Raw genomic sequence first — 58,006 nt, forward strand, 5'->3', positions numbered from 1 at the left:
GTGGATACAGGCCCATTGGGTTGGGCACAGTCTCTGTCCCACATGGGGCTCCCAGTCTTAATTCCCATTTTACAGATGAGGTGACTGAGAACAGAGAAGTGACTTGCCCAAAAATCACAGAGCAGACAAGTGGCAGGGGCGGGATTAGAACCCGGGCCCCTGCTCCATCCGCTAGACCACGCTGCTTCTCTTGTGGGCAGGGAATGTATCTCTAGTAGGGACTGGAGAGGGGAGAGACGGGAGGCAGGGAGGTCAGTGAGGAGATCAGTACACTCCTGGAAGATTGCAATTTAACGGAGCTGATAGACACCTTCCCTGCCCATAAGGAGCTTGTAGTCTAGACGGAGAAACAGACATTAATATAAATAAATACGTTTTGGGTAGGGACATAAGTTCAGGGGGCAGGAGGAAGGGGGGAATATTCATTCGTTCATTCAATAGCATTTATCGAGCGCTTACTATGTGCAGAGCACTGCACTAAGCGCTTGGAATGGACAATTCGGCAACAGATAGAGACAATCCCTGCCCACTGACGGGCTCGCAGTCTAATCGGGGGAGACGGACGGACGAAAACGAGACGACTTAATAGCAATAAATAGAAAATCAAGGGGATGGACACCTCACTGACAAAATAAATAGGTAATAAAAATATATACAAATGAGCACAGTGCTGAGGGGAGGGGAAGGGAGGGGAGCAGAGGGAAAGGGGGGGCAAAGGGAGGAATAAAGGGTGCAGATCCAAGGGAGTGGGAGAAGAAGAAATGAGGGTCTAGTCGGGGCAGGTTTCGTGAGGAGGGGGTCTTCAAAAAGGCTCCGAAAGGGGGGAGCGTCATCGCCTGTCGGATTTGAGGAGGGAGGGCGTTTTAAGCCGGAGGGAGGACGTGGCCGAGGGGTAGGAGGCAAGAGAGACGAGACTGAGGGACGGTGAGTAAACTGGCTTTAGAGTCAAGTGTGTGGGCCGGGTTGTAGTAAGAATAATAATAATTATGGTATTTGTTAAGCGCTTACTACGTGCAGAGCACTGTCCCGAGCGCTGGGGCAGATACGGGGTCATCGGATTGTCCCACGTGGGGCTCCCATTTTTGAATCCCCATTTTTCCAGATGAGGTCACTGAGGCACAGAGAAGTGAAGTGACTCGCCCGAGGTCACACAGCAGACAAGCGGCGCGGCCGGGAATTAGAACCCACGACCTCTGACTCCCAAGCCCGGGCTCTTTCCACTGAGCCCCGCGGCTTCTCTAGTAGGAGAGGAGCGAGGCGAGGTGGGAGGGGGAAGATGATGGACGGCTTGAAAGCTGACGGTTGAAAGTTTCTGGTTGATGCGGAGGTGGGTGGGCAACCACAGGGGGTTCCTGAGGAGCGGCGGGGGGGGAATCACGGACCGAATGTTTTCCTAGAAAAATGATCAGGGCAACAGACGGAAACGTGGACTGGAGTGGGGCGAGACAGAAGGCAGGGAGGTCAGCAAGGAGGCCGATGCAGTAACGAGACTCCGACACAGGTGAGGGAACTGAGGCAGAGAGAAGATAACAATTATAATAATAAGACGACAATCATGATACTAATAAGCGCTTACTGTGTGGACTCCGGGGGCACTTACTCAGCTGTGGGGTAGGCGGATACACACAAATCGAGCGGGTTGGACGCAGTCCTTGTCTCAAGGTGGGGCTCGTGGTTTCAATCCCCATTTCACAGATGAGGTAACCGAGGCCCGGAGAAGTGAAGTGACTCGTCCAAGGCCACGCAGCAGACGGCAGAGTGGGCGTTATAACTACCACGACCTTCTGCCAGCCGGGTCCGGGCCGTCCGCCAAACTAAGTCTCTTCCCCTCTTCAAAGCCCTACTGAGAGCTCACCCCCTCCAGGAGGCCTTCCCAGACTGAGCCCTCCCTTTCCCTCTGCCCCTACTCCCTCCCTACGGCACTTGTGTATATTTGTATACATGATTACTCTATTTTATTAATGATGCGTCTATATCTGGGATTCTATTTATCTCTTTTGGTGGTATTGATGCCCAACTACTTGTTTTACTGTCCTGTCTCCCCCTTTTAGACCGTGATGGGGAGGGATGGTCTCTATCTGTTGCCGAATTGTACCGTCCAAGCGCTTGGCACAGCGCTCCGCACACAGTAAGCGCTCGATAAATACGATTGAATGGATAATCCCGGCTCCGCCACCTGTCAGCTCTGTGACTCTGGGCAAGCCACTTCACTTCTCTGGGCCTCATCTGTCAAATGGGGATGAAGACCGTGAGCTCCACGTGGGCCAACCCCATTATCTTGTATCTCCCCCAGCGCTTAGAACAGGGTTTGGCGCAGAGTAAGCGCTTAGAACGGGGCTTGGCGCAGAGTAAGCGCTTAGCAAATACCAACAACACTATTATTACTGTGTGTGGCTCAGCGGAAAGAGCCCGGGCTTGGGAGTCAGAGGTCATGGATTCAAATCCCGGCTCAGCCGCTTGTCAGCTGTGTGACCGTGGGCAAGTCACTTCACTTCTCTGGGCCTCAGTTCCCTCCTCTGTCGAATGGGGATGAAGACTGTGAGCCTCACGTGGGACAACGTGATGACCCTGTATCTCCCCCAGCACTTAGAACGGTGCTCGGCACCGAGTAAGCGCTTAACAAATACCAACATTATTATAATTATTTTATTATTATTCTCTGGGCCTCAGTTCCCTCATCTGTAAACTGGGGATGAAGACTGTGAGCCCCACGTGGGACAAACTGTTGACCCTGTATCTACCCCAGTGCTTAGAACAGTGCTCGGCACAGAGTAACCGCTTAATACCAACATTATTATTATTATTATTATGCAGCAATAAAGGGCCTTCCCTGTCCTCAACGAGCTGAACGTCTAGGGGACTGCAGCCCAGCGTTTAGCGCAGTGCTCGGCACACAGTACGGGTTTCCCAGGTGATGGTATTATCATTATTATCATTAACATTATTATTATTGGGAAGCAGCGTGGCTCAGTGGAAAGAGCCCGGGCTTGGGAGTCAGAGGTCATGGGTTCTACTCCCAGCTCTGCCACTTGTCAGCTGTGTGACTGTGGGCGAGTCACTTCACTTCTCTGGGCCTCAGTTCCCTCATGTGTAAAATGGGGATTAACTGTGAGCCCCACGTGGGACCACCTGATTCCCCTGTCTACCCCAGCGCTTAGAACAGTGCTCTGCACATAGTAAGCACTTAACATATACCAACATTCTTATTATTGTCAGCTGTGTGACCGTGGGCAAGTCACTTCACTTCTCTGGGCCTCAGTTCCCTCATCTGTAAAATGGGGATGAACTGTGAGCCTCCCGTGGGACCACCTGAGGACCCTGTATCTCCCCCGGCGCTTAGACCAGTGCTCTGCACATAGTAAGCGCTTAACAAACACTATCATTACTATTAAAATGGGGATGAACTGTGAGGCTCCCGTGGGACCACCTGAGGACCCTGGATCTCCCCCGGCGCTTAGACCAGTGCCCTGCACATAGTAAGCGCTTAACAAACACTATCATTACTATTAAAATGGGGATGAACTGTGAGGCTCCCGTGGGACCACCTGAGGACCCTGGATCTCCCCCGGCGCTTAGACCAGTGCTCTGCACAGAGTAAGCGCTTAACAAATACTATCATTATTATATTATTAAAATGGGGATGAACTGTGAGCCTCCCTTGGGACCACCTGATGACCCTGGATCTCCCCCGGCGCTTAGACCAGTGCTCTGCCCATAGTAAGCGCTTAACAAATACTATCATTATTATATTATTAAAATGGAGATGAACTGTGAGCCTCCCTTGGGACCACCTGATGACCCTGTATCTCCCCCGGCGCTTAGACCAGTGCTCTGCCCATAGTAAGCGCTTAACAAACACTATCATTACTATTAAAATGGGGATGAACTGGGAGCCTCCCTTGGGACCCCCTGATGACCCTGGATCTCCCCCGGCGCTTAGACCAGTGCTCTGCCCATAGTAAGCGCTTAACAAATATCAACATTATTATTATTATTATTATTAAAATGGGGATGAGCTGGGAGCCTCCCTTGGGACCCCCTGCTGAGCCTGGATCTCCCCCGGCGCTTAGACCAGTGCTCTGCACCTAGTAAGCGCTTAACGAATACCAACATCAGGATGATTGTGTTTGGATGAAGGGCAGGTAGGCTGGCTAGGCCCTGGACCATAGAGCAGGCCTGCCGGAGCGGCCGCCAGAGCAACTTCCGGTCCCGCCTCTCTGGGCGCCTGGGGAGTCTATGGCCGCCCCGCCCCTCCCGCTTCCTCCTCCTTCTCCTCCTCTTCCTCCTCCTCCTCCTCCTCCTCCTCCATCCCCGCCGCCCAAGTGGGGCTCCTGGAGTCGGGGAACCATGGACGCAGCAGCGGCCGGAGTCGCCCCGCGGGGCCCGGCCGGCCCCACGCCCGCTGAGGAGACGCGGGACCGCGCCGAGCTCTCTGAGGAGACGCGGGAGCGCGCCGGCCCCGCTGAGGAGGCGCGGGAGCGCGCCAAGCTCTGTGAAGAAGAGGGCGCCAGCTTGGCTGAGGGGACGCGGGAGCGCGCCGAGCTCTGTGAGGAGGCGCGGGAGCGCGCCGGCCTCGCTGAGAAGACGCGGGAGCGCGCCAGTCTCGCTGAGCGGGAGCGCGCCGGCCTGGCTGAGGAGAGGCGGGAGCGCGCCGGCGTCGCTGAGGAGGAGCGGGAGCGCGCCGGCCTGGCTGAGGAGAGGCGGGAGGTTGGCGGACTCTCCTCGGCGGCCCGGGAGGAGGAGGAGGAGGAGGAGGAGGAGAGACGTGAGGGGTCGGGGTCCCGGGGCCCGGAGACGTTCCGTCAGCGTTTCCGCCGGTTCCGGTACCGGGAGGCGTCGGGCCCGCGGGAGGCGTTCCGCCGGCTCCGCGAGCTGTCGCGCCAGTGGCTGCGGCCCGACGTGCGCACCAAGGAGCAGATGGTGGAGATGGTGGTGCAGGACCAGCTGCTCGCCATCCTGCCCCCCGACGGCCCGGACCCGCGCCCCGGGGGCCGAGCCCGCCGCCCCGACGTCAGGATCACCGGCTGACCCGACCCCCGACGGCGGCCGGCCCTTCCTCCTCCACCGTCGGCCCCGGGTCCCGGACGCCCTCGCGGCCTCCGTCTTCCCCGAGGGCAAACGAGCCCCGAGTCGGCCGCCCCGACGGGGCACCGCCCGGCCCCCTTCCTAGCCGCGGCGTCGGTCACTCCGGCCCCGACGCCGCTCACCTTCGGGTCCCCCCCCCCCCCCGGCCGGCGGGCCGGCTCCCGGGACGCCCGCCGACCCCGGCCGCGCACGACGGACGGGACGGGGGCGAGGCCTCTGAGCAGCACTGGATAAGCTTTATTCCAAACGTTACGGCAAAATAAAACCTCCTCTCCGCTGTACGGGCGTTAGTCTCGCTCTAGATCTCGCTCCGCCGCTGCCGCGAAACCCGAACCGACGCGGGAGCGGGGGGCAACCGGGGCGCGGGGGGCTCGGCTGGGCCGAGCGGCGGGCCGTTTCGGGTTCGGGATGCCTCACCTTCACGTCACGCCTTTTCCCGATCTCTCCATCCCCCCCCCCGCCAGACTCTCCGGCCCGGGCGTCGTGGCTCTGCCCGCAGGATGCCACGGCCCGAGCCGGCGGCACGCGGCCCGAGCCGAGGGGCCCGGAGACGCCGCCCTCCGGAAAGTCACGGGCTCCACCCCGTCCCCCCTACGGCCGGCCCGGCCCGGCCCGCCGGGCCCCCCGGCCCATTCGGCGTCTCGCGACGGGCGGCGGAGGACGAGAGCGAGTCCGCGATGCACGTTCCGAAGCTCGCCGGGTCGCGGAGGCGTCGGGGGCCTCGCCGCTCATCCAGAGACCGTCATAAATAAGCACAACCATCCTTCGCCGGGGGGGGGAAGGGGGGAAGGGGCCCCGGGGCCCGGGAACCGACCCCCTGGGCCTCCCCCGCTCCGGACGGGGGCGTCGCCCAGAAGGGGAAAGGCGCTCGGGCGCTCACGTGCCCGCGCCTCTCCCGCCGAAACCGTTCCCGGCTCTCGGGACGGCCGCGGCCTGAGGCCCGTCCGTCGGTCCGCCTGCGCCCGAACGCGTCCTCGGGTGGGGTGGGGAGGAAGGGAGGCCGTTGGTCCCGCCGGCCCGGAGGCCAGGCCTGGGCCGCGCCCCTGGGGTCGGTGGGCGCCGGGGCCCGTGGCCTCACGTGGCGCAGCCCAAGGCCATCTGCTGCACCTTGCCCAGGTCCATGAGAAGCTGCTTGATGCAGTGTTTGAGCTGCGGGAGGCGGGCCAGGGGCTCCGGGGGCTCCAGCTCGCCCGTGTAATCCAACCAGCTTTCCAGCACTGGAGCAGAGACAGAGAGGAAGGAGAGACACGAGACACGGCCCGTTAGCGCCCGTCCCGTCCCCCCAGGCCGGGGACCCCCATCCTCCTCACCGGGCCCGAACCCATCCAGCCCGACCCGCGACCACCTCCTCCTCCCGCCCACCGCCCGACGTCGACGAGGAGCCCGAGGGTCTAGGAGAGCCGGGGGGGGGGGGGAGGCCCCCCACTTGACCACATCCGTTAAGCGCTTACTACGTGCCAGGCACCGTCCTAAGCGCTGGTGCGGACCCAGGCTGTTCAGACCGGACACGGTCCGGGTCCCACGTGGGGCTCACCCGTCTTAATCTCCATTTTACAGACGAGGGCAATGGGGCCCAGGGAAGTGACGTGGCGGAGCTGCGATTTGAACCCGGGCCCAGGCTCTACCCACCGGGCCCACGTTGCTGTTTCTGCTTCCGCTGGGCCGGACCCCTGGGCGCCGCCGAGGTGGCGGCCGAGCCCCGGGGGCAGCCCGGCCCACCTCCCCCCTCCCGGCCCCCCCCCGACGCTTACGTCCAGATCTGTCATTTATTTATTTCTATTAACGTCTCCGCCTGTAGACAGAGTTCACTGTAAGCAAAGAATACGTCTCCTTATATTGTACTCTTCCAAACGCTTAATCCAGAGAAGCGGCGGGGCCCGGTGGATAGAGGACGGGCCCGGGAGTCAGAAGGACCTAGGTTCTCCTCCTGACTCTCCCACTGCTTAGGGAGCAGCGGGGCTCAGTGGAAAGAGCCCGGGCTTGGGAGTCAGAGGTCTTGGGTTCAAATCCCCGCTCCGCCACCTGCCAGCTGTGTGACTGTGGGCGAGTCACTTCCCTTATCTGGGCCTCAGTGACCTCATCTGTCAAATGGGGGTGAAGACTGTGAGCCCCACGTGGGACAACCTGATCACCTTGTGACCTCCCCCGTGCTTAGAACAGAGCTTGGCACAGAGTAAGCGCTTAACAGATGCCATCATTATTATCTGCGGGGTGACCCTGGGCAGGTCCTTTCGCGTCTCTGCGCCTCCGTTACCTCAGCTCTGAAACGGGATTGACGGTGAGCCCCACGTGGGACAGGGACTGTGTCTAACCCTATTTGCTTGACAAATACCATTACTAGGATGCCGGCATTCCACGTTTTTTCCCCGACAGTGACTCTCCCTCGCTTCAGAACCTTATCGAGGGCCCGTCTCCTCCAAGAGGCCTTCCCTGACGAAGCCCCCCTTCGCCCTTGTCCCACGCCCTTCTGCGGCGCCCCGACTCGCTCCCCCTTCCCGGCTCCACGACGCTTCTTTGCGTATCTGCCATTCAGTTACGTTAACCTCTGCCCCTCTACACCGTCAGCACGTTGCGGGCAGGGCATGTGTCCGTTTATCGTTGCGCTGGACGCTCCCGGGCGCTTAGTACGCTGCTCTGCACACAGTAAGCGTGAGGGATTGGCCGACGGGGGCTCCCCGCCGGCCCCTTCCGTGGAGACTTGTCCAGATCCCGCTCACTGGGGACAAATTAGGACAGCTCGCGGAGGCGGCGCCCGGGAGGGCGAGGGAGGTGGGCTCGAGCCAGCCGGTGGGAAGGGGCTTTTACCGTCCAGCTCCTTCTCGATGAAATCCATCCGGTGGGAGACTTGGTCCTGCAGAGACTCCACGTGGGTGAGCAGGTTGAACTGCCACTGGAGCTGGGAGCCGCCGCCGCCGCCCTCGCCGGCCGCCATCTCTAGCAGCCTCACGGCCGGCGCCTCCTGCTCCGCCACCGGCGTCGGCTCCGCCGGGCACTCTCGCGCCTGAGGACGGACAGAGGGCCGGCTGGGGGACGGCGGCGGGGCAGCGGACGGGACCGGGTAGGGCAGGCGGAGGGCGGGATTGAACCCCCCCGGGGAAACCGCCCTCCGCCTCGGGGCTACTCTTAAAGAGAGGCAGCGGGGCTGGGGGGGGGGGGAGAGAGCCCGGGCCCGGGAGGCAGAAGGACCCGGGTTCAACTCCCAGCTCCGCCGCGTGAACTGGGGCGAGTCGCTTGACCTCTCTGGGCCTCAGTCGCTCGACTGGAAAAGGGGGATGAAGACCGTGGGCCCGTGAGGGACGGGGGCTACAGCCTATCTGATTACCTTCAGGGCAGCCCAGCGCTCAGAACAGCGTCTGGCGCGTAGTAGGTGCCCAACAAATCCCGTAATGGCGACTCCGGTCGCCGCGTAGGACCGGCAGAAGGTGTCGGCTTAACCCACCAAGGGCCCGCCCCCCCCGTCCTAACTGGGGGCGCTCAACTCCTCCCAGTCTGTCCGGGCGCCTCGCCTCGAGCTAACCGGGTGCCGGACCCCACGGGCGGGCAAGGGGGCGGCCGGGCGGGCGGCCCGGGGCGGGAGGTCAGACGCACCTTGGGCCCCGGCCGGCTCCTGTCCCTGGGCGGCTCCCAGCCGAGCCCGAGCCCGTGGCCCAGGGCGTGGTGGCCGTTCTCCGCGAGCGGGGTGGCGTCGGCGTCCAGGGCCAGCCCCCGCGTCTCCACCACCAGCTTCTGCTCCACGGCCGGGTAGTAGGCGCGCGGCTTCTGGTAACAGTGCTCGCTGCTGATGTAGGACTCCACCGCCGGAGGCCGGGGCGCCGCCCTCTCCGCCGGCACGGCCGGGCCTCCGTTGACGGCGCGCCAGGAGGGGACCCCTTCCCCCTGCGGGCCGGGCTTGGCCGGGGGGGCCTCGGCCCCCGCCCGCAGCTTCCAGGGCTGACCCCACAGCCGGAGATCGGGGTGCTCTCGGCTTCTGGGGGACGAGGGAGAGCGGCTGCTGGCAGGGGCGGGGCGGACCGACCGGGGAGCCCGGCGTCCCCACCCCGTCCCCCCTCATCCCGCCGGCCCTCGCCGTGGCCCCGAGGCCGGAGAAGGAGGGAGTCCCAGGGGGTTGGGCGCCGGCCGACGGGCCACCGGCCGACCCCCCCCCCCGGGGGGAGTCCGCTTGGCGTTAGAGGGGGGTGGCCCCGTTGGGAGCTACGGGCCCGGGGTGACCGCCGGCAGTCGCCCCCCACACCCAGGCTAGAAGGACCGTCTGGAAACTGGGGATTTCCGCCCTGACGGGGGGTGGCCCGTGGTCTCGGACTCACCGCCGCCGTCCCTCCCGGACCCCAGGGGACCTCCCAGGGGCAGCGGCGGAGAGGTCCCGCCCAGAGGTCCGCGGGCCGGGCCCGCTCCTGGCCGACTCTCGGCGGAGGGAGCTGGCCCCGTCGCCCAGCTGCGCTCTCCCGCTCCGGTTCGGAGCCGTGGGCCAGATCGCCGCGAGGGGGACGCCGGGCCCGGCGCCGTCCCGGGGCCGGCCCCCCCCCCAGGAGACGGGCCCGCCCCCGCCCGCCGCTTACTGGAGGACGCTCATCTTGAGCTGTAGCCCATGCAGGACTTCCAGGACCCGCTGCACGTCGCCCAGGAGCTGGTGGGTGGCCACGATCTTGCGGGCGTTGCGGTGGGAATAGTTGTCTTCCACGAAGGGCAGGCCCGGCATGCGGCCGCAGCTCAGCCAGTCCTTGTCGTACCAGTACTTGAAGCTGGGCCTCTGACCTGAAACCGTGGGGCCGGGCGGGTCGGGAAGGTGCCCGGCCCGCCAGCGGCCCCATCTTTTCCCTCCGCCCGCCTGCCGCCGGGACCGTGGGCCCCTCGACCGAGCCCGGGAAGCAACAGAGTCAAGGATGGGTGGAAGCTCGCGGCTGGCGAACCCTCCCTGATCTTCACCCGCCGAGAAACCTTGATCTGTGGAGCTCCTGGGATCCAAACCCTAGCCCTCCCTGGAAGGGAAACCGCCCCAAGGCGGGATCGAAAACACCCCCGTCGTCCGGCCGGGAAGGGGCTGCGCTGAAAACCGGCCAGTCACGGGGGAGGGGGACGGTGTCCCGAATGTCTCCCCCAAAAGAGAGCCGGGTGGGAATGGGGCCACAGTTCACCTCAAAGCGACGGGGAGAGCAGGTCTGAGCAGACCCCCTAAACCTCCGGTCCACTGAGGTGCCCGGGTGGCCAGCCTCAGATCCGGGGGTGCGGACGGCGGGAGGCGGGGGGCGAGGGGAGGACCCCACGCGCAGGCCCCGGCAAGGACCTGAGGCTCGGAGGACCGGGGAGCGTCAGGCCACCCGACCTTCAAAGCCCACCTAAATCCGAGAGGTCGTCCCCGACTGAGCCCTCCTCCGGCCGATCGCCCCCTCTCCCGCGCTGCTTACGCCCCTCCGTCCGTACCCCCTCCACGCTTGTAATTCACCCCCCACCCTCGGCCCCACGGCGCTTCCCTCCTCGCCCCCACCCACCGCCCTCTATCCCATCTGTAACCTCTTTCACTGCCCATCTCCCGGAAGGGACCGGAAGCTCCTCGACGGGGATGGAGTGGGACGGTCCCAGGCGCCCGGGGCGGGCTGGGTGGAGGCCGGGGCCGGTGGCTACCTGGAGGGTCCTGGCACACGTAGCAGGTGTAACTGTCGGGGACGCTGTCCTCCAGCAGGCCCATGCAGACTCCGTGCTGCCAGCACAGACACTCTTCACACTGCGGGGGAGGGCACGGGCTGGACTCGGCTCGCGGGGCCCCCCCGACCCGGTCACCCGGACCACCCACATCACCCGCCAGCGGCCGGGATTTGGGGGAGGCCCGGGTTGAGACCCCCGCTCCGCCCCCGACCTGCCGCGTGGCTCGGAACCGGGTCCGACTTCATTCGTTCGGTCGTATCTGTTGAGCGCTTACTACATGCCCAGCGCTGTACTGCGCGCTTGGGAAACGGTCACATTCCCCGCCCACAACGAGTTTACGGTCTGGGGGGGAAAGGGAGAAGGCAGAGATTTCATTCTCTTGGATCCACCCCAACACATAGGCGACTAGAGAGGGCTAACTGGAGACCCCCACTAACCCAGGGGTGGGTCGGTGGGCGGAAGAGAGTCTAGCACGGCTGGGCGGACGGGAGCGATTCCTGGTTGGAAAACTGGGCCTGGCCCCCGGGGCTCCCCCCGCACGCCGGGGCGGGGACCCCCGGGGTCGCCGGGGCACCCGGCCGGCGGCACGGGGGTCGGCTGCAGGCGGTGCCCCTCTCCCCAGGGACGCCGGGGAGACCCAGGCAGACGGGCCTCCGGCCCGGAATCTGCTCCCGACAGCCGGGGAGCCTTCCTCGTCGGCACCGGCTCCGGGCTGGCCACTCGGGGGATAGGGCCGGGGGCCCCCCGAGAGCCCCTGGAGGGACATGTCCCCGTTGGGTCGGTGCGGACCCCTCGGCCGGGCCGGGCCACGGGAAACGGCGTTCGGCACGGCTCACGGCAGGAAAGGCGATGCTGTCCCGGCAGCCAGTCCCATCGGTTAGGGGGGCACTGGAGGGGCGGGGGACGGGAACCGGAAGAACCTCCGTGTCCCGGCCCGGCCCCCGACCCACCTCTCCCTCACCCAGGCCCGCGAACGCCCGCCTCGTCTACACGGGCTCAGTGGCGCCGTGGGGCCCCACGCACGGGACCCAGGGCCAGTCACCGGAACCGCGTGCGGGGATGCTTCGGCAATGACCTGTCATCAGCATCGCCACCATCATAATGATGACGGAAATTCCGCTCTTGCCAACCTCTCAGCTAAGAGCTGAAATCACCTTAAATGTCACCATTATTATTATCGTTACGCCTAGTTATACCCCACCCCCACAGCATTTATGTCCATATATCCTTATTTTGCTACTTCCCCTTTCTGATTTGATTTTAGAGTCTGTCGCCCTCCCTAGACCGAAAGCTTCTCATGAGCAGGGGCTGCGTCTCCTAAGTCTTTCACTCCCGAGCGCTCACAACGGCGCTCGGCCCCAGCCGATCAATAAATACCACAGATTGACGCAAGGTATTGGGATTCGACGCGGAACGTAACCCCCGTGGGGGTTCGCGGTCTCGTGGGGAGGGAGGACGGGTGTTCGGTCCCCATTTGACAGATGAGGAAACCGAGGCCCGGAGGAGCAAAGTGACCTGTCCGGGGTCACCCCGCAAGCGTGAGGAGCCGGGATTAGAACCCGGGGCCGCTGACTCCTCTCTGCCCAAGGCCGATCTGCTTCCTGATGAAGCAAGACCCCAGGAAGCAGACGGAGGGGACGCAGGGGATGGGAGGCGAAAGGCTGGGGCCGGTCGGGCCCACGCCAGAGACGGGAAAATAAACAGGACACGGGGCGGGGGTGGGGTGGGGCGGAGACAGGGGCGGCAATGGGAATTTTTCTCTACACCGTCAACTCGTCGGGGGCAGGGAACGGGTCTGCTAGCTCTGTCGTCTCGGACCCTCCCAAGTGCTTAATACGGTGCTCGGCACAGCGTAAGCACTCAATAAATACCACCGATGGACCGACCGATCGACCGTACACTCACCGTGGGTAGGGAAATGCCCACCAACTGTTAATATCGTTATACTGTACTCTCCCGACACTTAATACAGTCACCTGCACACATTGAGCGCTCGATAAATACCACCGATGGATTGATTTTTCTAGACTGCAAAGTGTCCTTAAAGAGGCACGGGGGTCTGGGAGAAGGACTCTGCCGGGCTCTTTCCTGGGGGTCCACAGTCCCCCCCCTTACCCTTCCACCTGTCCCCCGCACCCCGATCCAGGCGCCTAACCTGGATCATGAAGTCGTTTTCTTCCTGGACCTCGCAGATGCAGCGGACCACCTCGAGGTCCCCGTCCTCCCCTTCGGGCTCGTCGTCCGGGTTGGTGGACACGTCCACGTCCTGGCTGGTCTCCTCGTCGCTCCACGGGAAGCTCTCGCAGGACGAGTCGCCGCCGCTCCCGTCGGCGTCTTCTGCGACGACAAGAGGGGTGACCGGGGGCGCCCGGCACCCCCAACCCGCCGTGGGAGGGGGCCGCCCGCTGAGCCCGCCTCTCCCTCCCCCTCCTCCGCCCCCCGGCCTCCCGCCGGGGCTCTAGGCAGGGCCCGGGGGGAGAGGCCCGTGGCGGGGTTCCGGGACTCCGGGGGGGCGGCCGGGAGGCACCGAGGACGGTCAGCGGTCCCGAGAAACGCCCGTGGCCTCGATCGCGGGCCCGTCGCGACGGCGGAGGCGACCCCGGATCTCCAGTGAGGACCGAGGGGCAGCCCCGCTGCGAGTCCCCGACCCGGCAGGCCGGGACGGGACGGGGGCGTCCTCGCCCGCCCCCCGCCAGTCGCCCTCACCGGTCACTTTGGCTCTGCTCGGGGGAGGTCTGGCCTCGGCGCGGTGGAGGGCGGGGCCCGGGTGGGAGGGCGCTCGGGGGGCAGAGCTGCACCTCGTGCCGCCCGAGGCTTTGGGGGGAGAGAGATCTGGGCTGACGTCGGTATCGTCGCTGCAGGGGTAGTCTGGAAGGCAGAGAGGTGACCGGGGGACCGTCCCTCGCCCCCCACCCTCCGAGCAGCCGAGACCGCCCCCCGGGGTCGGAACCCCTGCCCCGGCCGCCCGGCCCACGGTATCAGTCGGCTCCCCGAGCCCGAGGGCCGACGGGCTGCGGTGGGGGGGGAGGCCTCGGGGCGGACGCTGAGAGCTCCCCGGGATGCCCCGGGTCCAGCGGCCCCTTCCATCCCTGGGGAATGCCGTGGGGAGTCAGTGTGCGGTTCACGCCGTGAGCTCGTCCCTCTACACTGTAAGCGCGTGGTAGACAGGGAACCTATCTGTTTCTTGTTATATCGTGCTCTCCCAAGGTGCTTTTAGTACAGTGCTCTGCACACTAAGCGCTCACTATATGCAATGGAATGAACGAACGAGTGGTTTCACTTCCAGGGTGGGAGGAGACTCGCTGAGGAAGGGCCTCGTGCGGAGGGAAATCAACTCCGGCCACCGCACCCGATCCCTCCCGGCAACCGAAGGCCGCGACCCCGACTGCTCCCGGGGCCCAACGGGGACCGGAGGGGACCCCGATACTCCACCGGACTGAACGGGGCCGGAGGGGCCCGCCGGGCCAGACCTCCCGCTCCCCGCAAACCCTGCCCGGATAAGGGATCTTACCAGGTGTCCATTTCTTTTTCTTTTTCTTCTTCTTCTTCGATTTCAATCGCACAAAGTCTCTGAATTTCCTCTCTTTGCTCTTCTCCTTGTCCTTCCCGGCTAAAGAGAACGAGGAGACGGCGACTGGGCTTTATCTTCCACCCGCCGGGGCCCGGGGAGCCTGATTCTCACCCAGGCCCGCTCCCTTGGCGCCCGAACCGCTCGGGGTCCGGTCCCGGGGGTCTTGGCACCCGACACGCTGGGAAGGCCGCAGGGAAACCCCTCCCGGGTCCCCCAGCAAACCACAGCACCACTGATCCCAAGCGGGAGCCTTGACCCCAAGGAAAACGGGCCCGGGCCGGGCCATCCTCTAGACTGGAAACTCCTCGTGGGTAGGGAACGGGTCTATCATTCACCCATTCCTTCAATCCTATTTATTGAGCCCTTACTGAGTGCAAAGCACTGTACTAAGCGCTTGGGAGAGGACAATACAACAATAAACGGACACGTTCCCTGCCCGCAACGAGCTCCCAGTCTACGGGGTTGGGGGGAACAGATGTTAATAGAAATAAATGACAGATGTGTTCGTAAGTCCCGTCACGGAAGCAACGCGGCCTCGTGGATAGAGCCTGGGTCTCGGGAAAAGGAGGCCGCGGGTTCTAATCCCTGCTCTGTCACTTGTCTGCTCTGTGTGACCTAGGGCAGGTCACCTCCCTTCTCTGTGTCTCAGTTCCCTCGTCTGTGAAATGGGGACTAAGACTGTGAACACAAGGACTGTGTTCAACTGGATTAGCTTGGATCTACACGGTGTTTAGCACAGAGCCCGGCACACACTAAGTGCTTGACAATTCCCATATAAACCAAAATCGAAACTCTCTTAACAGCGTCCTCTCCCAAGCACTTAGCACAGCGCTCTGCATCACCCTCCTCGCTGACCTCCCCGCCTCCCGTCTCTCTTCAGGCCGGTGCTCCGCACACGCCGAGTACTCAGTAATTACGACCCATTACCACTTCCGGCTCCGTCTCCGTCTCGCCGGCCCCCGTCTCTCCCCACTCTGCTGCCCGGATCAATCGCCCGGAAAGATATCGGTCCACGTCTCCCCGCTGGAGACCCTCCACGGCCGCCCATCCACTTCAGCGTCAAACCGACTCCTTCCCGTCGGCTTTAAGGCCCTCGATCCCGTCGCCCCCTTTGGCGTCACCTCGCTGACCGCCTCGTAGAGCGCAGCCCGCACGCCTCGCTCCTCGTCTATCGCGCTACTGACCCCTTTCCCACGTCCTCCCCCGAGCCTGGAGCTCCCTCCCCGGCCCTGTAGGCCAGACTTCCGCTCTCCCCACTTATTAAAGGTCACATCTCCCCCGAGAGGCCTTTCCCAAATAAAACCATCTTTTCCACCCCCCTCTCTCCCTCCCGTGTCACCTTGACCCTTGGATCTGAACCCACTGAGCACCGGGTATTCACTCCACCTCGGCCCCACAGCATTTACGTCCGTATCCGTAACGTCCGTCTCCCTCTCTGGACCGTAAATTCTTTGGGTGCACGGAAAGTGTCCGCCAACTCTTTTGTACTGTGTTCCCCCAAGCTCTTAGGACGGTGCTCTGCACACAGGAGGTGCTCAGTCGCTACGACCGCTGAGAAGCAGCGTGGCTCCGTGGAAAGAGCACGGGCTTTGGAGTCAGGGCTCATGAGTTCGAATCCCAGCTCTGCCACTTGTCGGCTGTGTGACTGTGGGCGAGTCACTTCACTTCTCCGCGCCTCAGTTCCCTCATCTGTAAAATGGGGATTAAGACCGTGAGCCCCACGTGGGACGACCCGATTCCCCTATGTCTACCCCAGCGCTCAGAACGGTGCTCGGCACATAGTAAGCGCTTAACAGATACCAACATTATTATTATTATTATTATTATACGACCGATCACCGTTTCCGGCTCGGTCTCTGTCCTGCTGCCTCTGCGGTGGTCCGTCCGTCTGCTCTCCCAAGTGCTCAGCCCGATGCTCTGCACACGGTAAGCGCTCAATAAATCCCACCGATAGACTCCTCTGCGCACAGTAAGTGCTCACTAAATAGTCTTCATTACGGTCTGCGGCTCCGTCTCTCTCTTGCCGACTCCGCCGTGGACCGCCTATCCTCCCAAGTGCTTTAAGACGGTGCCCCGCACGCAGTAAGCGCTCGATATTCATTCACTGCCTCAGTCGTATCTATCGAGCGCTTTCTGCGCCCAGAGCTCTGTTCTACGGGTCAATAAATGCCACCGAGCGCTCCATCGCCAGGACGGATTACCGTTCTCGGCTCGGTCTCTGTCCTGCTGTCTCCGCTGCGGCCTGTCGGGCTGGCCGTCCCTGCCCTTCTCCTGGAGGGCCGCCCGGGGGCCGGACGGTGCCCCGTCGAAGCCGGGGGTGGACGCTTTTCTCTTCTCCGACTTCTCGTCCGTCGGGGAGGGGGCGCTTCTCGGGGACGGGTGAAGAGACGTGTCTGAAGGGGACGGAGACGGGCGGGGAGGGCTTCAGCGACTGCCCACCCCTCCTTTTCAGATGGACAGGACCTCCACGGACCCCCGCCGCCCGCCACATCTCCGCTAAGCAGTGCGGCCTAACGGATAGAGCGGGGCTTGAGAGTCGGAAGGACCTGGGTTATTATTATGACTAAAGCCCTCTGGCCCCAGGGGCACAAGCCACCTCAGAGCCGCTTTCTCACCTACCGAGAGAACCAAAGGGGCGACGAGAGCAGCGGCGTCCTTGGCGACACCGTGCCCTCGGCCCGCCAGGAGCCCCCGCCCGCCGGTGACGCTCGCCCCGCCGCGGCGACCACCCCGACCGGCGGGACACTCACACAGGGAGACGGAGGGCGTCCGCTTGCGGTTGGCGCCGTCGTGCCCGGCCCGTTCGGAGGCCGGGGCGCCCCGGGTCTGGACGGGGCCGGCCTCGGGGCCGTCCTCCGGCGCGGGCGGCCTCTCCACCCCGTGGAAATACTTCATGTGGTAGTGCAGCAGCTTGGCTTTGCGGAAGGTCTTCAGGCAGTCCGGGACCTGGCAGCGGAACTGGGGGTCCAGGCCGACGGGCGCGGGGCCCGAGGCCCCGCCGGGGTCGCCCGCTCGCTTCAAAGCGGCCGCCGGGACTGTGGGGAGGGAGAGAGACGTGTCTCCCGCAGCCGGGGGCGGGCCCACCCACCCTCGGGGCCGGGACGTGGCCCGAGGACCACGACGCCCCGAGCTGTGCCCTCGGGGCGAGGCCTACGTTTGCCCTCACGGCAGCTCTGCCCCTTCCGGGAGCCCCGGGTGACCGACCCGTCGGCCCCTATCCACCTCAGCGCTTCGTACAGTGCCTGGCACATACTGAGCGCTTAACAGATACCGCAATCGTCATCATCCTCATCCCCGGGGGGATCGGAGGAGGACGGACGCCGGAACCTGGCGCTTCCGGCCCCGTTCTTTAGAGAACACGGGGAAGCGGAACCCGGCTCGCCCCACCGTGACCCCCGGAGGCCCGATGAAGCCCTCTTTTGCCCGGCTCCCTCTCCCTTCTGCTTCGCCCCTGCACCTGTTTCATGGCATTTATTAGGTGCTTAAGGCGCGCCGGGCACTGTAAAGCACCGGGGCGGAGACAAGCAAATCGTGTTGGCCACGGTCCCTGTCTCACGGGGGGCTCCCCGTCTCAATTCTCCATTTCCAGATGAGGGAAAGGAGGCCCGGAGAAGAAGTGACTCGCCTGAGGTGACGCGGCGGCTACGTGGTGGAGCCGGAATCAGAACCCAGGGCCTCCGACACCCAGAGCCGAGCTCTTTCCACTAGGCCACGCGACTACGACCGGCCGAGAACCGACAGAACTGGAGTCGGCGAACGGCTGCGGGAGGGGGACGGATTTCGGGAGGGTCCGGAAGACGGGGAGAGCGGGACGTGAGCCACGGGTCGGAGGAGGGGGGGGCCGAGGACGAGGCCCGGGGAGGAGGCGAATTTAAGGGAAGCGAAGAGTTTGAACCAAAGGGTGAGAGCATTTAAATAGGAGGGAGAGGGTGAACGGAGTGCCTTAAAGCCCACGGTGAGGAATGTCTGCCTGACGAGGAGGGGGATGGGTAGCCAGTGCAGATCTCACAAGGAGCAGAGACACGTGGGTGGAACGACGTTTTAGAAAAACATCTAGGCAGCACAGTGGAGCGTGGACTGGACGGGGGGGAGGCCAGAGGCAGGGAGGTCAGCAAAGAGGCCAACGCAGATTCCTAGCCGGCAAAGGACACGCGCCTGGTCCGGGGGTGAGGGGACGGGGACCCTTCTGGGAAATGCTACGGAGGAAGAACCAACGGACTGAACGTGGGCGTTGAAAGAGAGCGAAGGGTCAAGGGAAACGATGAGGCTGTGGGCCGGCGAGGCGGGGAGGATCGTGCGAAGGGAAACTGAGGCGGGGGAAAGATTGGGGAGGGAAGCCGAGGCGTTCGGTGGGCCAGTGGGACATGCCCCAAGGAGACGCAGAAGACACACCGATGAGGAGGTTAAGAAGCAACGCGGCCTAATGGCTAGAACACAGGCCTGGGAAACCCAAAGACCTGGCTTCTAATCCCGTCTCTGCCACTTGTCTGTGCGTGACCTGGAGCGAGTCCCTTCACTTCTCCGGGCCTCAGTTCCCTCATCCGTAAAATGGGGATTCAGACCCGGGAGCCCGGCGCAGGGCAGGGGCTGGGTCCAACCTGATTAGCTGGTGTCTATTCCGGTCCTCGGTACAGTGCCTGGAACAGAGGAAATGCTTCACAAATGCATAATAATTATTGATAAAAATAAAAATTGATTAACACGGGCCACCCTCCCAGCTGGGAACCCCCATCCTGCTCCGGGCGGATCAATCGCGGGCCACGGCCCTGATCCAGGATACCCTTGCAGAGGACACGCCCCCTCACCGCCTCCCCCCGCCCCCCTCTGAGTGACGGCGCCCGGCAGGGAAACCGGGAGGCCGGTGGGGCGAGCTGGCCCAGCGGACGCTGCCCGGCAGCCCGCGGTGCCCGTCCTCCTGCCCTCCGGCTAACGGGCCCTTCGAGGGCTGTCCCAGGGTTCCCGCTAACTCCCTCAGGGTGCGCCCGCACCCAGCAGGGTGGCACGGTGGAAAGAGCCAAGGCCTGCGAGGCGGAGGAGCCGGGCCTAAAACTGGGCCTGCCACCAGCCTGCTGTGTGACCCTGGGCAAGTCATTTCCCTGGGCCTCGGTTCCCTCATCTGTAAAAGGGGGATTCGATCCCTGTTCTCCCCTCTATGGGGCAGGGACTACGGCTGACCCGATGGCCTTTATCTACCCTACCTATCTATCTGAGAAGCAGCGTGGCTCAGTGGAAAAAGCCCGGGCTTCGGAGTCAGAGGTCACGGGTTCGAATCCCGGCCCTGCCACTTGTCAGCTGCGTGACCGTGGGCAAGTCACTTCACTTCTCCGTGCCTCAGTTCCCTCATCTGTAAAATGGGGATTAACTGTGAGCCCCACGTGGGACAACCTGCTTACCCTGGATCTCCCCCAGCGCTTAGAACAGTGCTCCGCACATAGGAAGCGCTTAACAAATACCAACATTACTATTATGACCACCGAGTTGATACAATAATGCAGTGCTTGGCACACAGTTTAACCAGTAGCATTATTATCGATATTATTATTATTTCACACGCCCCTGACTCTCACTGGGAGGGAACAGTGTGACTTGGTGGATAGAGCACGGGCCCGGGAGTCAGAAGGACCTGGGTTCTGGTCCCGGCCCGGCTGCCTGTCTGCTGTGTGACCTTGAGCGGGTCACTCCGCTCCTCTGTGCCTCAGTTATCTGTAAAATGGGGCTGAGAGTGTGAGGCCCACGGGGGACAGGACCCGTGTCCGACCTGATTAACTTTCATCATCCCCAGCGCTTAGAACGGTGCTTGGCACACAGTAAGCACTTAACTGCTTACTATGCTGCTTGAGAAGCAGCGTGGTTTAGTGGAAGGAGCCCGGGCTTGGGAGTCAGAGGTCATGGGTTCTAATCCCGGCTCCGCCATTTATGAGCTTTGGGCAGGTCCCCTCACTTCTCTGTGCCTCAGTTCCCTCATCTATAAAATGGGGATGAAGACTGTGAGCCTCACGGGGGATAATCGGATGACCCTGATTCAACCCCAGCGCTTTGCACACAGTAAGCGTGGCTCAGTGGAAAGAGCACGGGCTTTGGAGTCAGGGCTCATGAGTTCGAATCCCAGCTCTGCCACTTGTCGGCTGTGTGACTCTGGGCGAGTCACTTAACTTCTCTGCGCCTCAGTTCCCTCATCTGTGAAATGGGGATTAAGACTGTGAGCCCCACGTGGGACGACCTGATTCCCCTATGTCTACCCCAGCGCTTAGAACGGTGCTCGGCACATAGTAAGCGCTTAACAAATACCAACATTATTATTATTATTATTATTAGTAAGCGCTTAACATAAATAATAGCAATAATACTAAGCCCAGCGCCGGGTAGAGAGCCCGGTACTAAAACCGGTCCTGCCTTGGCCTGCTGGTTCATCTCGGCCAAGCGACTACGACTTCTCTGTGGCTCGGTTTCCTCGAATGGAAAACGGGCGATCAAAAACCCGTTTGCCCATCTTTCTCGGCCCGGGCAACCCGGGGTTCTGTGGGATCCCGACGATCCCACCTCTACATCTGGCGCAGTGCTGGGCACACGGGAGTGCCAAGGAGATGCCGTCAGCACATCGACCGACGGGCAACTCAGGGGGCCGACGAGGCCAAGCCAACACCCCCAGAGGGCTTCCTGGGGGTGCTGGAGGACGGAGCTCGGTACTGGGCGTGAGGATGACCCCCGACAGCCGGGATCGCCAGGAGAGACCTGCTTCTTTTTCTAACGTTTTCTAATCGACGCTGGGCATTTCTTCCGACAAGATCGAGCCACTTCGGGCTGACCGAGAGCCTGCTTCGGATCCCAAATGCGAGAGCCCTCGGTCTAGTCTAATAATAATAAGAGCAATAATAACGATGCTATCTGTTACGTGTCACGTATCCCAACACTAAGCACTGGGGGAGATAGGAGGCAATCAGGTGGGACACAGTCCCCGCTCTCCCCAGGGTTCGGGGTGGGAGAACGGTCGTTAAATCCCCACTTAACAGATGAGGGAACGGGGGCCCAGAGAGGGAAGCGACTTGCCCGAGGTCACACGGCAGGCAAGAGGCCGAGCCAGGATCCGAACCGGGGTGCCCTGACTCCCAGGCCGCTTCCCAACTCCCCTGACGTAATCCAAGTCGAACTATCTGACAAGTCCCCAAGGCCTTTCTTGTCTACCCACGGAGAAAAGGTCACAGGATCTAGACCGGTAGCTCATCGTGGGCAGGAAATGTGTCTCTCTGTTGTTCTATTGTACCCTCCCAAGCGCTTAGTACAGCTCTTTGCACACGGTAAGCGCTCAATAAGCGGGACTGACTGAATGATCACCGGGGAGTGGGGCGATAAAGGGCCAGGAGAAGAAAATGGCAGCTCTCGGTCTTCCCTGCAAATCCCTGATTAACGCTTCGGGCTCGTGGGGAAGCGTCAACCGAAACCAGCGACTCGGGGAGAAGCTGTGCCCGGGAAGGCGCCGGCCCACCCAGGCGTCGCCAGGACACGGGACCACGGGCACCCACACCGTCGAGGGTGTTTAAGGAGTGCCACGTTTTAGCCCAACGCTCCAGAGCAGCCCCCGGTTCTCCCGGGGTGCCGTCCCGCGTCCCGCTGGTCGCATTTGGGAAAGCCCGGTTCCAGTCCGTCCTCTAGAGCGGCCGTGGGCGCCAGGTCGGGCGCCCGCCGACATCTCCCGAGCGCCCGGCTCTCGACCGCCGGCCACAGCCAGGGCGCCGTGAAGGCCTGGGGGGGGGAGGATCTCAACCTGAACCTGTCACGGCCGAAATCTGCCAATCAGCCGGCGGAGAGGGCGGGCCGGGGGCTCCGGCCCGGTCTTCCATCGAGCCGCAGCTCAGGCCGAGGGCCGATGGCGCCGTTCCATCCCCGGGGGCCTGGACCGTTTGTGTCCGGGAGGAGTGGGCAGATGGGGCGGCCGCAGGCGCTAACTGACCTACGAGAAAAAGAGGGAGGCTTGGGGGGACCCCTGCGAGCCACCCCCAGGGAGGCCGCGGGGGGGAAGGGGAGACCTGGTCACCTGCTCAATTCCCCCCTCGTGGGTGCGGGAGGAGACCCCAGACCGGGCTACCCCACGGAAGGCCCCCGGCTCAGCCTGGGAGGGGAGGACGCGCGAGGGCAGAGGAGACCCCCGCGCCCGTCCGGATCGAGCCGGGGGCGGAGAGGGGAGACGGGGTCGGGGGAGGGGATGAGAGGAGACGGGGGAAGGCTGACCCCACCCCCGCCCCCCCAGACGACCCGCCTCCCACCTCGGGGAAGGGCAGCCGATTGTGAAATCACCGCCACACGTTAGAGAATTTCATTTCCAGATGACTTTTTATTTGGGTTTCGGTCGGACACGGAGGTTCCCGGTCGGGCCCGCCGGGCCGTGGCCGCCACCGGTCCGCCCGCGGACCCTGTCGCCTACCTGGCGGGACGGCGTCGGGGGCCGGGGCCTCCTGGCTCCCGCTCGGACACAGCCTCGACGAGCGTCTCCTGGTCGCGTTCCTTTCCCTGCGGCCCGGGGCGCTTCGCGAATCCTCCCGAGCTGGGAACCGGGAACGGGAAGGGCCGTCGGCCGGGGATGAACGGAAACTCATCCGGCCGGGGCGCGTGGGGGGGGGGGGGGGGCGGTCGCCTTCTCGGCTCTTAACTCCTACGCTGCCCCAGGAGGGAGGAAAACCTAGCGTCTCTCCCCCGGTGCTCGGCACATAGTAAGCGCTTAACAGGTAGAGAAGCGGCAGGATGTCGTGGACAGAACACGGGCCAGGGAGTCGGAAGGACCCGGATTCTAATCCCGGCTCCACCACTCGTCTGCCGTGTGATCCTGGGCAAGTCACTTGGCATTTCTGGGACTCAATTACCTCTTCTGTAAAATGGGGAATGAGACCGAGCCCCACGAGGGACAGGAACTGTGACCAACCGGATAGCCCTGTAACCACCCGAGTGCTCACTACAGTGCCTGGCACATAGTAAGTGCTGAATATCATTATTATGAATAAGAAGAACCACCATTTCTGTTACCCTCAGCTACCTGAGGGCTGCCAACCCGATGCCATCCTCTCCTTCCCACCCCAAATTTCCCTTCGGAGACGACTGCACGGTCGGGAAGCACGCCCGCCCGCAGAAATACTCACGTGGCTTTTTGCCAAGCCGGGACCGTTTCAACGGGACTTCGGTTCCCTTTGAGATTTTCCGTCTTCTTAATTCCAACGCTATTGACTGCAAAGTTTGAGAATTTGGATCTACTGAGGCGATAAGACCGAAAAAAGGGAAACGAGAAGAAGAAGAAGAAAAAAAAAAAAGAACCTGATTTGGTGTTGAGCCCAGCCGCACCCAGCACGAGCAGAAGAGCGCGCTTCTCCGAGCCCGGCTAGGAAACCCGGCCGCGTCCCCGCGGCCGTCCCCGGGTCCACACGGAGCCGCCCCCGCCTCTGCCGCGGCCCCGACGGATCCGATTCCCGCGCCTCCGGCGCGAAGGGGTCCGCTTCCGGCCTTCGAGGGGATCTCCCTCCACACAGCCCACTGACACTCCCCCGTCACTCGGGCAGAAGACCCGAGCTCAAACAAGCCTCGTCTCTCCCACGGGAGTCCGGCGGGCGCCGGACCGCCCGCCCATCTCCCTGGGGGTCGGGGGACCATTTTGGCCACGTGAGCCAAAAGCTTGGGTCTCGGCTCGGCCCTCGAGGCCTCGTCCTCGGGGACGGCTTTTCTCGGCTCTTTAAACATCCCTCGGTGGGCAGGGGACGAAGCACGTGAGGCTCCGGCGCTTCCCTGGATCGCCGCTCCGGTCACGAGCACCCTGGAAACCCTAACGGCCACGGCCACGGCTCTGCGGAGACCCCGCCTCCTCCTCGGTCGACCCGTTTTCGGGCTTCACGTCCCAACCGCCCTCGTTCCCCGGTTGGTCCGACCCCTCTCCCTCGACTCTTCTCCCCAAATCTGAGGTCTCGGGCACGGCCCTAGCGATCGCCTACCGAGACGAAGAGCGGAAGGATTCTCTCTCCGAGGGCCGGCTCGCCCCGAGGATCGTATCGATGTCCGTCTCCCCCGCTTTAGACTGGGAGCCCTCGGTGGGGGGGACTGTCTACTGTTGTATTGTACTTCCAAGCGCTTAGTACAGGGCTCTGCACGCAGTAAGCGCTCAATAAATATGATGGAATGAATTCCACTGCCCATCTCGAACGGGACTCCCCCTCCCAGACAAGGGAGAGCCGCTGCGGAGAGGCGCTCGACAAATGGGACGGCTCCCTCGCCTCGTCTCTCTCCCGCTTCTCCGCGCCCTCTGCCTTGAGGCGGGACGTTGGGTCTAAACTGACCGTCACCTCCTTGAGGGCCTCTGACTTCGACCGCGCCCTCCCGAGCGCCGGGCCCAGCGCTCTGCACTCTGGAGGCGCTCGGGCCTGGAGTCAGAGAACCCGGGTCCTAATCCCGACTCCGCCACCCGCCTGCCGTGTGCGGCCTTGGTCGAGTCCCTTCGCTTCTCGGGGCCTCGGGTTTCCTCCGGTATAAAACGGGGATTTCTCACGTGTCCCCCGGGATGATCCCGTGTTTCGTTCAGGCACAGTGCACAACCCAGAGCAAGGGTTCAGCAAAGACCAGGACTTTTTTTTTTTTTTTTTTATCGATCCCTCTTATCCCTGTGCCTTTCCCGAGCACTCAATACGGGTGCTCTGCGCTAGGGTTTGGCAGACGCCAACGGGGTCAACGGGGACGACCGCCGCTTTACCGGCCTTCCGGCCGCACGCGTTCCAACCAACTCTTCCCACCCGGTCTCCGCGACCTTCCTAGGCCGTCGTCGGCATTTCCCCTGCAACTGCATTCCTTACCCCTTCCACTTGAGATTTAAGTCGCACCGGGGCCGGCTTTGACATCTCTACCCTCCCGGAGGGAGCAACGCCTGGAGCTACGACTCTTCGGACCCGAGGGCGGGAGAGGGGGCTTCGCTCGTGGCCCCCGGCTCTCCGGCGCCCTTGGGCGTCTAAATGCCTCCGAGCTCTCCCACTGGGTAGTCGCAGGGTGGGCGGCCGGGCCCTCGCCCCCTTCCCCTGCTCCCCAGGGTTCTCACGGGCCAAGACCCCAACGCCCGCTCTCTCCCTGGGCCACGCCTGCCCGTCGGCCCAGCTCTCTCCCCGGCCGGGGCTCCGCCGGCGGGACTCACCGCAGGGAGGGAGAGCCGGGGGTCGGCCTCGCCTCCGCTTGGCTTGCCGCGGGACCTCCGGCAGGCCCCGGGCCGGGTCCTCGTCCGCCTGCTTCTCCGCCGTGCCCGCTGCCCCCGCCGCCTCTAGCGGGAATTCCCCGTCGTTGGCCGAGATGTTCTCTTTGTCCTCTTTGCCATTCCGGGGCAGGCTCTTGTCGGGCGTCTTGCCCTTCTCGGGACCGACCAGCTTCCCCTCCTTGTCGGGAAGCTTGGGCCTCGGCTCGGCCCTCAAGGCCTTGTCCTCGGGGACGGCTTTTCTCGGCCCTTTAAACGTCTCTCGGTGGGCAGGGGACGAAAGCTTCGCATCTCGCTCTTTAGGCCTACCATTCCCCACGATGTTCTACAACGGGTCAAGAGGGCGGGGAGAAAAGGCCCCGTCACTCCGCGCCGGCGTTCCCCCGGGAGCCGGCCACAGGCACGGAGGAGATGGGCGTTCCGAGTTCCGGAGGAGCTACGGAGGGGTGACCCACGAGGGTTTGGCCCGTCTCACGGCAAGGCTCTGAGACCGCCTGGGCCGACACGGGTCAAGGGGGAGGGAGGGTTCTCCTGCCCCTTCCGCAGCCCCAGGGAGGCAGGAAGCCGGGCGGCGGGGGTCCGATACCAACGGGGAAAGAGATTTCCCAAAGAACGGGCCGGAATCTCCCCGGGTTCTCGATGCGGCTCACGCTCAGGCAGAGACGGTCCGGAGGGGCGGACTCTGCCACACTCCACCCACCCCCGGGGAGGCCAGTCTCCGCTCCCCAGCTGCCGATCTGCTCGTCCAGAGCAACCTGGCTGGGGGCAGGACTTGGGGAGCCAGGGCAGCAGATATCTACGTAAGTGCTACGGGGCCGGGAGCGAGTCAGGGCGACGCAGAGGGGAGTGGGAGAAAAGGCAAACCTTTCCCTGCTCGGGCAGCTAGAGTGAGTTCAGAATCACTCAATCCCCCACCCCGCACGGAGCCTAAAGCCGGGATTCTCACCTGGTCTTTGGAAAAAGCTTTGACGTGAATAGGTTTGACGGTCTGAATTACTCCATCGTAAAATTTCACAGTGTAGGTACCTAAAAATTCAAGAAAACAATGTGATCCCGAAACTAGGGGTAGAGACAGGCGACGTTTCAAGGTTCGCTCTCCTCCCGCCCCGAAAGCCACATCCGGGGAGCGAGAGGTTTTCGAGAAGAGGTTTTCTTCGACCTTCCCATCTCGGTGGCCCCCTCGGTCGACGGCGTTAGCCCGGACGCCCCAGCGGGCCGGGGACATTTCCCAAATGCCACGCCCGCGGGTCCACCGAGAAAATGAGAGGTAGGAAAGCAGGTCAACGGACGGGAATCCTCGGGGCCTCTTCCTCCGACTCTTTTACAAGAAAAGAGAAAGACTCCCCACCGGCACATCCCCGCCGAGTTGAGGCCCGCGGGCTGCCGAGAAAGCTGGAGAATGAAACCAAGACAACCCTCTCCGGTCGGTCCCGAAAGCCGCTTCCGGCCGGGAACTCGGGGAACCTTCCCGGCTCTGAGGCGGCACCGGCTTCGTGTCCCGGGGGGCGAGAAACCCGTCCCTCCCAGCCCCGCCACATCCGGTGCCCACGGGTCTGACTGCGGCTGGGCCGCCCGGAGGCCCCGCTCCGTCAGGAAGCCAAGACCGGCCAGGTGGCTGGGGCCGGGCCAAGTTCTAAGCTGGCGGGCACGGGGGTGGGGAGGCGGCAAAGAGGCCTAGCTGACGCACGGAACCGCCACGGGCACAAACCGGCTTCCCCGTTGCCCCCCGGCCTCGGTCCCCCGCCCGGCCCCACTTACGATCCCCAACCCTCGGCCGGTCATCCCGTCCAACTCCACCCTCTCCTTCCCCACCCGCCGCCCGAGGTCACGGAAGCCTTGAGCCAACCGCGCCTCCTGGACCGTGGGGAGGGAGATTCCCCGATGCCCCGCTGGCGCCCGATCCAAGACGCGCGGGGAGAACCCGCCCGGGGAGCCCCGAACTCGCCCCACCGCCCCACCCCCGGCCCGTGCTTTGGCAGGAAGCCGGCAGGGCCGAAGCGGCGGCAGGAAGAACACGGGGTGACAGCCTGGGGGGCATGCAAACCCCCCTGGTTTCGGCCCCTCGCCAGGATGCCCGGGAGGCCGGACGGGCGGGCGGTAGGACTACAGGGGAGACCCCTGCTGCAACGACAGGGGTAAGAGTCGAGAAGCAGCGCGGACCGGTGGACAGAGCCCGGGCGTCAGGAGGACCTGGGTTCTCATCCCGGCTCCGCCACTTGTCTGCTCTGTAGTCTTGGGTGAGTCACTTCCCTTCTCTGGGCCTCCTCTGCAAAATGGTGATTAAGGCCGCGAGCCCCACGTGTGACAAGAACTGCGACCGACCCGATTAGCTTGGCTCTACCCCGGTGCTTAATACAGTGCCTGGCACATAGAAAGCATTTAAACACCTTAAAAAAAAAAAAATTTAGCTTGAAAAATCTCGTAAAGGGGAACGCACACCCTCTACACTGTAAGATCCCTCTACGCTTTAAGCCCCCTCTAGACTGTAAGTTCGTTGTGGACAGGGAACGTGCCTGTTCTACCTCCCGCCCCCGCGCGCCCCCAACAAACACAGAGCGCGGGCAGCCTGAGGCGGCCGGGCCTTACCGTCCTTGTGGACAGCCGTGACTCTGGCCGGGTAAAAGCGGCAGTCCGACCAGCAAGCCAACACCTGCTCGTCGAGGTGAAATTCCTAGGGGAAGGAGAAACGCCTTAACCGACACGATGAGGAATTCCCGGCGCGTCATCTCGCGGTCCGTGGCGGGAGGCCGGGCAAGGGGCCGTGGCAGGGGGCACTGCCCGTCAACCCGCCGACGGCCACCCCGCCCCATCTGGGAGGACGTTCCCCCTGGGGTCCAGAAGCTCTCTGTGCGCACACACTCCGGCCCCTCCCCTCCGGTCCGGCCCCTCGACCTAAACCCCTGGTCCGATTCCAGGTTGCGGCCCGGTGGGGGGGTGGTCCGGAGGCAGGATCGCCTCCCGCGACAACTCCGGACCCCGGAACTGGAACCGGATCCTCCAAGGAATGAAATGGGGACACCAAGTGGCCCCGCTGGCCTCTCTTCCCACGACGCGGCCGAGCTCCAGCCCACCGGGACCACGTCTGGCAGAAGCAAGAAGGTTCCTGCGGGCCCGGAAGCTCCTTGAGGGCGGGGGTTGTGTCTTCCTTATTCTGTCCAACTCCCCCAAGCGCTTCGTACAGTGCTCAACACACAGCAGGTGCTCACTATATACTACCGATTAGCTAATAGATTGCTTGAATAGACCGGGCCTCTCTAGAAGGGGGGGCCCGGCAGCGCCCCGAGAAGATGAAGGGGAGCGGGAGATGCAATAACAAGGGCTAAAGCCACGGGGCCCGGATTGCGGACCGGTCCCCCGCCACCCACGGGCTCGGGGTCTGGTGGCCCGCCCGCCCATGGGCTGGCCAGAGCCTGGGTCGGCCCCTCCACGCTTTCCACACTATGTTTCACCTCAACCCTCTCTCCCCGTGGGAGGCCCGAGGCCCTCAGAGGAATCTGCTCAAAGGGCCGTGCCCGCTGTGTCCTCTGGGCAGGTACCGCTGCCCTCGATGCTCAAAGCCCCCGTCGCCCGCCCGGCAGGCGGCTGGCCAACTGGCCGGCTCAGCCGGGCGGCGAGGGAGGTGGCGTGGTCCGTTGACGCACCGTGGCCTAGCGGAAAGAGCCCGGGCCCAGGAGTCAGAGGACGTGGGCTCTAATCCCGGCTCTGCCACTTGCCCGTTGGGTGGCCTCGGGCAAGTCGCTTGGGCCTCGGTTTCCTCCTCTAAAATGGGGGTTGGATACCCGTTGTCCCTCCTCCTCAGACTGGGGGCTCGACCCCGGCGCTCAATTCGGGTGCTTGGCACACAGCGAGCGATCGTCCAACGACCCCCCCCAGTTATCACGAAGACGACGGCGACGATCGCAATTGTCATTACTCACAGAAGGTCCTTCTTCCTCGTGCAGCCCCTCCTTCCTCAGCTGAATTTTCTCTAGGGGTCTCAGGTAAGGACTGTCCCAGCAGAACCACTCATCGTACCGGTGGTTCCAGCGCTTGAAGTGGATCAGGACTCTGCCTTCTTCGTAGTCAATCTCTTCTATGTGAGCCGGGTACCTGAGCCGACAGAGACGGCGCCGTTCAGACGGGGCGAGGCCACGCCCCGGGGGGCCGGGTTCGGGGCGGTCGCTTCGCGGCCGCCTCCGGGGTCTCTCCTTCCCTCCCTCCCTCCCTGGGGCCCTCGGATCTCGCCGGGAATCGTGGGGGTGAAAATGGTCCCGCCCCCCGCCCGCCGGATGGAGAGTGAGGTTCCACCCCTCGGCCGGGACCCTGAGCCCACCCTCTTCCGACCCCCAACGTCCACTCCCACCCCGCAGCCCCGGATGGCTCGGCCGGGGACGTTTTCCCCCGATCGACCCACGGGGCAAAAGTGCCAACTTCTGGGGGGCACCTGTGGGCATGGCCCGGAGCCTCGGGGGTGGGGAGCGAGGACCTGGTGGGGGGAGGTGTTTCCACTCAGCCAGTCAACTCTATTTATCCACCGCTTACGGTATGCAGCGGACCAAGCATCTGGGAGAGGACAATAGAATATACCAGACGCGTTCCCTGCCCACAACGAGCTTACGGTCTAGAGGGGGAGACGGACATGAAGAGAAATAAATGACAGATATGGACATGAGCGCTGGGGGGCTGGGGGGTGGGGATGAATAAAGGGAGAGAGTCAGGGTGACGCAGAAGGGATCAGGAAGAAAGGAAAGGAGGACGCAGTCAAGGAAGGCCTCTTGGAGGAGATGCGCCTTCAATAAGGTTTCGAAGCGGGGGGGGCGGAGAGTCACCGTCTGTCGGAAATGAGGGGGGACGGCCAGAGTCAGGACACGGGTGAGAAGAACTTCTTCTCCCGGGGCCCAGCCCAGGACGTCTCCAGCCCGGTCCCCAGAGCTCCTAACCCCTTCGCCTCGCTCCCGAAGGACCAGGGTCGGGGACGCGACGGCGACGCGGTCACCCGGTGAGGGCTGACCACCCCAAAGGCCAGGGGTGCGGTCCGGAGCGTCACGGCCGAGCGGCCGGGCCTCGCGTTCTCGACCGAATTTCTCTCCAAGCGCCAGACTTCTCTCCCGGAGGCTTCCTCCAGGGCTCTCCTCTTCCTACCCGCGAGACCCATCGCTCTCTACCTGAAAATTTCCCTTGGGTCCTAGACTCGTCGGAGCCTTTGAGAACTGTGAAGCCCCGATGACCCGCACGGTGGAAAAGACGGCACACTTGATTACCCGGGGACTCCCCCCCGGCCCTCATTTCTCTTCACAACAAACCAGAATCCCTGAGGGTCGGGTTCCGGGACACCTCACCACCGTCCCCAAGTTTACCAAGCGAACTGTACCCCGTCTGGCTCTCCGGCCTCCGACTCGCACCCTCCCCCGAACCCACGCGCCCCTTCTGCCCTCTGCCAAAACAGCCCTTCCCCCTCAACCTCCCCTGGGCCTTGGCTCTCTCTCCCCATCTTCAAAATCCTCCTCAACGTCGCGCCTTCTCCAAGAGGCCTTCCCCAACCCAGCACCACCTCCCCGAGGCACGCCATCCCAGTCATCCTTCACAATGTCTGTTCTGCACTGGGCTAGCGCTTACTATGAGTCGGGCGCCGTACCGAGCGCTGGTGCAGACGCAAGATAATCAGGTCGGATACCATCTTCATCCCCATTTCGCAGATGAGGCAACTGAGGCACAGAGAACGATAACCGTGATATCTCTTTACAGGCTCCCTACGAGCCAGGCACCGGACTAAACGCTACGGTAGATACAAGTCAATGAGACTGGACACAAACCGTGTGCCACGTGGCGCTCACTCTCTTTATGCCCATTTTACAGATGAGGTAACTGAGGCAGAGAGAAATGAACTGACTTGCCCGAGGTCCGAGGGCAGACAAGGGGCGGAACCGGGATCAGAACCCAACTCCTCTGTCTCCCAGGCCCACTCTCTTTCCACGAGGCGACGGTGTTTCCCACTGGATTCACGTCTACACTGATTCTTCCTTAACTGCCATTAGGGTATTTATTCAGCGCCGCCCCGCGCTGAGCACCGAGGCACGTCACTCAGTCGGAGACCCCGTCCCACCCGGGCCTACCTACCAGTCTAAGTAGGGAGAGCGGGGACCCTCTCCCCATTTCACCCAACGGGGGAAACCGAGGCCCAGAGCAATTCAGTGACTTGCACGGGCGGCAAGACAGGTGAGGGGTTTCCAGCCCCAGGATTTTCCCCCAGGCTGCCTCCAACAGAATACGTATGGTAATTATAATAATAATGGCATTCGTTAAGCGCTTATTATGTGCCGGGCACTGGATTAAGCGCTGGGGTGGACACAAGCGAATCAGGTTGGACCCCGGTCCCTGTCCCACGTGGGGCTCACAGTCTCCATCCCCATTTTCCAGAGGAGGCCCACAAGTGAAACGACTTGGCCAAGGCCACAGCATACAAGTGGGGGAGCAGGGATCGGGATCCAGGGCCTTCCGACCCCCAGGCCCGGGCTCGATCCACTCGGCCACCGCTTCCCGTTTTCACGACCGAGCCCCTAGAACGGGGGGGGCCGACGCTCCCTCGCCGTCATGATTGTCTCCCCGCTTCTACTCCAGCAAGGCAGAGTGGGGCATCTGCCCATCTCCCCCCGCAGCACAGGGAAGCTCCTCAAAGCCGGGGACTTTTTGTTTGTTTTTTTAAATGGTGTTTAAGTGCTTACTCTGCGCCAGGCACCGAACTGAGCGATGGAGTAGATCATCAAATGGGGCACGGGCCGGGTCTCCCGTGAGGCTCTCGGTCCCGATGCCCATTTTCCAGATGAGGTAAAAGGGGGACTTCATTCCGTCATCTGCCAGAACGTACAAACACTGCCCCCCCGCCATCGCCGCCACTCTGGAACGGGCTCAAGTCCTTCAGTACCACCGAAAACGCCGACGGACGGACGGATGAAAGAAAGCCAGAGCCGACTGATCTCTGCCCACTCCCCCACCCCCGTGCTACCCAGCTGGATGCTTCGTCCTCCCTGGACCTCGACCTCTCCAGGGCCCCGTGGGACGCCGTCCCCGGCCGGAAACGGGCCCTCCGACCCAGGGGTCCAAGCCCAAGCCCGCTACCGCGGGAGCCCCTCTAGAAAAAGATCCGCCCAAGGAAACTGCTGGGGTCCAGGTGAACGTCCTCCCTCCCGAGGGTCCGGGGGAGGGGCGCCGAGGGGGTGATGCTCACGGCCCCGCCCCTACAGGTAGTCCCCTAGCCCACCCTGTAGGGGCAAGACAGGGTCCGTGGCTACCCAGTGGTGCCCACCCCGGCCCCTCGGCATCGGACGTACTCGGGCCTGCCTGAGCCCCGAGGAGCGAGGTTGAGGGGGCACGAGGGGGAGACGAGCGACCCCCACAACCGTTCTACGATTCTGACCGATCGGAGGAGACCCCCTCCCATCTCCCCGGCCCCCTCCCAAGCCCCCGAGCCACCCTCACCAACCGTGGCCGGCTCACGAGGGGGTTCACGCTCCGGTGCGGAAGCCACGGTCGATTCCTTTGCCGGCTGTCACCGCCTGCTTCCGCTCTCTGGCTCTTACGGCGTCGGACCTCGGCAACCCGTGTTCCCTGAGCCTCCCGCCGGACGCACGGGCACTTCCCGGGCAGAGCCCGGCAAATTACGGTGCTCGCTTGAAGGGCTCACGGGAGCTGGCGGGGGGGCGGGGGGGGGCTCACTCCGAGCCAGAACTGAGACGGGGCCGTGAGCCCCAGCGCTTCGGCGCATCTCCAGACGATCCCTCTCACGCAGGACCGAGTTCGCCTGCTCCCGAACTCAACCGCGTCCGGCCCGGATCCGAGTTTGTGCACTCCAAATGTCACTGAACCCGGACTGGATCCGAGCACGCTCATTCTAGACCACACCTGACCTCGGCCTATATCCGAGCACCTACCCAACAGACCTCATTCGTTCATTCAACTGTATTTATTGAGCGCTCACTCTGTGCAGAGCACCGCGCTAAGCGCTTGGGAGAGACCTCAGCTGAACCCGCGCACCCCGGGCCTCCCCCGACCCCAGCCTAGATGCGAGCTGGAACGCTCCAGAATGACCCGATCCTGGCCTGGATCCAAACACGCGCACGCCAGAACTCAGCCGACCCAGATCCGAGCCCGCGCGCTCCAGACCTCGCCGGACCCCGGCCCTGATCCGACGGCGGGCACCCCGCATCCCGCTCGGCGTCCATCTGAGCACGCGCGCTTCAGGCTCCGCTCGCCCACCTGACCGGAGCTCGGGCACTCAAGACCCCGCCCCGGTCTCGATCCAGGCACGCAGACCCCGGCCTCCGATGCCAGTCGGGGCCTCCAGACCCCGCCTGGCCTCGGGGGGAGCGCGCAGCTTTTCGCAGCTGGCACGTCGGACCCCTCTCGATCCCATGCGTCCACATTTCCTCCCACCCTGCCCTCTGCACATCTCCGGAGCCACGTCCCTGAGGTCGCGGGTCCCGCGGGGACCCGTTCACGTCCCCGGATTTTATCCCCAGTCCTGTTCCTACCCAATCCCCGCCATCGTGGACTGCCCTTCCTTCCATGTTTGTCCCTGGGCCCAAAGGGCAAGGCGGGGGCCCCAATCCACAGCCTTGTCACCGTCAACGCCGACGAGACGCGACAAAGAGGTCTGGGAGCCAGGGCTCCTGGGTTCCGGACCTTCCCCGCGCCTCTGTTCTCCCTTTTCCACCCTCGACTACACGCCTCCCGGATGTGGCAAGGAGGGCGACCCCTCTTCTGGGCAGCGGGGATGCAGAAGATCTTGCCGGCAGCCCTCTGCACCGTCAGCTCGTCGTGGGCAGGGAAGGCGGCGGCTAATTCTGTCGGACTGGGCTCTCTCGAGCGCTTTGCGCAGTGCTCTGCACATAGTAAGCCCTCCATAAACACCGTCATCGATCGATTGGTGAGCGTCTGCGCACGCGTGGGTAGGTGTGGGCTGCGGGGGTGTGCACAGGGGAAGGGGAGAGGCAAGTCTACCCTGCTAAAGCAGAAACCGCTCGCGGCTGAGGAAAGGAGGAGGAGGAAGCCGGCGGCCCCATCCCCCAGCCCGCCCAGGCCCGGGGGGCGGGGAGCGCCGGCAGCCCCCGGCCCCCGGGCGCGGCGGGGTCAGACGAGCCGCTCCTGACCCAGAGAAGCCCCCACTCTTCCCCCGTGACGTACAGCGAATGGAATATGAAATGAAAATACCAGTTTTTTAATCGGTCCCGGGCCTCCAACTGGGCTCCCACCTCAAAGTTGATCCCTCTTCTGTTCGGGGGGTGCTTGGTCATCGCGCTTTGTCCGCGGGGCCCGCCTTCTTCGCCTGCAAAAGCCAACCGGGTCAGGGAGGGGGTCGGAGTTGGCCGGGGGATCCCCGGACTCTCGCCCGCCCCGCCGACCCCTCACCCCCCCGCCGAGGCCCCGGCCAGGACCGGCTCGGGAGTGGGAGACACTCTCAGGGGGCTGAGAGGGAAGGTTCGGCGCCCCGGAGGGCACGCTCCGGCCGCGCCCCACCGCCCTGGCTCCCGGGAAGAGGGCGAGGGCCGGGATAAATTCGGAAATCACCCGTCCTGACCTCGCGGCCGGCCCGGCGGGTCGGTCCCGGCCACCAGGCTCTGAGGATTCTGACCCGCCGCAGAGACAAGGGGCCCCAGATGCTCCAGAAAGTCCAAATCACGTCCTCCTCCCGGCCCCCCGGGGGTCAGCCCTCCGGCAAGGGGACCGACAGCTCGCCCGAGACGGGACCGGAGGGTGAAGCCAAACCGTTTTCTGACGCAGATGGAGGGAAAGGTCTCCACACAAGTGCCCCGACAAGATTTCCTAGAAAGGGAAGCTTGGTGGGGAAGGGGGTGTTGAGAGGGAGGAGCGGGGAATGCGGGGAAAAGGTCAGGAAGGCGGAAGCAGGGAAACCCTTCTGGATGAAGCCTGGCCAATAATAATATTAACGATAATAATAATAGTAGAAATAACAACTGGGATACATGTCGAGCGCTTAGTATCCCCAAACACTTAGTTAAGTGGTAGGGAAGTTCCCGGTCTAAAAGGGAGGGAGATTGGGTATTTAATCTCCATTTTAGAGAGGAGGAAACGGTGGCACAAAAGGGAGACGTGACTTGCTCGAGGTCCCCAAGTGGGCAAGTGGCGGAGCCGGGATTAGAACCCGGGTCCTGACTCCCAGCCCCGGTTCTAAGCGAATCGGGGGGCAGCGGCTGGGGTACCGTCCCTGAGGGGATCGGGCACTGCCCCGAGAAGGCCTTGGAACCAATGACCCACGGGGCTCAGATGTGGGTTTTTTCCCCCGGGTCCAGGCTCTGGCATCGCCCCCCGAACCCCAATTCCCCCCAACCCACCGACCCTCTCATTCACTCATTCAATAGTATTTATTGAGCGCTTACTATGTGCAGAGCACTGTACTAAGCGCTTGGAATGTACAACTCGGCAACAGATAGACGATCCCCGCCTATTGACGGGCCTACGGTCTAATCGGGGGAGCCGGATAGACAAAAACAATAGCAATAAATAGAATCAAGGGGATGTACACCTCAATAACAAAATAAATAGGGTAATAAAAATATATACAAATGAGCACAGTGCTGAGGGGAGAGGAAGGGAGAGGGGGAGGAGCAGAGGGAAAGGGGGGAAAGGCGGCTTAGCGGCCCCGGACAGCTGGAGGGAAAATCTGAGGGAGGGGCAGGGAAGCGGGACAACTGGACCAAGGACTGGCCAACTCTCGACAGTAATAATAATAATAATAATCGTGGTATTTGTTAAGCGCTTACTACGTGCCGGGTACTGCTCTAAGCCCTGGGGTGATTGAAAGGTCATCGGTTCGGACGCAGTCCCCGTCCCACGTGGGGCTCAGTCTTACTCCCCATTTTAGAGCCGAGGGAACCGGGGCGGAGGGAAGCGAAGAAACCTGCCTAAGGTCACATAGCAGACAAGTGGCGGAGTCGGGATTGGAACCCAGGTCCTTCGGACTCGGGCTTGGGCTCTATCACCTTCCCGGGGCAGCTCCCCGTGAGATCCCAGATGGGGATGGATGGACACACGTTTCCATTTACAAAGCCGGAGCACGCCTTCCCCTCGGGGGCACCCGGGTTTGGGGGGGGAAGGAGATGAGAGGAACCCCCCGCCATCTCGAGTGAGCTTCCCCAATCCCCGCAGTCCCTGCCCCCATTTTGCGCCACCCCCCCCAGAAATCGATCTCTCTGCCAAGGTGGGAGGGACAGTCGTGGCCCCCCAAAAACTGTCTCCTGCCCCAAGGGGTAGGGAGCCTCCCCGGAGGGAAACGACGAGACACCGGATCCGACCACAGCCGCTTTCGGGTCACGGTGGATCCCTTTCATCCCGGGGCTCTACCCACCGTGGCAACGTGGGGAAGCGGGCCGGGGAACGCTACCCATCATCTGAGCACCGCGCTGGTTGGGAAACCCAGGCTGGACCTGCCGCCCACTTTCGTTCCTTCATTCACTCGTTCAATCGTATTTTCTGAGCGCTTGCTGTGTGCACAGCACTGTGCTAAGTACCCTTGGGAGAGGACAAGACAACAACAGACACATTCCCTGCCCCAGCGGAGACAGAAGGGGCCACGGGCCGTGCCATCTCCCTCCTTCAGCCGTGGTTCAGTGAATGGAGCCCGGATCTGAGAGTCAGAAGGACCTGGGTTCCAATCCCGGCTCTGCCACGTGTCTGCTGCATGACTTTGGGCAAGTCCCTTCGCTTCTCTGCGCCTCAGTTACCTCACCTGTAAAATCTCCCCCGATTAGACTGTAAGCCCGTCAATGGGCAGGGATTGTCTCTATCTGTTGCCGAACTGTCCATTCCAAGCGCTTAGTACAGCGCTCTGCACATCGTAAGCGCTCAATAAATACTACTGAAAGAATGAATAATGTTGGTATCTGTTAAGCGCTTCCTATGTGCAGAGCACTGTTCTAAGCGCCGAGGGAGATACGGGGTCAACAGGTTGTCCCACATGAGGCTCGCAGTTGCTCCCCATTTTACAGATGAGGTAACTGAGGCCCAGAGAAGTGACTTGCCCACAGTCATACGGCTGACAAGTGGCAGAGCCTGGATTCGAACCCATGACCTCTGACTCCCAAGCCCGGCCCCTTTCCACCGAACCACGCTGCTTAAGTGTGAGCCCCATATGGGGCAGGGACTGTGTCCCTTAACTTTTATCTAGCCCAGTGCTTAAAACAGTGTCTGGCACATCGTAAGCGCTTTACAAGTAGCATAATAATAATAATAATAATAATAGTAATTATTATTATTATTGTCTCGGACTCCCCCGGGGAGTCCCCACTGCTGAGGCCATTAAGACAAATGTTGTTTTTCTGGTTTCTCTGGTTCCCCCCACCTTCTAAAGTGTCCATCACCAACCCACCCTTCCTCATTCTTAGCGGGGGAAGCCCTCAGGCCTTATGCAAATCGGCCAATCAATTAATCCATCAATGGTCTCTATTGAGCACTATCTAGGTGCCGAGCACTCTACTATGAGCTTGGGAGAGCACATTATCAGCTAAAACAAGAACCCTGCTCACAGGGGGTGAAGAAGCACGGCCTAGTGGCTGGAGCACGGGCCTGGGAGTCGGAAGGCCCCAGGTTCTAATTCTGCTCCTCCACTTGCCTGCCCTATGACCCTGGGCAAGTCACTTCACTTTTCTGAGCCTCAGTTCCCTCATCTGTAAAATGGAGATTAAGACTGTAGGCCCCATGTGGCATCCTCTGCTCCTCCCCCTCTCCCTTCCCCTCCCCTCAGCGCTGCGCTGGTCGGCTCATTTGTCTATATTTTTATTACCCTATTTATTTTAATAATAATGTTGGTATTTGTTAAGCGCTTACTATGTGCAGAGCACTGTTCTAAGCGCTGGGGTACTCATTCATTCGATAGTATTTATTGAGCGCTTACTATGTGCGGAGCACTGTACTAAGCGCTTGGAATGAACAAGTCGGCAACGGATAGAGACGGTCCCTGCCGTCTGACGGGCTCGCGGTCCGATCGGGGGAGACGGACGGACGAGAACGATGGCGATAAATAGAGTCGAGGGGAAGGACAGCTCGTGAAAACGATGGCGACTAAATAGAATCGAGGCGACGTACATCTCATTAACAGAATAAATAGGCTAACGGAAATATATCCAGTCGAGCGGACGAGTACGGCGCCGAGGGGATGGGAAGGGAGAGGGGGAGGAGCGGAGGGAAAAGGGGGAAAAGAGGGTTTAGCTGCGGAGAGGTGAAGGGGGGGCGGTAGAGGGAGTAGAGGGAGAAGAGGAGCTCGGTCTGGGAAGGCCTCTCGGAGGAGGTGAGTTTTAAGTAGGGTTTCGAAGAGGGGAAGAGAATCGGTTCGGCGGAGGTGAGGAGGGAGGGCGTTCCGGGACCGCGGGAGGACGCGGCCCGGGGGTCGACGGCGGGATAGGCGAGACCGGGGGACGACGAGGAGGCGGGCGGCGGAGGAGCGGAGCGTGCGGGGTGGGCGGTAGAAACAGAGAAGGGAGGAGAGGTAGGAAGGGGCGAGGTGACGGAGAGCCTCGAAGCCTAGAGTGAGGAGTTTTTGTTTGGGGCGGAGGTCGATAGGCAACCACCGGAGTTGTTTAAGAAGGGGAGTGAGGTGCCCAGATCGTTTCTGCGGGAAGATGAGCCGGGCGGCGGAGTGAAGAATAGACCGGAGCGGGGCGAGAGAGGAGGAAGGGAGGTCGGAGAGAAGGCCGACACGGTAGTCTCGGTAGTAAGGTAGCCGTTTGGGTGGAGAGGAAAGGGCGGATCTTGGCGATATTGTATTGCTGGGGTAGACACGAGGGAATCAGGTCGTCCCACGTGGGGCTCACGGTGTTCATCCCCATTTTACAGATGAGGTCACTGAGGCAGCGAGAAGTTAAGTGACTCGCCCAAAGTCACAGAGCTGACAAGTGGCAGAGCCGGCATTCGAACCCATGATCTCCGACTCCAAAGCCCGTGCTCTTTCCACTGAGCCACGCTGCTTCTCTAATGAGAGGTCCATCCCCTTGATTCTATTTATTGCTATTGTTTTTGTCCGTCCGTCTCCCCCGATTAGACTGCGAGCCCGTCAATGGGCAGGGACTGACTCTATCTGGTGCCGATCTGTCCATTCCAAGCGCTTAGTACGGTGCTCTGCACATAGTAAGCGCTCAGTAAATACTATTGAATGAATGAATCCTGAATTAATCCTGTACAGCGCCTGGCACATAGTAAGGACTTATCATTTAATTAAAAGAAAAAGGGGACGGGGGGCGGCCTTATACATTAGAGGGGCCCTTTCCCTAATGTTCAGCACATAGTATACCGCCAACGCTTAATAAGGAGAAGCAGCATGGCCTAGTGAATAAAGGGAGTCTGAAGATCCCGCCTGTGTCACACATCCGCTGTGTGACCTCGGGCAAGTCTTCCCTTTCATTCATTCCCGCATTCAATCGTATTTACTGAGCGCTTTCTGTGTGCAGAGCGCTGTACTAAGCGCTTGGAGAGTACAAGTGGGCCACAGAGAGAGACAATCCCTACCCAACAACGGGCTCAAAGTCTCGAAGGGGGGGGGACCGACAACAAAACTAGCAGACAGACATCGATAGCATCAAAACAGATAAATAGAATTATAGATAGATGAACACAGTTAATAAAATATACAGAATAATAAATATATCCAAATATACACCAGCGCTGTGGGGCGGAGAAGGGGGGTAGAGCAGAGGGAGCGATGGGGAGGGGAAGCAGAGGGAAAGGGGGGCTCAGTCTGGGAAGGCCTCCTGGAGGAGGTGAGCTCTCTGTAGTTCTCTGTGCCTCAGTTTCCTCACCTGTAAATGGTGATTCGGCCGTAAAATGGGACAGGGACCGTGTCCATGCTGATTACCTCGCATCTATCCCAGTGTTTCGTACGGCGCCTGGCACACAGCAAGCGCTTCACGTTTAATTTACAAAAAAGGGGGGGGCCTTATAGGTTAGAGGGCCCTTCCCCTAGTGCTCGGCACATAGTAGATAGCAAACGCTCAACAGGATTCCTCCTCGGGCTGCGGGGAGACGGATCCTCTTTGGGGAAATCTCCTCCGGGAGGCGGCTCGTCTGCGGCCTCTCCCTCCGAAGAGGGGGTCCGGACGACCCTGCCCTGCCCGCGCAGCTGGCCGGCGGCCGTCCCGTCCCGTCCGAGCGGGCCCGGCCCCCTCTCCCTGCGGCTGCCTTCCGGACCGCCCAGCACCTCCTCACGACTGGTGGACGGCGAGACTCAAGGAAGGGATTTCGGGGGCGGCCGGGAATCGGGGAGGTAACGGTCCGGTCCCGGCCCTCGACGGCCCGAACGGGTTTGGGGCGGGAGGCGGCCGGGCCCCGTCCAGAGAAACCAAAATGGGAGGTCCCCGGTCGCCCGAGCTCCCAACGGGGCAGGAGGTGGCGATGGGGTTATCCTCCCTCGGGGTGCCCCCACTTCCACCCGCTCCCGGGGCGATTGCGCCCGAGGCGGCTGCCCGCCCCGGCCCCGGATCCATCATCACATCGGATGGGGACACGGATCCCCTTTGGGGAGGCGAAATCGGGGTGCGGGGTGAGGGGCGTGTGACCTGAAGTCCAAAAGAACAGGGGTTTGGGGGTCGAGGGGCAGTGGGGCTCTTGGGAGGGAGGGCGGGCCCGAATTTGTGGACTCCGGTGATGGAGGGGAAGGGGACGGGCAGCCGGTTAACCGGGAGGAAGGGGGGGACCACCCAGCCGACCTCGAGATGACGACCAAAAGGTGCGGAGGCCCCCCGCGGCCGCGCTGGAGGGGCCCGCAGCTCGGGCGGGGCGGTGGTGCGGGGTGCTGAGGCTTGGTTTCCCGCCCCTGGGGTCAGAGGGGAAAGGATGGATGCTGGGGAAGGATGGATGCGGGGGAAAGGATGGATGCGGGGGAAAGGATGGATGCGGGGGAAAGGATGGATGCGGGGGAAAGGATGGATGCGGGGGGTCGGCGTCGCCGGGGTCAGGGAAAGAGGAAGGATGCGGGAGTCGCCGAGTCCGTCGGGGGTGGGGGGGAGCGGGGGGTGGGCGAAGGGGGGGCTGGGGGAGGGAAAGGAAGGATGGCGGGGTTCGGGGGGGCGGGTTTGCGGGATAAAGCGGGGGTTGGGGGAGGGAAAAGAAGGGGACCGAGGCTGCGGGGTTCGGGAGCTGGGTTTGCAGGAAGGAAAGGAAGGATGACGGGGTTCGGGGTAACTGGGTTGGCGGGATAAAGCGGGGGTTGGGAAGGGAAAGGTTAGCGGGGTTCGGGGGGGGGGGTTGCGGGATAAAGCAGGGGTTGGGGGAGGAAAGAAAAGGGGACTGAGGTTGCTGGGTTTGGGAGCTGGGTTTGAGGGAGGAAAACGAAGGATGGTGGGTTTTGGGGTGGGGGGGCTGGGTCGGCGGGATAAAGCGGGGGTTGGGGGGGAGAAAAGAAGGGGACTGAGATTGTGGGGTTTGGGGGCTGGGAAGGGAAGGATGGCGGGGTTCGGGGGGGGAGCCGGGTTTGTGGGATAAAGCGGGGGTTGGGGGAGGGAAAAGGGATTAAGGTTGCCGGGTTCGGGGGCTGGATGTGCGGGAGGGAAAGGAAGGATGATGGGGTTCGGGGGGGATTGAGTTTGCGGGATAAAGTGGGGATGGGGGAAGGGAAGGATGGAGGGATAATGTGGGGGTTGGGGGAGGGAAGAGAAGGGGACTGAAATTGTGGGGTTCGGGGGCTGGGAAAGGAAGGATGGCGGGGTTCGGGGGGGTTGAGTTTGAGGGATAAAGCGGGGATGGGGGAAGGGAAGGAGGGCGGGATAAAGTGGGGATTGGAGGAGAGAGAAGAAGGGGACTGAGATTGCGGGGTTCGGGGGCCGGGAAAGGAAGGATGGCGGGGTTCGGGGGGGGTTGAGTTTGAGGGATAAAGCGCGGATGGGGGAAGGGAAGGAGGGCGGGATAAAGCGGGGGTTGGGGGAGGGAAAAGAAGGGGACTGAGATTGCGGGGTTCGGGGTGTGCGGGAGGGGAGGGAAGGGCAGGACGGCGGGGTCCGGGGGGAGGGGAGTTGGCGGGCGTTGGGGGAGAGGCGGGGGGGGGGACGGACCGGGCTTGCGGGAAAAGGCGGGGTCCGGGGGAGGGGAAAGGCAGGACGGCGGAGCCGGCGCTAAGGCGGGCGATAAGACTCCTCACCGCGCCGGCAGCCGGCAGGCGCTCACTCTGCGCCAAGCGCTGCGGTGGGCGCGGCGGGGGAGGGGAGGATGCTGAGGTCGCGGGCGGGGGAGGGGGCGGCCTCCCGGCCCGGGCCCCGCCCCCCCCGGCCCTCCGACGCCGCTCATTGGGCGCGGCGGCCGTCGCTCTCGGCGGGCGCCTCTCCGATTGGCCGACGGCCTCCCCCTCCCCCCCGCCGCGCTCCTCCTCGCCTCAGCGGCCCGGGCGGGGGCGGCGGGGCTGCGTCCGGCGGCCTCCGCGCCCCGACAGGCCCCGAGAGGCTCCGGCGGGCCCCGAGACGGCCGGGAAGCGGTGGCCTCCCGCCCGCCCCGGGGGCCGGGACCCCGACCCCGACCCCCGCGCGCCCGCGCTCACCTCACGGCGCCGCTCCGGGGCCCAACCCCCCCCCCCCCCACCAACCACCCAACGACGGGCGGGCGGACGGGCCGGCGGCCGGCAGGGCTGGGCGCGCGCTCCGCTCTGCGCGCGCGCGAGGGCGCCAGGGCGGGCGCGCTCCGCACCACGTGACCCCCCGCGCGCCCGGCCCAGCGCCTCAGGCCCCGCCCGGGCCACGTGACCTGACACCTCCTCCTCCTCCTCCTCCCGCCCGTTTGGCCCTTTTTTTGTTGTCGTTCATTAATAATAATAATAATAATGATATTGGTATTTCTTAAGCACTATGTGCAGAGCACCGTTCTAAGCGCCGGGGGAGACACAGGGGAATCCGGTTGTCCCCCGTGGGGCTCCCGGTCTTCATCCCCATTTTGCAGAGGAGGTCACTGAGGCCCAGTGACTCGCCCACAGTCCCCCAGCCGACAAGTGGCAGAGCCGGGATTCGAACTCATGACCTCTGACTCCAAAGCCCGGGCTCTTTCCACTGAGCCACGCTGCTTCTCATTCATTTCTTCGTTCATTCAAAGCGCTCCCTATAATAATGTTGGTATCGGTTAAGCGCTTACTCTGTGCAGAGCACCGTTCTAAGCGCTGGGGGAGACCCAGGGGAATCAGGTTGTCCCCCGTGGGGCTCACGGTCTTCATCCCCATTTTACAGATGAGGGAACTGAGGCCCAGAGAATAAGAATAATAATGTTGGTATTTGTTAAGCGCTTACCAAGTGCCGAGCGCTGTTCTAAGCGCTGGGGGAGACCCAGGGGAATCAGGTTGTCCCCCGTGGGGCTCACGGTCTTCATCCCCATTTTCCAGATGAGGTCACTGAGGCACAGAGAAGTGAAGTGACTCGCCCACAGTCACACAGCTGACAGGTGGCAGAGCTGGGATTCGAACCCATGACCTCTGACTCCAAAGCCCGGGCTCTTTCCACTGAGCCACGCTGCTTCTCCGTTCATTCATTTATTCTTGTTTGTCTATTTCTTTCTTTTCTTTCTTTCTTTCTTCTTTCTTTCTTTCTTTCTTTCTTTCTTTCTTTCTTTCTTTCTTTCTTTCTTTCTTCTCTCTCTCTCTCTCTCTCTCTCTCTCTCTCTCTCTCTCTCTTTCTTTCTTTCTTTCATTTATTCTTATTTTCCCCTCCCCCAGACTCCGCCTTTTCCTGCAAATTCTTCTCCGTTCATTCATTTATTCGTTCATTCAAAGCGCTCACTAGGTGCTAAGCGCCCGGGGAGAGCCAGGGTCATCAGGTTGCCCCCCCCCCCCCCCCCGGGACTCCCCCGTCTTCGTCCCCCTTTGACAGATGAGGGAACTGAGGTCCAGTGAAGTGATAATGATGATGAGGACATCTGTGAAGCGCTTACTATGTGCAAAGCACCGGGGGAGAGCCAGGGTCATCAGGGTTGAACCACCTGGGGCTCCCCGTCTTCATCCCCCTTTGACAGATGAGGGAAGTGAGGCCCAGAGAGGCAAAGTGACTCGCTCAAGTCACACAGCTTTTAAGTGGTGGAGCCCGGATTAGAACCCGGGTCCTCTGACTCCCAAGCCCTGGCTCTTTCCACTGTGCCACGTTGCTTCTCCTACTGTGTGCCGAGCACTCTTCTAAGCACCAGGGTAGACACGAGGTCATCAGGCCGTCCCACGTGGGGCTCCCAAGTCTTCATCCCCATTTGACAGATGAGGTCACTGAGGCCCAGAGAAAGGAAGTGGCTTGCCCAAAGTCACACAGCTGATAGGTGGCGGAGCGGGGATTAGAACCCACGACCTCTGAATACCAAGCCCGGGCTCTTTCCATTGAGCGCCGCTGCTTCTCTTAATGGCATTTGCATTTATTGAGCGCTGACTGTAGAGAAACAACGGGGCTCAATGGAAATAATAATAATAATAATAATGGTGGTATTTGTTAAGCACTTAATACGTGCAAAGCACTGTTCTGAGCGCTGGGGGGGGATACAAGGTGATCAGGTTGTCGCACGTGGGGCTCACAGGCTTCATCCCATTTGACGGATGAGGGAACTGAGGCCCAGAGAAGTCAAGTGACTTGCCCAAAGTCACACAGCTGACAAGTGGGGGGAGCGGGGATTCGAACCCATGACCTCTGACTGCCAATCCCCTGCTCTTTCCGCTGAGCCACGCTGATTCTCGAGCCCGGGCTTGATTACCTCGTTACCTTACATCTACCCCAATGCTTAGAACACTGCTTGGCAGAACTGTAAACGCTTAAGCAACATCACAATTATTATTATATTATTAACTCCACACCCAGGCACCTGCTGCTGTGAGCTGGGGTCGGGGCCGACATTCCTCCTGCCGTTCCCCAGGTGCCGGGTCCGGTCTTCGGTGTTTAGAGACCCCCCCCCCCCCCCCCCCCAAATATTTTTTCTCCCGCTTTGGGAAATTTTGGCTCCTTTTTTCAGATGATTGTTAACCCCGGGCGAGGAGACCGCAAACTAGAAACCTTCAACCACCTTCAACTAGGAGGCCTCCGTGTCACCTCCGGCCCTCGGCCCATCTGCTTTCCCACCCATCCCCCCGAGTTACGGGGAAAGGGAAACAAAAGCAAGAAATGCAGAAATTGCTGAAATTCACATCTGTGCGTATCTTCCTCTAGCTTAAGTAGATTCCCTTAGTGTCTACTTCGTAAATATTAGTATTATTATATTCGTGAGGCGGCTATTAGGTGTCCCACGCTGTTCTAAGCACTGGGGTAGATACAGGTTAATCAGTTGGACACAGCGTCTGTCCTACTTGGGGCTGAGAGCCTTCTTGACCGTAAGTCCGGTGTGAGCAGGGATCGCCTCCCTTTAATGCTGAATTGCACTTTCCAAGCGCTTAGTAGAGCGCTCTGCGCACAGTAAGCGCTCAATAAATACGACGGAACGAAGTAGGAGGGAGTAATAATAATAATAATGTTGGTATTTGTTAAGCGCCTACTCTGTGCAGAGCACTGTTCTAAGCGCTGGGGGAGATACAGGGTCATCAGGTTGTCCCCCGTGAGAGTCACAGTGGAGCCCCGTTTTACAGATGAGGGAACTGAGGCACAGAGAAGTTAAGTGACTTGCCCACAGTCACACAGCTGACAAGTGGCAGAGCCGGGATTCGAACCCATGAACTCTGACTCCCAAGCCCCCCATTTTACAGATGAGGGAACCGAGGCGCAGAGAGGCAGCGTGGTTTAGCGGTCAGGGCCCGGGCCTGGGAGTTAGCAGGACGTGGATTCTAACCCCGGCCCCACCACGCGTTGGCTGTGTGACCTCGGACAGGTCGCTTCACCTCCCCGGGCCTCGGTGACCTCGTAAATTGGAGATTAAGAGTCTGAGTCCCAAGGGGGATCGGGACTGTGTCCAACCTGACTGACTTGTATCTACCCCAGAGCTCAGAGCAGTGCTTGGCACATAGTAAGCGCTTAACAAGTACCGTCATTATCATTAGGTCCTTCTGACTTGCAGGCCCGGGGTCTATCCGCTGAGCCACCCCGCTTCTGCTTTTGAAAGGCCCTGGCTCTCATCCCAACCTTCTTAAAGAAGAATTGTCATCTAGAGTCCCCCAGTTCCGTCCTGGACCGGCTCTGGGACTTGGGGCACCAGTCTACGCCTCGTTGTCCCCATCTCTAAAATGGGGAGAACGCTCCCACCTCCCAGATCGGTCCGTGGCATTTACTAAGCACTGACTACGTACCGAGCATTTGGGAGCACAGGACGGGGACCGGAGAAGTGGAGTGACTTGTCCAAGGCCACGCAGCAGACCAATGGCGGAGCCTGAATTTGAACCCGCGACCTTCTGACTCCCAGGCCCGGGGTCTCTCCACTCCGCCACGCTGGGAGTCCCAGTGTGTACATACCAGTCCCAGTGTGTACATACCCCCCTTTTGAACCCCTCCTCTCCCTAGCTCAGTGGAAAGAGGCCGGGCTTGGGAGTCAGAGGTCTTGGGTTCTAATCCCGGCTCCGTTTGCCAGGCTGCGTGACTTTGGGCCAGTCGCTCCACTGGGCCTCGCTTACCTCCATCTGTCAAATGGGGATTAAGACTATGAGCCCCATGTGGGACAATCCGATCACCTTGTATCCCCCCAGCGTTTAGAACGGTGCTTGGCAATGCCATCATCATCATTATTATTATTATTGCTGCTGGGGGGGGGGGGGGCAGACGGAGCCCTCCCCCACCCCCCGGTCCCGGCCCCCGGCCCCCCACCCTCCCCCGTCCTCCGCACCGAAAGCAATTAGCATCGGCCCCGACCAAGACGCCTTTATTCTCCGCCAGAGGCCCAGAGCACTAATCCCAGAGAAGCGGCATATCGACCCCCATCCCCCTGCCCCCATTAGTGGGGGGTCCCTGGAGACCGGCTCCCCGCTCCCCCCCCCCCCCCCCACGCCTGGCTCTGGGGCCGTTGGGCAGCGGAGGGGGTAGATGAAGAGGGAGAGGCTGGCCCCGGGGCTTGACGGCCCCCTCTCTTGAGGAAAAAGGGGGGGGGGCCCGGGATCTTGGCCCAGAAAGCCGACGGCAACCGAGGAGCCCCTCTCCCAGGGAAGGGTCCGCTTCTCGGGACGCTCCTCCCCCGCCAGGGAGCCCCCCCGGATCTCAGAGAGCCGGAGCCCCGGGCGATCGGGGAGAAGCCCCCCGGTTGTCAGAGAGCCTCCCCCCCAAAAAGCCCCTCCCCGCATCCGTCTCTCAGAGCACGCCCCCCAGGAAGCTGGTGTCCAGGTGCACGATGAGAAGGCGCAGGAAGGCCACCTCGTGCCGGGTGTTCTCCAGGATGACCCGCGGCTCGTCCGAGCCGCACCGCAGGCAGTTGGGCGCCATCACCATGGCCAGGTTGTTCACGTCCATCTTGGTCCTGCCAACGTTGACCGGCTGGGCAAATACCTGCGGGAGGCCGGGGGCGTGGGGGGGAGGAGGAAGGGGGCAGGGAGACCTGAGTCGGGACCCCCGTGGGGTTCGGGGATCGGCGGGCCCGGAGCTCAGCGGCTCTGAGGGTCGGCCGGCGGGGAGGAGAAGCAGCCTCTCTGATGGTGATGATGATGATAGTAACGTTGGTATTTGTTAAACGCTTACTCCGTGCGGAGCCCTGTTCTAAGCGCTGGCGGAGATACAGGGTCATCGGGTCGTCCCACGTGAGGCTCCCAGTCCTAATCCCCATTCAACAGATGAGGTCACGGAGGCACAGAGAAGTGAAGTGACTTACCCGAAGTCACACAGCTGACAGGTGGTGGAGCCGGGGTTCGAACCCATGACCTCTGACTCCCAGGCCCGGGCTCTCTCCACTGAGTCACGCTGCTTCTCTGATCACCATCTCTCTCCTCGCCCCGAAACCAGCGCAGGACCCCTCCACCGAACCAGGCCTTCCCTTTTTCCTCCGCTCCTCCCCTCCCCATCGCCCCTACTCTCTCCCTCTGCTCTACCCCCTTCCTTCGTGGGTTCGAATCCCGGCTCGGCCACTCGGCAGCTGTGTGACTTTGGGCGGGTCACCTCACTTCTCGGTGCCTCAGTTCCCTCATCTGTAAAATGGGGATGAAGACCGTGAGCCCCACGTGGGGCAACCTCATTCCCGTGTCTACCCCAGCGCTTAGAACGGTGCTCGGCACATGGTAAGCGCTTAACAGACACCACCGTTATTCCCGCCCCACGGCACCTGTGTGCACATATGGCCATATTTATTATTCTGTTGATTTTATTAACGACGTGTTTATATCTATAATTCTATTTATCTTTTCTGATGCTATCGATGCCTATTTGTTTCGTGTGGCCTGTCTCCCCCCTTCTAGACCGTGAGCCCGTTGGTAGGCAGGGATGGTCTCTATCTGTTGCCCACCTGTACATCCCGAGCGCTTAGTACAGTGCTCTGCACACAGTAAGCGCTCGATCAATACGACTGAATGAATGAAAGGAGGGGAAGAATAATCAAAATAATTATGATCACTGTGGTACTTGTTAAGCGCTCACTTATCCCGTTCTTGCCCAAGGCCACGTAGCAGACGCGTGGAGGAGCCGGGATTAGAACCCGGGTCCTGATGCTTTGAGAAGCGGCATGGCGTGGTGGATAGAGCCCGGGCCGGGGAGTCAGAAGGTCATGGGTTCTAATCCCGGCTACGCCACCTGTTCGCTGCGTGGCCTTGGGCAAGTCGCTTCACTTCTCTGGGCCTCGGTTCCCTCATCGGTAAAACGGAGATTAAGACTGGGAGCCCCGTGTGGGCCAGGGACTGTGTCCGACCTGATCTGCCTGTATCCACCCAGCGCTTAGGACAGTGCCTGGCACACAGTAAGCACTTAACAGATACTATAATTATTATAGACCGCTCCCAGGCCCCAGGCTCTATAATCACGGTATTTGTTAAGCGCTCACTACGTGCCAGGCGCTGTTCTAAGCGCTCTAGCCATTAGGCCGCCCTGATGGAAGAAGCTGGCAAGCGGGGTCCCCGAGGAGTTCGCCTGCCCCCTTCCCCACCCGTCTCCCCGGGTGCCCCCCTCCGGGTCGGCACCTGCAGGAAGCGCACTAGGTGCCCCAGCACCAGGCGGTTGAGCTCGGGCAGCAGCCGCACCGGGGCGACGGCGCCCGCCGGGTCGTCGCAGAGCCGCACGCAGTCCGGGTACAGCCCCGCCGGCACCAGCGGCTCCTCCAGCTCCCGCAGCCACAGCTTCGGCAACGAGGCTAAGGGGCGACGGGCATCGGGCAACGGGCCCCGGGGGGAGGGAGAGGCAAGCAATCCGTCAATCGGTCATTTTTCTTGAGCACTTACTGGGTGCGGAGCACTCAACTAAGCTCTCGGGAGAGGCCAGTACCGCAGAGATGGTCAACACGTCCCTGCCCAGGACCAGTTGACGGTCTACAGCGGAGGGGAAAGGGAAAGGAGGGGAGGAGAGAGAGAAAGGAGGAGGGGGGAGAGAGAGAGCGAGAAGGGGGAAGGAGAGAGGGAAGGGGAGGAGAGAGGGGGGAGGATGGAGAGGAAGAGGGAGGAGAGAGAGAAAGGGAGGGAGGAGGCGAAGAAGGAGAGGAGGAGGGAAGAGAGGACAGGGAGAAGGGGGTGGGAAGAGAAGGGAGAACAGAGAGAGAAGGGAGGAGGAGGAGGAGGAAGAGAGAGAAGAGAGGTTAGGGAGGGGAAGGAAGGGGACAGAGCGGTGCGGACCTCCCTGTGGGCAGGAGAAACGTTACCCGATGCCGCTCTTTTGGACTGTCCCCAGTGTTCAGTCCAGTGCTCCGCACAGAGTAAGCGCTCAGTAAATCCGACCGCCTGACGGAGAGGAGCGAGCGGTCAGCGTCCCCCGGGAGCCCGGCAGCCGGCCCATCCCTTCCCTCTCCGCCCGCGCCCCCCGCCGCCGGCCCCGGCCCCCGGGACCCCCGGGGCCGGCCCTCCCCCTCACCGGGGACGTTGGGGTCGTGGAGGTCCTCGGGCACGTGCCACCGGTCCACCTGGAGCTTCAGGGCGTTCACCTCATCGATGTCGCCGGGGAGCCTGGAGAGAGACAGGGAGGAGGGTCCGCTCCCGGCCACGTCCCCCGCCCGCCGACCCGTCCGGGGGCCGCCCCCGGCCTCGCACCTGAAGATGCCCTCGGTGCGGGCACCGCCCAGGGCCAGCACGCGGTCGGCCAGCTGGGTCTGCACCCGGGGCAGCCGGAGGGCCGGGAAGCACCCGCGCTGCCGCTCCACGATCTGGTCCAGAGACGAGCCGAAGAGGGAGGGCGTCAGGATGGCCTCCCTCGCCCCCAGCACCTCGTCCAGGGACGGGGGGAGTCGGCCCTGTTCCCCGGGGACAGAAGCGGGGAGCCCGTCAGCGCCAGGGCCCAGGACCCGGGACGTGTCGACCCCAGCCCCGACCCCCGGGACCTCCACCCGGCCCCCCTCGCCGGCCCTGCCCCCCCGTTCTCCCGCACCCCAACTCGTCCTGACTCCCGTCGACCCCGCCCTCCAGGCCCGACTCCCTACCCAGCTACGCCAATCTTGCTACCCTGCCCACCCCCCCACCAGCCTCTGGCCTGGCAAGGCCTCCCCTCTCCTTATGCAACGGACAGCGACTCGTCCCCTCTTCCGAGTCGTACTTGCAGCCCTCTCCTCCAAGAGGCCTTCCCTGACTGCGCCCTCCTTTCCCTTTTCCCACTCCCTTCTGCGTCGCCCCGATTTGGGCCCTTTATTCACCCCTCCCTCGGCCCCACAGCGCTTACGTCCGTATTCGTAATTTTATTCCTTTCTATCCGCGTCCGCCTCCCCCCCGCTAGACTGTAAACTCTCTGTGGGCAGGGAATGTGTCCGCTACATCGTACTCTCCCGAGCGCTTCGTATAGCGCTCGGTAAATATAACGCTAGTCATAATCAGGGTATCGGTTAAGCGCCCATGTCCCAGACACCGTACTAAGCGCCGGGGAGGACAGAAGCGGACGGGATTGGACGCGGTCCCTGTCCCACGTGGGGCTCACGGTCTCGATCCCCGTTTTACAGACGAGGTGACTGAGGCCCAGAGAAGTGAAGTAACTTGCCCGAGGTGACACAGCGGACAGGCGGAGGAGCCGGGATTAGAAGCCGGGACCTTCCGACTCCCAGGCCCGGGCGCTAACAAGTACGCCGTGACTGAGCGACCGGCCCTGACCCCTCGTCTACCCCTCAGGCCCTGACCCCTTAGCCTCCCTGGTTAGCCCTGATACCCTGGTCCCCCATCCTCGGGCTCCAGAAATACCTTCTTGAAGGAAAGGCCCCTCGCCTTAACCTGCCCCCTGCCCCAAACCCAGCCTCTCCCCCTCAGCGGGGTCGCACCACAGCCCCCCAGGACACCCCCCGACCCAGGCCTCGCCCCAGCTCACCTTCCTCTCCCCGGAAACGACGATTCCGTGCAGCTTCCGCAGGCAGAACCGGCTGTGGGAGCCGAGCGGGAGGGTTAGGGGGAGAGCACGGGTCGGATCCCCTCCCTTAACCTCCCCCACCGCCTCATTCCCCTCGCCGACGGCCTCTGCCCACCCGGCGTGTGCCGAGCACGTGTCGATGGTACGTGTGTTTGTCATGATGCCCTTCTGAGAAGGGCAAACAATAATAATAATGATAATAATAGTAATAATGATGCTGCCGGCATCTGTCAAGCACTTACTATGTGCCGGGCACCGTACTAAGCGCCGGGGTGGATACGAGCAAATCAGTTTGGATACAATATCTCTGTCCCACGCGGGGCTCACGATCCCCGGCTTACAGACGAGGCGACCGAGGCCCGGAGAAGCGAGGTGACTTGCCCGAGGTCACCCGGCGGACCCGGGGCGGAGCCGGGGTTAGAACCCGTGACCTTCCGACTCCCGGGCCCGGGCTCCAGCCACTAGGCCACGCTGCTTCTCAAACGGAGGGCGGTCAGAGCACCCGCTGGGTGATCGGCCCATGGGTCGGGAGGAGGCGGCTGGCGCCCGCTCCCAACCCGTCGGCTACTCCGTCGCTAAGTCATCCGCCGGCTTTGGAGCGGAAGGTCCGGGACCGCCCCCGGCCCCGCGCCCCCCTGGGCCCAATACCTCCCTCATCCTCGCTCGGTTTTCTCTTCCTCGGGGACTCGGAACGTTTCTTGGGCCTCCGTCCCCCCAGGCTCCGCGAAACTGGCAGGGGAGGGGAAGTTGGCCGGACCCAAGCGCGCGCCGCCCGCCCCTGCCCCCGCAGGGCACGGCTGCGCCCCCGTCTCCTTCCCCCCCCCGCGTCCCGACCGGTCTCCGGTCCCCGACGCTCGGGAGGGAGCGGAGACCGGCGGCACCCTGGGGGCACGGATGGCGCCTCCTCGCTCTCCTGTCGTGGGCCATTCGTATCTACTGAGCCCCTACCGTGTGCACAGCACTGTGCCGAGCGCTCGGGGGGGAGTACGAGGCAACAATAAACCCACATTCCCTGGCCACAACGAGCTTACGCTCTAGAGGGCGAGTCTACAGTCTAGTCCCGCGTTCTCCCAAGCGTTCAGTGCGGTGCTCTGCACACAGTAGGCGCTCAATAGATACGACTCCTACTGATGAGAACCGGGGTATTCGTTAAGCACTTACGATGAGCCAGGCACCGTCCTAAGCCCCGGGGTAGATACCAGATAATCAGGTTGGACGCAGTCCCCGTCCCACATAGGGTTCACAGTCTCGATCCTCGTTTTCCAGATGGGGAAACTGAGGTATGGAGAAATGAGGCGACTAGCCCGAGGTCACCCAGCAGACAAGCAGAAGGGCCGGATCAGAACCCACCTCTTCTGACTCCCGGGCCCAAGCTTCCCCAGTCGAGTATGCTAGAGCGCTCCGCACAAAGAAGGCGCTCGAGAAATCCGGTCGAGCCATCGGCGCCGCCGCCCTCCCTCCCCTCCCAGCGTCCCCTCGTGCCCCGGGGCGGGGGGAGGGGGTCGTCCCCCGGCCCCCCGGCTGGACCGGCCCGCTCCCCGGGCAGACCCCGGCCCTCACCGGAGTCGTCGCGGCGGGGCTCCAGGCGCCGGCGGATGTGTCCCTCGAGGAGCGGCCGGCAGGCGGGGGACGGCGGGAAGAAGGTGAGCGAGATGGCCAGCAGCTCCCAGCCACGGGCCAGGCTGCGCGGGCAGGGCGTGGCCGTGGTCTGCCGCACCAGCTGCGCCAGAAACTCGTCCCGCAGTCCCGGGACGCGCCAGGCCTCGGCCACGGCCAGGAGGGCGGCCTGGTCGGCGGCCGGCGGGGCCGACCTGTCGCCCGTGTAGATCTGCACCGGGCGGAAGAGGCCGCGGGCCTCGGGGCCCAGGCCGGCCCGGCCGCCGGCCCGCAGCAGGGGCCGGCGGAGGGAGCGGCCCCTCCAGGACAGCGGGCCGGCCGCCGACCGGCGCCGCCGCAGCGGGCCCCGGGCCCGCGGGCTCAGGTGCTCCGAGGCCCAGGCCGCCGGGCTGTCCTCCGCCGGGCCCGCCGGGCCCTCCCCCTGAGGGGGGACGGACGAGATCCAGACCCCGCCGAAACCCCGATGGCCTAAGAAAGAAGTAAAAGGAAGCCCGCCCCCCCGGCCCCTCGCCGCCGTGACCCCTCTCGGCCCAGATTCGACCGTTCCTTCAGTTGTATTTACCGAGCGCCGCCTGCGCGCGGAGCGCCGGACTGAGCGCCTGGGAGAGTCCGACGGGACGATAAACAGACGGCGGGTGTACCTGCGGGGGCTGCTCCGGAGAGCCATCCTCCCGCGCCGGGGCCGAGGTCGGCGGCCGGGGCCGCTCCGGGTGTCCGTCCTCCGGCGGCGCGGTCGGCGGCGGGGGCCTCCGGGCGGCCCGGCCCAGGGAACGGGCGGTGGGCCGCGGCTCACGCCCGAGCCCCTCACCGAGGCCCCGGGGGTCTCCTCTCCCGCCGACCCGCGCCCCCCGACGGGACACGGCCCGGCCCGCGGCGGCGCGGCCCTCGGCCCCGGGGCCGCCCCCGGGGTCGGGCCGGACCTCCCCGAGGCCCCGCCGGCACGGGCGCTGCCCGCTCCGACCCGGTGCCCCCACCCTCCTCCCGCAAGAGCCAAACGACCTCCTTGGCACTGGGCACGTCGGGGGGCACACAGGGGAGGTCTCGGGGGGCTCCGAGTTCTTCTCTGGCCACGCTCACGGTAGCCTCACGGCCCCCCGGACCCAGCTCAGACACTGCGGGGCGCCGTGGGGCGGACCGGGGGGGCAGGTTGGGGGCCGGGGGCCGGGGGCGCTGTCGGGGAGACCGGGGGCGCGGTTCGCGGGTTGGAGTTCGCCGGCACTGGGAGGCCGGCCGGGGGTGCGGTTCGTCCACCGCAGGCCGGGGGTACCGTGGGATCGGTTTGGGGTCCGGGGTCCGGGGGTGCTGCGGCGGGCCCCGGGGGACCAGTTCGGGAGGGGCGGGTCTGCCGCTCCCCCCGTCCGACGGGGGTTCATCCGGGGGGGGAGCTCCGCCGACGGCTCGTCGTAAACGGGGTCGGCGGGGCCCGCCGGAGGCCCCGTGAGCCGCGGAGGGCGGTCGGGGGGCTCGCCGGGAAAGCCGGGGAGGGGCCGACCCCCGCGTTCCCGGGAGGGCACCCCGCAGGACACCCCGCCCTCCGTCTTCCCGAGCTGCACTCGCGGGACCGACGGGGAGCCGCGAGGCCGTCGACCTCCGGGCCGGGGGTCGGCTGGGGGCCGCCGGCCCGCGGGAGAGGCGGCCCGTCCCGGATCCGGGCCCGGCGCGACGACGGGCATCGCGTCCTCGTGGTCCCGCGCGGGCAGGCAGCCGGCCCGGGCCTCCCCGAGGCGGAGCGAAACGAGCGTCGGGGGGCCGGCGGATAGAAGGCGGGGGATCGGGCCGGGGGGCCGACACCCCCACCTCGGCCCCCGCCGGTCACACCCGCCTCGGCCTCCTCCCCGCCGGCCACCTCCCCCGGCCCTCGTTTCCCGGCCACATCCCCCCTCCTCCAGGCTCGTCCTCCCGGCCGCGTCGCCCCAGGCCCACGTCCCCGCTCGCGTCCCCCCGGCCGGGTCCCCCCGGGTCGCCCACGTCCCCCCCGCCACGTCGCCCCCGGTCGACTCCCGGGCACTCTCCGACCCCATGACCCCAACGGCTCAGTTCCCCTTCCTCCCTGCTGTTCCCCAACCAGGCCCGCCTGTACCCCCGCCTCCGCCTCCTCTCGCCTCCCATCAAGCCCTCAGCCCATGCCGCCCCTCCCCGGAACCATCCTCCGCCGCCCCCGCCTCCGCGGCTCTCTCCTCCACTTTCCCCTCCCCTCATCCTGCCCCCTCTCGCCACGCCACCCCCCAAACCTTTCCCGACTCCTGGCCCTGCCTTGCCCCCGTGGTTCCCTAAGCCCTTCCCGGGTCCACGACCTCACCTTGCCCGGCAGGGAGCAAGGGGAAGGACTCTGGACTCCGGTGTCTACGGACCGGGGGGCGGGGACCAACGGACCCGGGGCCCCCGGGCCCCCGGGCCGGGCCACCGGGCCGGCTGATGGACTCTCTTGGCTCCCACCCCTGAGTCAGGCCCACCCTCCCCCTGAGGGTGAAGTGAGGGGCAGAGCCGGCAGGTCTGGGTTTTTTTTCCCGTTTCGCTATCTAGTTTAAGGCACTCTACTAAGCGCTGGGGTGGAAAACCCGAGTCCCTCTGTCGCCCGGGCCCGGGCTTCACCCACTAGACCACGCTGCTTCCCTGTTTCGGTGTCCGGCCCCGAGGGTCAGCTGAGCCTCGCCTCCCCACCCTGTCCACCGCCCGGAGTTGGGCCCGGCCCGGGGGGACCGAAGGTCTTCCGGCTCCAGGGGAGGGAGACCCCGGCGGGGCCGAACTACGGGCAGCGGGCCCGCTGCCTGCCCCGCACCTCCGACGCCTCCGGCCGAAGGGTCGCCCGCCCTGCGCTGGCATCCGGGGAGGTGCCGGGCTCAGAGGCCACGCTGAAAGGCACTGGGGAGGGCGGGAGGGCGCGAACGGCAGACTGCCCGATCCCACCGCCGGCTCCCCCCCCCACCCCCTTCCCCTAACGGGGGCTCGGAGGCAGGAGGCCTCGGGCCCGGGGTGGGGAGGTGGAGTCCCCGGGGGCTCCCAAGACCCTAAACTTCTATACTGGGGGTCTGAGGGAGGTGAGGGGCAGGAATGATAATAACGGTACTTGTTAAGCGCTCGCTATGTGCCCAGCGCTGTCTGCCCCTCAGTCAGGTTGGACCCAGCTCCTGCCCCCCATGGGGCCCGCGGTCTTCATCCCCATTTTAAAGACGAAGTAACTGAGGCCCAGAGAAGCTAAGCGACTTGGCCACGGTCCCGCAGCAGACGGGTGGCGGAGCGGGGATTAGAACCCGAAGGATTCCCGGGGCCGGACTCTATCCGCTAAGCCACAGTGGGGAGGAGAGGAGGCCCCGACCCCCGACTTCCCTAACCGCCACTCCTGCCTGGCTTCTAGCCTCGTTCCCTGGAGGCGATGAGCTCCCCAAGCCCCCCACTCGCACCCCTTCCCCTCCCCCGCGGTCCTGAGTACCAGAGGTCTCGAGTCTGCCGACAGCCCGCACCCCAAGTCGCCCCGTGGGGGTGCGGGGGGGGGGGGGCATTCTGAGCTGCCAGGGCTGCGACCAGAGGGGTAACATCCTGGCCAGCCCGCTCCTCCTCTTCTCCTCTTCTCATTTCCAGAATCTGGATGAGAGCCACCGCGCTCTCCCTCCCCGTCCCCACTCCTCCTCCCCCTCTCCCCCCCTTTCTGCCCCTTCTCTCCCTTGTTCCCTCTAGACCGTAAGCTGGTGGTGGGCAGGGAACGCGTCTGTTACAGCGTCCTCGCCCGAGCGTTCGGACAGTGCTCCGCACCCGGTAAATGCTCAATAAATACAAGTGACCGACTGACCGACTGTTCTGACCCCACTTCTCCCCCACCGGTCTTCCCTCACCCAGCCCCTTTTCCACCCCCTCGACGTCCTCCTCCTCCTCCTCGTCCCAGGGCCCGGTCCACCCCCGCTGCGGTCTACCTGCCGGCCTCCGCCTCGTCCTCCGCGCGGGGCTTCTCGGTCGGGCCCGGGCGGGCGCCCGGCTGCCGGGGCTGCGGCCGCACGAGGGAGACGACGTGGGCGCCGGGGGGCGGGCGCCAGGCCGTGCGCTGGGCCCAGGTGCTGTAGTAGTAGACGCGTCCGCTCTGCGGGTCCAGCAGCTCCCACCACTGGCGTTCGCCGGCCGGGCGGACGGGGTGGCCGCGGGGCCGCTCCCGGCTGCGCGCGCCGGAGCCCAGGTCCACGTAGAGCCGCGCCCGGGAGCCCGGCGCCCCCAGCTCCACCCAGTCGGGGCTGGGGGCCGAGCCGGCCGGAGGCCGGAGGTCAGGGCGGGCCGGCGGCACCGCAGGGCCCCCGCCTGCCTCTCCCGCCTGCTCCCCGGCCCGGCCCGGGGAGCGGGGGCAGATCGGGGGGCGTCCGGCCCGGCCCCGGGGTCCCGCCCCGGGGTCCCCCGCGTCCCAGAGGGGCTCCGACCCGGACCTCCCACCCCGTGTCCGAAGGGGCGTCCGGCCCGGTCCCGGGGTCCCACCCGGTGTCCCGGGAGGGGTCCGCCCGGCCCCGGAGCCCCACCCCGAGCCAGGAGAGGCAACCGGCCCGGTTCCGGGGTTCCGGCCTGCGG

General features: G+C 63.4%; 2 protein-coding genes and 1 long non-coding RNA gene across 11 annotated transcripts; 1 reads left to right on the top strand and 2 right to left on the bottom strand.

Annotated features, from left to right (window-relative positions):
* Positions 1-4,265: 4,265 nt before the first annotated feature.
* SCAND1 (SCAN domain containing 1) lies at positions 4,266-5,366 on the top strand. The gene has a single exon (XM_029049039.2). The coding sequence runs from the start codon at positions 4,348-4,350 to the stop codon at positions 5,026-5,028; it is 681 nt and encodes a 226-aa protein (XP_028904872.1). The 5' UTR covers positions 4,266-4,347; the 3' UTR covers positions 5,029-5,366.
* PHF20 (PHD finger protein 20) lies at positions 5,303-43,053 on the bottom strand. 9 transcript variants are annotated; one of them, XM_029049032.1, is made up of 19 exons: positions 43,012-43,053; positions 34,689-34,803; positions 29,420-29,591; positions 28,089-28,173; positions 26,449-26,528; positions 25,449-25,827; positions 23,425-23,532; positions 22,716-22,835; positions 22,059-22,244; positions 17,047-17,331; positions 16,498-16,689; positions 14,237-14,335; positions 13,432-13,593; positions 12,881-13,062; positions 10,705-10,804; positions 9,642-9,837; positions 8,674-9,052; positions 7,891-8,086; positions 5,303-6,302 (listed from the first exon to the last, which is right to left on the bottom strand). In XM_029049032.1, exons 2-19 carry the CDS (start codon positions 34,769-34,771, stop codon positions 6,160-6,162), a joined length of 3,147 nt encoding a protein of 1,048 aa, XP_028904865.1. In that variant the 5' UTR covers positions 34,772-34,803; positions 43,012-43,053; the 3' UTR covers positions 5,303-6,159. The 9 variants fall into 9 exon arrangements, with proteins under 9 accessions (XP_028904865.1, XP_028904868.1, XP_028904866.1 ...); XM_029049035.1 differs by having other exon boundaries at positions 22,065-22,244; positions 23,425-23,535; XM_029049033.1 differs by having other exon boundaries at positions 12,881-13,059; positions 23,425-23,535.
* A 7,327-nt stretch (positions 43,054-50,380) lies between these two features.
* LOC120639061 lies at positions 50,381-51,968 on the bottom strand. Its single transcript, XR_005661235.1, has 3 exons — positions 51,806-51,968; positions 50,551-50,750; positions 50,381-50,466 (listed from the first exon to the last, which is right to left on the bottom strand). It is a non-coding gene; the product is annotated as an uncharacterized LOC120639061 (long non-coding RNA).
* Positions 51,969-58,006: the final 6,038 nt, after the last annotated feature.

This window comes from Ornithorhynchus anatinus, chromosome 21 (assembly GCF_004115215.2).
Source record: "Ornithorhynchus anatinus isolate Pmale09 chromosome 21, mOrnAna1.pri.v4, whole genome shotgun sequence".
Lineage (NCBI taxonomy): Eukaryota > Metazoa > Chordata > Mammalia > Monotremata > Ornithorhynchidae > Ornithorhynchus > Ornithorhynchus anatinus.

Excerpts from the sequence above, each read along its gene's own strand:
- SCAND1 (XM_029049039.2), top strand. The coding sequence starts at position 4,348 with ATGGACGCAGCAGCGGCCGGAGTCGCCCCGCGGGGCCCGGCCGGCCCC.
- PHF20 (XM_029049030.1), bottom strand. The coding sequence starts at position 34,771 with ATGACCAAGCACCCCCCGAACAGAAGAGGGATCAACTTTGAGGTGGGA. Across the intron at positions 22,245-22,715 it reads CCCCGACGCCGTCCCGCCAG|GTCAGTTAGCGCCTGCGGCC; the intron begins GTAGGCGACAGG and ends TTTTTCTCGTAG. Across the intron at positions 13,063-13,431 it reads GAGCAGAGCCAAAGTGACCG|AAGACGCCGACGGGAGCGGC; the intron begins GTGAGGGCGACT and ends TTGTCGTCGCAG.